The 72,089-nt window shown below is 37.4% G+C and overlaps 2 protein-coding genes across 4 annotated transcripts; one reads left to right on the top strand and one right to left on the bottom strand.

Annotated features, from left to right (window-relative positions):
• The first annotated feature begins 16,060 nt into the window (after nt 1-16,060).
• Nucleotides 16,061-24,755, top strand: TTC14 (tetratricopeptide repeat domain 14). Of its 3 annotated transcripts, XM_016218093.2 has the most exons (12): nt 16,061-16,299; nt 16,761-16,885; nt 16,990-17,189; nt 17,960-18,044; nt 18,205-18,334; nt 18,641-18,796; nt 19,218-19,289; nt 19,693-19,812; nt 19,914-20,036; nt 21,529-21,646; nt 22,570-22,679; nt 23,484-24,755. In XM_016218093.2, the coding sequence occupies exons 1-12, from the start codon at nt 16,139-16,141 to the stop codon at nt 24,403-24,405; spliced, it is 2,322 nt and encodes a 773-aa protein (XP_016073579.2). In that variant the 5' UTR covers nt 16,061-16,138; the 3' UTR covers nt 24,406-24,755. The 3 variants fall into 3 exon arrangements, 2 of the variants coding, with proteins under 2 accessions (XP_016073579.2, XP_087674418.1); XR_015714677.1 differs by lacking the exon at nt 23,484-24,755 and having other exon boundaries at nt 16,065-16,299; nt 21,529-22,159; nt 22,570-22,680; XM_087818292.1 differs by lacking the exons at nt 16,061-16,299; nt 16,990-17,189 and having other exon boundaries at nt 16,801-16,885.
• Nucleotides 24,756-27,798: 3,043 nt separating this feature from the next.
• CCDC39 (coiled-coil domain 39 molecular ruler complex subunit) lies at nt 27,799-62,807 on the bottom strand. Its single transcript, XM_016218094.2, has 20 exons — nt 62,627-62,807; nt 59,663-59,782; nt 57,818-57,964; nt 56,070-56,228; nt 55,207-55,299; nt 54,982-55,110; nt 51,937-52,128; nt 49,386-49,489; nt 48,937-49,069; nt 46,030-46,224; nt 44,694-44,858; nt 42,114-42,251; nt 40,737-40,945; nt 35,888-36,011; nt 32,257-32,416; nt 31,520-31,626; nt 30,665-30,805; nt 30,345-30,521; nt 30,116-30,201; nt 27,799-28,726 (listed from the first exon to the last, which is right to left on the bottom strand). The coding sequence occupies exons 1-20, from the start codon at nt 62,714-62,716 to the stop codon at nt 28,573-28,575; spliced, it is 2,823 nt and encodes a 940-aa protein (XP_016073580.2). The 5' UTR covers nt 62,717-62,807; the 3' UTR covers nt 27,799-28,572.
• Between the last annotated feature and the right edge of the window lie 9,282 nt (nt 62,808-72,089).

Raw genomic sequence — 72,089 nt, 5'->3', positions numbered from 1 at the left:
TAAATAAATAATAATGCAGCAGAACTACTGCCAAGGGATTTTTGTGTTCTGCAAGCAAGTACCATGGTAGGATTCTACCCACTTTATGAGTAGCTGGCTCGGGGTGAAAAAACTATATGCATCTAAAAAGCATAGAAATGAACTTCCAGTGTTTCATTACCATAAATTAAAAAAGAGGCTTTCTCATCTGAACAGATATTTATACACCCATGTTCACAGTAGCATTTACAAAAGTCAAAAATTGGATACAACCCAAGCGTCCATCAACAAATGTGGCATATACACACAATGGGATATTATTCAGCCTTTAAAAGAGAAAAAAATTCTGACACTTGCTACAACATGGATGAACTTTGAAGATATTACACTAAATGAAATAAGCCAGTCACCAAACAACAAATATTCTATGAGTCCAAGAGTAGTCAAATTCAGAGACAGAAAATAGAATAATTGTTGTCAAGGGGCTGGCAGAAGAGAGGAAGAAGAGGGAGTTAGTGTTTAATAAATACAAAGTTTCAGTTGGGGAAAATGGAATCTTCTGAAGATGGACGGTGGTGATGATTACAGAACAATTTAAATACACCTAGTACCACAGAACTGTACACTTAAAAATGGCTAAGCCCGGCCAGCGTGGCTCAGCGGTTGAGCATCGACCTAGGATCCAGGCGATCAGGGTTCGATTCCCGGTCAGGGCACACGCCCGGGTTGCGGGCTCGATCCCCAGTCGGGGGCGTGCAGGAGGCAGCGAAGCAATGACTCTCTCATCATTGATGTTTCTATCTCTCTCTCTCCTTTTCCCTTCCTCTCTCTGAAATCAAGACATATTTTTACCAAACCAAAAAAAATGGCTAAAATGATAAATTTTATGTTATGCATATTTTACTATAATAAAAAGAGGAAGCTTTCATGGCCAATCTCAATAATACTTCTTTCTTCCCCAAAAGTAACAAAAATATGAGAGACTAAAAATGGGATCCCACCACCTCTTCAGTTGGCTAACTACAGCCTAGCTATTCCACTGAGTTATACAAATAAGATTGACCCCTGATTTGGTTTCTACTTGTTAAAAAACAACAACAAAAAAAAAACACACATAAATTTCCTAGAGGAAATACATATTTGAATACCATTTTAAAACTTTTCTTTAAATTACTATAACCTTCACATACCTGGTAGATTTTTATTTATTCTGCCCCTAAATATTTCCCATACATATTGATATCTGAAATTCCATGCACAGTGGCATACAACTTGTATTCCAAAACAGAAACTAGAAATTAATATGCACACATAACTTAGGAAAAGAAACACATTCTCTTAAATTCACTAAGCCAGAGTTGTTCACAGTATGATCTTACAATGTCCTGCATCTCAGCAACTAGAGAGCCTCTTAAAATTCTTATCCTAGGCCTACTAAATCAGCACCCGGGACTGGTGACCTGTAACCTGCATTTTAAATTAGCTGCTCTATGTTACATTTAGTCACACTGAAGTTTGAGAATCTGTAAACTAAAATAGAAGTAAATGGTACCAGAATCAGGAACATCTCTCCTAAGAAAATAAGGAAAATATGATCTGATGGGAGTCAGAAACATGAGACTCGGTACACATATATCAAAATCATAACATGCCTTTGCCATGCCTAGCTCCTGTACTCACTAAATCTTTGGCTAAGATAGACATCAGAATAATGACACAGATTTTAATAACAAAATGACAAAGAAGCAAAAGCTTTCAGGAGGAAATGCACCGAAGGGAACAATCTGTGTTTATTTTATTAAGTATTTTGTAGAATTTAGAGAAAAAATCTAGTGTGTCATGTGTCGATGGCAGGTATGGGAACAGGGCACAATCTCTTGGTATTTTCATATTAGACCAGCCTGCCCAAACGCAGATGCAACTTCGTATTACATAGAGTTCACATTTTATTTGAATTGCTTCTATACAGGACCACCCAAAGATCTCCATGCTTTGCTTCAGTGCAATTTTATGTCTTACATCTTTGAGAATTTTGGAGTGTCTTCCTGTGGCCAAAAAAATATCATATAGAATGTGTTGAAGCAATTAAAAGAAAACATAAAGTGATTTTGTCTCTAAATGAACTACTTTTCCATCCAAAAAAAATGGCATAAAATCCAAAGCAACAAAATATTAAATAGTTTAAAACACTGTCAGTTATGCACAAGCCTTAGTGTTGAGAGCAAAATGATGCGTTTCACTTTAGATACGAAATTTTCAACTAATGACAGGATGTCCAAACAGAAACCTCTGACAGATAACTGCAGGTGCAATAGTGCAGCTAACAAGAGGGGGCAGGCTGGAGATGGTGATTTGATTGTTTTCAGTTATGCGATGGTTACATCATTATAATGAATGAAATACCTGAGAGAGTGAAAAAAGCATGTGGCAGGACTTTTAAAGCAGGACAAAGAAGAGAAGGCAGTGAAAGGGACAGGGGAACAGTAATCAGAGAAATTGGATAAGAACTATAGTGGCTCAGAGTTACAGAGATCGAGGGAGAAAGATAACTGCCAAGCCAGTGTGGCTCAGTGGTGGAGCATCTAGCTATGAACCAGAAGGTCATGGTTCAATTCCTGGTCAGGGCACATGCCTTGTTGTGGGCTTGATTCCCAGTAGGGGGCGTGCAGGAGGCAGCTGATCAATGACTCATCATTGATGTTTCTATCTCTCTCTCCCTCCTCCTTCCTCTCTCTGAAATCAATAAAAACATATTTAAAGCCCTAGCCCATTTTGCTCAGTGGTTCGAGTGTCAGCCCATGGACTGAAGGGCCCTGGGTTCGATTCCAGCCAAGGGCATGTACCTTGGTTGCAGGCTCGATCCTCAGCCCTGGTCAGCATGTGAGAGGGAGGCACAACATAAGCGTTCTCTTCATGTTGCTAATTCCTTAAAAATAGAAACCATTTCCATTTTAGTTGTTAGTTTAATTTTCTCCCCAAACTACTGGCATTGGAGGATGAATTAATGAGTCGATTTGATGTTAATGAGAAAATGACACTTTGGGGTATTTTTCTCTAAAAAGGAAGTATTCTTTCCCAACATAAATGGCTTTGAAACCCAAAATAACACACTGAAACAGAAGTTTAAAGATGGAAAGGCCCACATTATTTTAGGAACTGAGAACCAACAAAGTTCAAGTGACCTAAAACTAGATAGCATTTTGAAATAAAATCTTGAAGAAATGAAAGTCTATGTCCCAGAGAAGTTATAATTTGATGAGGTAATAGTGAGTTTTACCATGTGAGTGGCAAGGGGCTATTAAGGCTGAGCCTAAATGTTTATTCCCCTTAAATCACTCTGTGTAGGGCAGACATAGGATTCAGTTCTCAGCTCGCGTTGATAGGGTAAATGGAGTTTTTTACTGCAGCTGTATATTTGCTGATCAGGCAAAATGAAGAATACAAGTACTTAATCATCACATCTTCTCTAAAATGATACAGAAAAGCATGTATTTTTAGCTGTTTACTGTGCTTTTATACCTCTCCTCTCAATGACACACCTCCATATTAGTTTTTAAATTGCTTACCTACACAAAGTACATTAGCTCCTCATAGATTTGTCGTCTGGCTTCATATTTATTCCTCTACAGAAATGAGCACATCTCCAAAACTATCCAGTAACAAATCTAAAGCTAGGTGTTTAGAAAAGCAATTTGGGAACAGAAAGTCATTTTGTTTTAGGTTATTTAACTAGCAGCAAACTGAGAAGTGCCAAAATGAAAACTCCGTATTATTTAAGACTGCCTTCCCTCTGTCTTCTTCCTCCTCCCTCGTTGTTGAGCTGGGGGGATTAAATAATGACATTATGACACCTAGATACAAGGGCTGTCCACTTTGGATTTTAAATGGTTTCATTTTTGGAAGCTGGCATCCTTGGAGATCATGTTTCCCCACTGTGTTGATAACCTACTGAGATGTGGCCGCACCTTCTTCTGATCTTCCCCCATTGCACTTAGTGGTCTTCTTACTCCACTGAGAGTCTGCTGAATCTTCCTTTCTCACCTATATTCTGGGCCCTTTTGTTCCTGTGCACACAGAGAAATAGATGTTCACTGACTTTTTATACACCTGTTGGACCACAAAGGTTCTAGGGATGTCAGCAGGCGCTCGCTATGCCATAGCAGCCCTCCACATTCTCCGCTCCTTTGCTCCCCAGTTGCTGTGGTGTGAACCTTGAAAATCTACCAAAGTCCCAGAGAGAAAGGGTGATTCACAGAAAGTAAATCCACCAGAAAGAGATGAAGAGAAGGGATTTACCACCACTCTCTCCTCTCCCAATACTTGCCCCAGAATTCATTCAAAGGGAGAAATCTATACAGAAAGTGCCAAAGCTCTCTTTGACTATATCTCCATCCCCACTCTAAATCTTTATACTTATTTATAACAGCTGATTTAAAAGTCCTTGCCTGGCCCGGCCGCGCGTGGCTCAGTGGTTGAGCATCGACCTAGCATCCAAGTGATCGGGGTTCGGTTCCCAGTCAGGGCACATGCCCGGGTTGTGGGTTCGATCCCCAGTCAGGAGTGTACAGGAGGCAGCCGATCAATGACTCTCTCATCATTGATGTTTCTCTCTCTCTCTCCCTCTCTCTGAAATCAATAAAGATATATTAAAAAAAAAAAAAAAAGTCCTTGTCTGTTAATCCCACCATTGCTGTCATTTCTACTCTGTTTCTAGCACTGAGTTTTCAGGTGACTGTGGGTCACATTTTCATGCTTCTTTGCATGTCTAGTAATTTTTTATGGATATTGGGCAGCGAATTTTATTGTTGAGTGATTTTTATGTGTTTCATTAAAAAGAGCTGAGGTTTGTTCTGACAGGCCATTAATTTACTTGGAGATTACAGAAGCTTCTTTTTCAACTTTATTAAGGTGAGTCTACAGTGGACTTCCTCTGGGACTAGTTTTAGCCATCCTTCTTAGGGCTAAAACTAAGCATAGCCTTCTGGGGAGTCCTTATTGAATTCCCTCAGTGTCAACAGGCCTTTACACCCTAGTTGATCAGAAGTGAACATTTCCCAACCCTGTAAAACTCCGACGGTTGTTCAGCACACAGCTTCCCTGTAGTTGGTCTTTGTCTAGCCTTGTAGAGTCTCACCCTTTATATGTCCAACTTATTATTCAAATACTTAAAGGTAAATCTATGCAAATTTATGGCTTTCTTTCCCTGATTAGCTCCCTCCTCTTTGGTCCTCTGCCCCATACATTCCAGTGGCTTAATCCTTCCTGAACTTTCATTTCTGTCTTCTTGGCTCAATGAGGTGGTCATGATCTGTCTGGGTTCTACCTCTGTGCACCACTGTCCAATAAGTACCTCCAGCCAAAAAACTGGGCAACTGTAGGACATATCTAGTTTAATCCCCTTCTCTCAGACACTTGCATTGCCTAGTGTATGATGTCTGAAAATATTTGTTTCATATATTTTGTCTAGTTTTTTGGCAGGGGGAGGGGGAGTATTTATTATGGGTTAGTCTAGCACCAGTTAATCAGTCATAGCTGCAAATAAAAGCCAAGGCTTTTTATTTTCTCCATTTCTACTGTTATTGGAAACCCCTAAAATAATGAGTATACTTCTATGATAGTGCTTGACTGAGAAGAAGATTGCCATTTAATCATTTGGACCAGAAAAAAAAATTCACAAATCATACTGTTCTACCTTATCCCCAATTTCCAGATATGTATACTAGACTATAGAGTAAAATTGTATTACTACTGTAATGACTATAATCTAGATATTCAATGTAGAGGGATAGGGCTAGAAGACTGATTCACAAAATAAGACAAAAGAGAATTTACCGGGACAGAGGAAGATGAGATTTAAAAATGATTTCTTGGAGATCAAAGGAAAAGCAACTTCCTGAAGAACAAAGAAAGGATTCACTTTTCCTCTTTTCTAATAAAATTAAAGAGTTTCAGACGTTAATAATAGAGGAGCCTGAAGTCAAAGACAAGATGGAGAGCTGGGGTTTGCACACTGAATGGCCTTGGAAAAGCAAAACATAATGCACAACAAGAGGGTAAACAGAAGCTCCAGTGAGGAAGATCGAATAGAATTTTCATGGTTTCCTCCAAGACTCGAGATAGGCCGTGGTAAGGGTAGCCTTAGAAAAAGTGTCATGTGACCCAGGTGAACATGGGTCTTGCTTGGATCTTAGGAGACACTAAAATGAACACTCATGATAGAGTTTCAGGAAAATTTAAAGGGTGTACAACCTAAATGGACAAGCATGCCAAAAAGTCTTACATATGAGTTCTGAGATGAGGTAAGGCATCAATGTCTGAAAAGAAACACATACATATAGGTCAATAGTTAATAAAGAGATTGCCCAGAAAATTTCAGCAACAATTTGCTATCAATCCACTTAGTATTTCTTGTATAAAATATATTTTTGTTTAATCTTCTTAATAGAATCTATAATAAGAACACTTAGAATTCAACTCTCTCCATGAACACTGACAAAGGGGTTTATGTCAATTCAAAATATTCCATAACACAAATTTCTATGTAAATGATAAAAACATTTCATTAATTGAGTTCTTTGCCACTAATTCCAAGGGTCCTACAGAAACTCTTTTGTTCAGGAAATGAGTTATCCTTAATTTGGCTAGAAAGAAGAGCCAATGGCAAAGGCTGGTAAATTTTTAATTATACAGAGATAATCAATGAGATGGTGTTTGTTACTGTGAAATTATACTATACTATTGTGAATTTTATTCTTCTCTAAATCTTTACATTTTAACAAGGGTACTAGTTCTTACATCTGTGGAACTGATAAAAGCTAAATTTAAAAAAAAACACTTTTCTTCCATATCTAAGTTCTATATCATAGGTTTAGAATTAAGAAAGATTCATCAGGAAAAAAACAAGACATCAGCAGTAATCGTTCATGCTATCTTTTGTCAATTAGGATGTTTCTATGACTTGTTCATCACTGAACTCCCAGCACCTACAGGTGCTTGGCACAAATAGATATTCAATAAACAGGTGAATGAACAAATTACAATCCTCATATTCATGCTGCCAATGAAAATGAACACAATAAATTCTGGATCATCAGCTAAAAAAAGGTCTAATTGTCAGAAAAATAGCAGCAAACAAAAACAAAATTTCCTAACATAATGGGGTTCAGTTTCATTTGTTATTACTGGAGGAGTTGAAATGTGGCCATAGAAATAGACATGAAATGGTTAATAACAAAGCCCTAGGCTGCTAGGGTTTTGGAGTGATGTTTTATTTTTTATTTTTTCCCTTTAATCCTCACCAGAGGACATGCTTAGGGAGAAGGAGAGAGAGCGAAACATCGATGTGAGAGAAAAACATTGATTGGTTGCCTTCTGTACATGCCCTGACCAGGGATCAAACCCACAACCTTTTGGTGTACAGGACAACGCTCAACCAACTAAGTCACTCCTGCAGGGGAGGAGTGATGTTTTATAGCTTTAAAAGGGAAGTCATCTGGAATCAATGACTCATGCAAAATAGGAGATAATTTTTTTACTCAGTGTTCAATGTGGAATTTTAGGGGTTTTTTGCAGAAATCACCATGATAAGTAAGAAATCTCCCTAAGCTCTAGATCTTGAAGATAACAAAGTAAAAGCATTACAAGCTTAGAAATTCCACTGATAACTGAAATTAAAGCAATTTCAAAACAGAAGAAATGTCTATAATTCACATTACAACTCTGATATAAGAAGTAATGATTCAATTCAGAAAGTCACCCGGTATGAGTAAGTGTGGAACCCAGTTAATTGAACGATGCAGAATTTCTAAATATTCCCAGTCCCTTCAGCTGTTCTTCATATAACATGGTTTCCAGCTGCGTTGCCATCCTCAGGTGTACTGCTCCAAATAGGTTTCATTGTCTCAAAATGTGACATTAAAATACCACACAATTGTGATGGTTAATTTTATGTGTCAACTTGGCTGGGCCATGGTGCCCAGATATGTAGTCAAACATTATTCTGGATGTTTCTGTGAAGACATTTGGAGTGAGATTCATATTTAAATTGATGGATTTTGAGTAAAGCAGATTGCCCTTCATAATGTGGGTGGGCTTCATTCAATCAGCTGAAGGCCTGAATAAAACAATAGACCAACCTCTCTGGAGCAAGAAGGAATTCTGCCAGCCTGATGGCCTTCAGACTTGAATTGAAGCATTAATTCTTGCTGGGTTAACAGCCTGCCAGCCTACCAGCTTTTGTAATCACATGATCCAATTTCTTAATATGAATCTCTTCACATATACATATATTTATATACACACACATATATACACATCCTACTGGTTCTGTTCCTCTGGAGAACCCTAATTAAAATAACAAGTATGCACATATTTGTTCTAAATGCACAGAACACCACAAAGACTATCCCAAATACAATGAAATCAACAACAATTAACAAAAGATAAAAGACAAAAGTGAAATATAAGCCAAGGAGAAGAAAAAATAAAGGGAGAAGAAGAGAGAAATACATTTGCTTTTTTAGCTGTCACATAATTTAACTCATACTGTATTTGAGCTCAAAGGGGGGAAAAATGCCTTTAGCCCAGCCGGGCTTGGCTCAGTGGTTGAGCATCGACCTAGATAGAATTCAAGAGATCGCGGTTCAATTCCTGGTCAGGGCATGTGCCCGGGTTACAGGCTCTATCCCCAGTCATGGGCATGCAGGAGGCAGCCGATCAACGATGACTCTCTCATCATTGATGTTTCTCTCTCCCCCTCTTCTTTCCTCTCTCTGAAATCAATAAAGATATAAATATTTTTTAAAAATAAAAAGTTTAAAAAAGAAAACCATCCCTGCTTCTGGAATACCCAGTTACCATGCTCCCTACAACTGTCCAGAAAGTACTTTTATTCCCGTTGAACCAACAATATGGACTACCTTTTGGAATACAACCTTTTGCCTGTTGCTGTAATTTCCAAGTGACATGTTTTGTTTGACATAATTACCTCCCAAGCCAAGACATGGTCCGACTACCCCAAGCTGGAATTTATTTCCTGCTTCCCTTCCACACAACCTGGTTAATTAAGCCTTGCTCACCATATATGTGACATATATGTGTCATCCCTTACTCTGAATAAGTGTGATATCTACATGTTGATATTTGTACATTGTTGTTTATCCACTCAAACATATTTATTTAGTACCCGATATGTTCCAGGCACTGAACTAGTTATTGAGTACAGAGTCATGAGTGAGATAGATATGGTCTTTACCTCATGGATCTTATATTTTAGTAGGGAAGACAGATAATCAATAAGGAAATAAATTATTTTAACTGTTAAAATGGAAATAAATGGAGTGCTGTGGGATAAAAGAGATCACCTGTGAACTGAAACCTGAAGATAAAAAAGAAAATAAAAGTGAGGGAAGAGCATATCAGAAAACAGCAAGTAAACACTCTGAACTGGGGAAAGCTTGAAGTATTTAGAAAATATCAGAAGATCTACATTATAGTTGGATCCTGTTGCCTGATGGATAGGGTTGAAAATGAGGGAGGATGCGTAGAGACCAGATCATAAAAGGGTTTATAGGGAATTTACTAGGAAGGATCAAAGCATAATGCAGAAGAATTACCATCCATGGAGATGGCTACAATCAGAAGAGTGTGTGAGTGTGTGTGTGTGTGTGTGTGTGTGTGTGTGTGTGTGTGTGTGTGTGTGTGTGAAGTGTTTGAGAAATATACAATTCCAGAGCGACTACAGTATACACATAAAGAAAAATGATTAGAGTATGATTATAACAAGCTAAACCATAATCAATGATATTGAAACCTGTCTGAAGAAGTAATCTGTAAACAAGTCTGAGACAGTCCTTAAATGTACCTCTCCAGCTATGTATTAGTATGTGCATGGGGGGAGGGGGGTGCAGGGAATTAATAGATTGGGTTCTCAATATCTTCCTGTGACTGTTTCAACAAAAATAGTCCTGCTATTATTTGTTTTATATATTGGGTTTCCATTTTAAGAAAGTTTTTTTTAAAAAATCTTTGAAAACTGCTTCAAAAACTGCAGTTATCTGTATAGTTATAAATGTATATATTATATAATATATATGGAGAATATATATAAAATTCTGAAGAGACTCCCATTTGACTAAGAGTAGAAGCCAAGTTCCTCCCATAGCCTACAAACCATGACTTCTGCACTTACTTTGTTTCTGCCATAGTTTTCCTCGCTGCTCCTCAATACATCAAGTACCTTTCTGCCTTAAGACCTCTGTACTGACTGTTCCCTCTGCCTGGAACTCTTTTCTCCCAAATTGGCTAAATGATTAATTCCTTCACCTCTTTCAAGTTTTTGCTCAAATGTCATCTTCTCAATGAGACCTACCCTGGGCATTCTGTTTTAAAACTACTATACCCAATCTTCTGTACTTCCAATGCCCCTTACCCTGTTTTACTTTCTTTCTATAGAATTTATCACCTTCTAATATACTATATCATTTACTTACTATGTTTATTGCTCACGTCTGTCTCCGGACATGACCAGAATGTAAGGTCCTGGTGTATATATCTGGAATCTTGGTATATATATCTATCTCTCTCTCTCTCTCTCTCTCTCTCTCTCTCTATATATATATATATATATATATATATATATATATATATATATTACTATTTTATCTCTAACATCTGAAACAGCATCTAAACCTCAACAAATATTTGCTGAATAAATTCATTCATTAAATCAATTGCACTTGGAAATCTGACCACCCTATGTCCACCAATAATCTAATGTCATACCTAAAGTGAGTAGGATCAAAGTTAAATCTTTACCCAGATATGCTGATCTTCCAATGGAGGACAACATACTAAACCAATAATAGATTTCTAGTCTCTGAAATTCTCCTTTGGTTCTGCCATCAATAAAATAAAAGGGAGCTACTAATTAATAACTAAAAGATGATCAATAATTATTTTTCAAAGAAATGTCCAAATTGCATTAAAAATGGGTATCAAACCAATCCAGAATGTAGCAACAAGAAATATTACTTACTTAGTACCAATTAAACTGTTACTTTTTTCTTGGTTATAATTCTGACATGTTGTTCCCTGATAATAGTATTCTCAGACATCGCCACAAAATGGGAAACTAAGAAGTATTTTTCAACAACCATAATGGATTTGTTCCAAAATATCCTCACTCTACTTCCAAGTCCTTTATGTAAACAAAGGAAAACACGGAGAACACGGCTGGCTGAGGGCAACACTGCAGGTGGCCACTGTGAAGAGTCAAGCATTGCACATCCCCGGACGTGTCACGTACATTGCACATCACACATGGATTGCGATGCAAATGCACCAGCTCCAGCCATGCTCTGCCCTGGAGTTGTGCAGCGTTCGCCCCTGGGTCCGTTCAGAACTAACTGGCCTCAATTAGAACTGAACAGTGATCTTTCCTCTTGGAAAAAGTAATTCAAAATTACTGAGCTAATCAATCCTAGACAATAAAATAACGAACTGATTTACATTAAAATAATATCCTGAAAACATTTACAAGAAACTGAAAAATTGAGATGTTAGAGACACAACTATCTTAAAAAGACTCTATATAATAGGTTACAATTCCCCATCCTTGAATCCTTGTTTAGTTGGCAGTGGGTTTTCTGGGAAATGGTAGAAAATTTGATATCCACATGATCTTATAGCGCCCTCAAGTGGATAAATATTAAACTGACAATGTTTTTCTCTTGAGGTGTTGGTCTGTGGTAAGAAAAATAAAAAGAGAAGGTGGTGGAATCCTTTCAAACAAAGACTATTGGATGAAGATATACCAACCCTTATCAGGAGAGCTCATAGTTTAAATTATTTCTTTAATAATGAGAATGGATTTTTGACTGATGTAGCCATATTTTCCATTTAGATTTCTTCATTCTTCTTTGAGTAAACTCAACCTGAAACAGAACATAGCTAACTACCTTATAAGGTAGCAAATCTGTAGTCTAAATATTTTGCACCATGTACTTAGGAATGAAATCAAGCTTACCCATTTTAGGGAAAAGGTTTAAGGTTATCTTTAGATGTTAACATAATAATAAAATTTTTTATTGATTTCAGGGAGAGGAAGAGGGGACTGGGGGGAGAGAAACATTGATTTGTTTTTCCACTTACTTACGCATTGATTGGTTGATTCTTACATGTGCCCTGATTGGGGATCGAATTGGAAATCTTGGCATATCAGGACAATGTTCTAACCAACTGAGCTACCCAACCAGGGCCAATAATAGATATTTTTAAAGTAAATTCCATACATATATTTACAAACTAGATCCTTAAAGAGCATTGTTTCAGCTGACTCTCTAAACTATATGGCATGGTAGAAAGAGTACCAGAGCTATAGTAAAATAATGTGGATTTGAAAGTTAGTTTTTGAACAAATTATTAACCTCACCATATGTTTGTTCATTTTTTAAAATAAAAAATGCACACACACTAGTTGGTGGCTTCTTAGTGTACTAGTTAGGATGTTTTTTGTTCCAAACCATAAATTTACTCAAACTGGCTTAAGCAACAAAATGGATTTTTTTTTATTTTTTTTTTTGAGAAATAAAGAGGGAGGTAAAAAAAAAAAAAAAAAAGGCTGAAAAATTTAAGGGAGGACAATTAACATACTCCTAGGGTCTTAATCACTTCTTTTCACCCTTTCTTGATATACACACCCCAGATGAAGATGAGGCTTTGCTGAAATTGTTTATATCAGGTTAAGAACCAGGAAGAATCTGTCTACAAATATTTCTTACATAATCATAGATTATTTGTGTAAGTCCCTCCCAAATGGTAATATACAAGTTTCTGAGATCCAGACAGGCTTTATCTTTTGCACATGATGTCGCTAGCAGCTGTACATGTTATTTTGGGAAATGGGGGATCCTAGAAAAGCTACTTCGAGATATGTCTTCCCTGATTTATGTGGCTACCTTGCTTCAACCAAGTTTTCAGGCATTTAGTGTGTGTGTGTGTGTGTGCGCGTGCTCACACACAGGAGATAGAGCAGTCTCTTCTGACCAATCTATATAGCCTACCTGAAATGACAATTTACTTAACTTATACATCCATAACTAAAATACCCCTCCCTACCTCCCTTTCACACTTGCAGTCTCCAGAATGCATCTTGCTTTTCATCTCTACTTCTTTAATTATATCGCTCCCTCTTCCTGAAATGCACATACTTGCCTCGTCCTCTCCTCTTATTCCTATCAACTACCACTACACCTCATCCCCCATTAAAAAAGGGCATCTAAGCAGACGCTTAGTAGGTGTCCATAATAGTCTTACCACTGTGCCATATTTGTTCTTCTGATATCTGCTCCTTTTTTGGACTTGTGCCACTCAAGAATCACATGCGGTTTTTTCATCTTTATATGTCCAGGGCCTAGAAATAGTGTTCTTTAAAAAATGTACATGTACTTATTTAGAAATGAAATTTGACATCATAGTAAAAATAGTCCAAGGATCCAGACACCAAAGATCTGACTTCTTGAATCCACTGCCCTCTCTTCCCTCCCATATATTCACATAATTATTAATGCTGCTTAATCTAGAAAAGTTAGAAGAGATTTTGTAAATGTGAAACCAGTAAACAAAAAATGACAGCAAGAAGAGAAACAAAGTGTTTTCTTTCTACGTTCACCTTGAGAAGCCCCATATGTAGGACTGGTTTCTCCAAGATAAGAAGCAAAACCAATCTCCTCGCTTCCTTTTCTCACTCCCTGTGGTCCTACCTCAAAGATCCAGTGTAATGTCCCCTTCATAGCAAAAGGGTATTTATCCCAGCAGAAAATGAATTCAAATATGCCTAAAGTGTGAAAGGCTTAATCCCTCCCCATGAGAGTGGTATTTGGGAAGTGAGGAACAAGGTTGTCTCTGGCACTTAACTACTGTGATTACCTCTGTTTAAGGACAGCACTATCCACAGATTTTAAAAAACAAACAAAAAACAAACCAGCCTGAGTTTTTTTCTTTATTTTTATTGTTGACACTATTACAAATGTCTCCATTAACCCCCTTTGCCAGCCTCCACCCAGCCCCCGGCCCCCAGCCTGAGTTTTGATTACACCTGCTTGAAATTTATTTCTTCTGTCACTACTATGTATACAGCAAGCATTCAATAAATGTCACTCTTGATGAATGCTGCCTACCCTCTAAAAGCAGCTACTTTCTCCTATTTTCATGGCCATACCACAGCAATTTTAGACAGTCAAGATATGGGTATGGTTGAATGTTGCTCTGGTGTTGGAATTAGGAAAAAGAGTAGACCTATCCCATAGTGGTGAAGACATGTACTGCTGAAGAATGGCCTCACAAGGTAGCATTCTCAGGTCAGGTAAATGCCACTGTCCACCATGTAGTTCTCAGACACTGAGCTTCTCGGTCCCTCCAGAGGTAATTAGATCCTTAATAACAGATCAACTCTAACTAAAATTGCATATCTTGTTTACAAGAATGTCTATACAGTGCCTTCTTAGTCGCTGTCTTTCCTTTTCAACGACAGGACCCTCTTTCCTAAAACAGCTATTCTCTATAGTTATAGTCTAACACAAATGAGTCTATACCATTGATTGAACTTTCCTGATGTACCCATAGTGGCTTGAAATTTATTATCTTTTAAAAATTATTTTGACTTTAGAGAGAGGACGGGGGAGAGACAGAGAACATCACATTGTTGTTCCACTTATTTATGCATTGATTGGTTGATTCTTGTATGTGCCTGACCAGGGATTGATCCCGGAACCTTGGCGTCTCTGGATGATGTTCTAACCAGCTGAGCTACCCGGCCAGGGTGAAATTTATTATCTTTTAAATTTGCATAGTTTTTTGTTACATTTTCTCAAGTCTCAGTAATCTGTTTTCTTATTTGCCAGGATTTTTCACAAAATTGTACGGCGGCATACACTGTATTCTGGGCTGGGTCTTCTGTCCAGGTGCTGAAACAGTGAAAGGCAAATTGACCTCCCCAAAGACATGTAACTGAAGAGGGGGCAGAATAATTGGTACCATTATTTTTGTTCAAGAGAACTATACTAAGCTACACATACTTAAGTGGTACAGATTTTAATCAATTGAAAGAAAACAAATTTATACTGAAATAAAACTTACTCTCAAAATTAGAGTTAGTCCTTCTGTATGATAAATATACTCTCCAGCAGCCCTGCCTTTGAAGAGTCGATTAAGATCGACTTGGAATCCTAACTCTACCTTTTACCAGTTAGATTACATTGATCAATTTACTGCGATTCTATGGGCCTGTTTCCTCAGTCTCTTAAATGAGACTAAAGGAGATACAGTGGTTAGGTTCTCGAATCAATAAGTTACACGGGGAAAAGCCTAAGTGACGATTACCTTCGAAAATCACTTGAATTACCCATAAGTACCGTATATTGACTTATTGTACACAACACCATAAGTAAATCTTATGGGCTCTAAATTTTGTGAAACCACTTAGATAAAATGCAAAATAAAGCATATATGCATATATTTAAGCATTAAAGCCATTACAGTTTTAAGTTAATGCTAAAATAACTAACAGGGAATGGGTTATGAGTGGAGAACACGATTCTCGTGCTTAATAAAGGTTCCTGTCCTTTCTTTCTTCTGCCCGGCAGCCTACCAGGGAACCTGCCCCCGCAGCGGTTTCCGGGCGGCGAGGCCTGAGACGTCGGCGGTGACTTACCGGCGAGTGCTGGGGGGGAGAACCTCTGAAACTCGCTGGGGGCTCTCACCTGTTCGGGGCACTCACACTTAAACGCGTCTCCCTAAACTGAAGGATGACTTATTATTTACCCTAGATTACAGCTCGGTCCATTGCAATATAAGAACAATGCCACGGAAATTTAAAAAAAAAGTTAGCTTCCCACACACATCACTACCTTGGAGCTGCCGTCAGCCCTCAGCTCGAGAAATGCTTCGTCCAGTCCTTCCGGCTTCCGTAGTCTCGCTCACTTTCGCGAGACCGACGCCTGGGACGCCAGCGCGGCCCCGGAGTACTTCCGGGAGGCAACTGGCGGTGCCCGTGAAGTGTGCTTCCGGCGGCTGCGGCGGCTCGCTCAGCCTCCGGGATGGCCGGGCTGAAGTAGTAGGAGGCTAGGAGCCCACCGGCCGTCGAGCCCTGCAGTTTCTAACCATGGACCGCGACCTTCTGCGGCAGTCACTGAATTACCACGGGCCGTCATTGCTGTCCCTGCTCCGGAGCGAACAGCAGGACAATCCGCACTTCCGGAGCCTCCTGGGGTCGGCGGCCGAGCCTGCCCGGGGCCCGCCGCCGCCGCAGCCGGTACAGGGCAGGTAATGAAACGAGTCGGGGAGGGGATCCAGGTCGGGGCTCCGCTGCTGCCGCCGGGCGCGCGAGTCCAGAAGGAGCAGAGTCCTGGCCGTGGGCACGTGAAACCCGCGGCGCTGGTGCGGAGGGCCGGGTGGAGGAGGGTCCGCGCCTGGGGTGAGCGCGCGGCGGGCGGCGGGCGGAACTCCCTCTGGTAATTGCCTAGCAGGAGCGCGGGCTTTTTAGCTGAAATCCCTCGGGCTTTCGTCCCTGGCGCTGCGGGCGTCACCCTTCTAAGTTTCCCCGCCCTCCAGCTACAGACTGGCGAGTGCGAGAATCCCTAGTTAAAACTTCTTCCCCGAGGAGTACGGGCTGGAACTTGGGGTGGACCCGATTGGGCGATGAAAGGCGTGAGCAGAAGCTTGGGCGTACTAAAAGCTTGTGCAAATAAACCCGTTTTCATAAATTTTGTTGTTCTTGTTTTAAGAAAAGAGAAGAGAGTCGACAACGTTGAAATACAAAAATTCATTTCCAAAAAAGCAGATTTGCTTTTTGCACTTTCGTGGAAATCTGATGCACCTGCAACTTCTGAAGTTAATGAAGACAATGAAGGTAAGTTGAGTCTTAAAATCTTTTGATAGCGGTTAGTTTAACCATACTTCAGGTAAAGTAGAACACAAAACTCTAGGTAGTAATTTTGTTTATCGTTTTCTCAGATCCTTACGCAGTCATGCCACCTTTAGAGCAGTTCATGGAAATACCTAGTATGGATCGGAGAGAGCTGTTTTTCCGAGATATTGAGCGTGGAGATATAGTGATTGGAAGAATTAGTTCCATCCGAGAATTTGGGTTTTTCATGGTGTTGATTTGTTTAGGCAGTGGCATCATGAGAGATATATCCCACTTGGAAATCACAGTAAGTTACTCACTTTTCAGTTATTTGATGGCTTCTGTTTTTGATAGTCATCTCAGTCAAGAATTACATCTTTGCATCCAGTGGTGTTTAAGTGTACTCTGCTGACAGTTTTGAGAATAAAAATTTTAATTGGAGAAAAATAAAGTACTTTTTTCTTTTTAAAAAATTAGCAGCAGTGAAAGAGTTACTCCTCCATTTCAGGTTTTGGGAATTTTTTGGTTTCCATGGTTGGCAGGGGTGGGTTCCTTTTTCAAATGTTAAAAGATAATCAGTATTAGATACTTGCATATAGATAACTTAGAAGTAAATCTCTGACCTATTTACATATTTGCAGTAATTGAATGTGATTTGTACATTATGGTTTATGATGGTTTGCCTGAGATTACTAGTCCTGAATTTGAAATGATGTGTCACTTTAAAAGGTTTGATATTTGCTCTCTATAAAGGCAGATGAAAAGGAAGAAAAGCAGAAGGTATCACAGACTGGATAAAAGACATAAACTTTGGAGAATTTACATTTCATTTTCATTGGAATTCTCACACTGGACAAATTTTTGTTTCATTTGAGTGTTTGAACTGAATCAGAAAACTTATTTAGTAGTGTTTGGACAGAAATAACTTACAATTGAAATCCTTACTTTAAATTTAGACTTTAGGGTGCCAGTTGATTTTTTAAATTTATGTCAACTATTAGCTATTTATACTGAACAACTAGGATAAGACACCAAAGAATGTGACAGTCTATTGTTTTAAAATACTTCTCATTGCAGGCTCTTTGTCCATTAAGAGATGTGCCTTCTCACAGTAACCATGGGGATCCTTTATCATATTACCAAACTGGTGATATCATTCGAGGTGATCAATTTCATTATGTTAATAAAAAGTAACAGTTGTCAGATTTTTGTTATTAATTTGAAAATGTAGTTTAATAAGAATAGTATTTGAAGGGATTTTTTTGTGGGGATGCATTTTCTTGTTAATCGGCTTAGGTTTCTTTTTTTTTTTTTTTTTTAAGCTGGAATCAAGGATATTGACAGATACCATGAAAAGCTTGCAGTATCTCTATACAGCTCATCCCTTCCACCGCACCTATCTGGTATTAAATTAGGTGTAATTAGTTCTGAAGAGCTTCCTTTGTACTACAGGTAATTTATCTACATTATTTCAACAGTAGTTAATTGCAAAACAGTTTCTTGATTAAAAAATAGTAAATTTTGTCCAACTTCTGATAACAGAGTAGAATTTTAATTTCTCGTATTTCATAGTATGTCCATCATATTTTTATAACCCTTAAATTTCTTCAAACTTGGTAAAAGGAACCAAATAATGATATTGCCACACCTTCATGTACAAAATTAGGAGTATTTAAATCCCATATGATGTTATTCCTTTAATAATGAGACATGCTAATTATGTTAACTATTTTTATATTTTTGTTGTGTTTTTTTAAGGAGGAGCGTTGAACTAAACAGCAATTCTTTGGAATCCTATGATAATATCATGCAAAGTTCCTTGGGATTTGCTAATCCAGGAGTAGTTGAATTCCTTCTAGGAAAACTAGGAATAGATGAATCTAATCCACCATCTTTAATGAGAGGCCTACAAAGGTATAGTGAATCAGTGTTGTTCTATTAAGTGGTAAGATGAATCATATGGAGCTCAAAAGCTGCATAACTGGGGCACATATTCAGCTATACTAAGCCTAGTGGCAGCAATATGACAAAGGTTAGATGAACTAGGTGATCCTGTCTCCTTCTGGAACTAAGTCTCTTATCAGTGATGAGATGTGTATCATGTGACCAAATAGAGAAAGATTTAGGAAATGTTTAAGAATTTTGTGTATATGCTAAAGAAAAATAATTTTTAAGAATAAGTGTCATTTCTGAAAGTTCAAGAATTTTTTTTGTAAATGGAATACAGATTTCTTGCTCAGGATTCACTTTTTCAGTGTTGAGTTATTAACCTGTCAGGCAGAGTGAACTATAGTTACAAAAAAGTATACGATTTGACTTTTATTTTCTTTAATAGCAAAAATTTCTCTGAAGACGATTTTGCTTCTGCATTAAGAAAGAAACAGTCTGCATCTTGGGCTTTAAAATGGTATGAAGACTTTGTCTTTCAATAATTGCATTATCTTGCCTAAAAGGTTAGGTTAAGACAAGAATTCTTGTTTCATCATTAAGACCAAATCTGTTTATAAATGAATTATAGTGAGTTTTTTACATTAGCTTTCTTATAGGTGTAAATGGTGTTATGTTGTAAACTGTTAAGACTTAAATTTTAGCCAACATTATAATTTTTCTCAAAAGGAATTAGTATATTGATATCTGGATTTCATAAAATTTGTTACAAAACTACCCAACAGCAAAATGCTTTTAGGTATATGAAGCATATGGAAGACTAAATATTAGCCAAATTTGATTTGCTTTAAAATTTTATCTATGCTAACATTTCTTTGGATATTCTGTGAAATGTTTGTGATGCTTTACAAATGTATTTTTAGTGTGAAGATTGGAGTTGATTATTTTAAGGTTGGGCGCCACGTGGATGCTATGAATGAATACAATAAGGCTCTGGAAATAGACAAACAAAATGTGGAAGCTTTGGTAGCTCGTGGAGCATTGTAAGTGGATCATGAGTTTTAAGGAATATTTACAAAGTGAATATGTACAGGATTTATACATAGCCCCCAAGATAAATTCTAATTTTGTTTCACCTCTCTAGATATGCAACGAAAGGAAGCCTGAACAAAGCAATAGAAGATTTTGAGCTTGCATTGGAAAACTGTCCAACTCACAGGAATGCAAGGAAATACCTCTGCCAGACACTTGTAGAAAGAGGAGGGCAGTAAGTGTCAGATTTTGTTCAGTAGTACAGACCTAGTGTTCAACCAACTGCTATAAAATCTTAAACTTAATGTAAGGAAATAGCATCTTAATTCAGAATTCTTAGTTTCAATTTTAGTTGAAAATGTTTTTTAATGTAGTCCTCTTTAAATTTTCTAGTCATTTTTTCCCTATTACTGAGGTTCTAATTGAAGATATTTTAGTGACTTGAGTTTATTGTTCTGAATGTCTATCCTATTACATAGAAATGTAAATGTAAAGGTACAAGAAATTAGGTAAATATCCTTTTCCTTGGACATACACTAGAAATTTTAATAGAGAGGAATTTAACTTCTGATTTAGTTCATCATTTTAGTAGAAAAATGCCAGAATAATGAATTGAGAGCTGTTGTTAATTATGAATAAGATTTCACTGTTATATTCGGTTTATTGCTCTACTCTTTCGAGTAAAATCCACAAATTCAGATTAAATGGACGAGCAAATCATTAAGAACAAACCCTATAACTTATGTTACTCTCCTGAGATGCTGGCATAATACCTTGCGTAGTAGTTGTGTCATAAATATTTAATGACCAATAGAGTAGTCTAATTCATAAAACATTTTGAGGGAATATAATACTTTAAATATAAGTAATTTGCTAACAGCCTGCTTTAATAATTAAAAACCAACTTATTTATAATAGCATCTTTTTGCTGTTAATTTTTAAAAATAGAATTCTCTTTTCATGAATTTGCCTGATCTTTGCAGTTATGTTCACAGAGGACGTCAGTTGATCATGTGCTTTCGTGCATTATACTAAAATGCCAATGCTGGACCTACAGTATGGCTTTAGTTACCAGTAGTGGATTCCTGTTTGTTTGTATTTTTTTATTTTGGGGTTTATTTGGTTTTTCAAATTGAGATATAACTGATATATAACGTATTACTTTCAGGTGTACAACATGATGGTTTAACATACAGGGTAGGGCAAAAGAAGGTTTACAGTTGTGAGTACACAAAACAGTTTACTCTTATATTATTTATTTGTTTATATATTTTATACAAACAACTGTAAACCTACTTTTGCCCCACCTTGTGTGTATATATTGCAAAGTGATCACAATAAGTCTGGTTAACATTCATAATCACACATAATTACAAATTATTTCTAACATGCTGTACATTACATTTTCAAGACTTAAAACTGAAAGTCTTACCCTTGGACCACTTTCACTCATTTTACTCACTCCCTACCCCTGCCTTTGGCAACCACCAATCTGTTCGCTCTATCTGTGAGTTTGGTTTGGTTTTGTTCTGTTTTATGTGGTTTTACATGGTCTCTTTATCAAAAAAATAGTAAAAAGCTTATGGTTTAGGTATTGTTCAATTTGGATAGTAAGTTGCTAACTGTGGTTTTTCGTGATAAGTTCTCTCATATAAGCCTTAGACCTGTATGCATGTTTGAGGACTTATTGTTTTTATAAAAGCGCTAAGTCTTCCTCTCAAATTTAGGTTAGAAGAAGAAGAAAAATTTTTAAATGCTGAAAGTTACTATAAGAAAGCTTTGGATTTGGATGAGACTTTTAAAGATGCAGAGGATGCTTTGCAGAAGCTTCATAAATATATGCAGGTGATTCTTTATTTCCTCTTAGAAATTTAGTGATACTTGAAATTAATGCCAAACTTAACTTTCTTCTGTGGAAAATTATTCTAGATTACTTAAGGCATTATGAAAAGTTTCTTTCTAGGTACAGTTTTTTCTAATTGGGTTTGACATTGCTTCATAATGTCTCTTCTTTCTTATCTGTTAGTACTCAAAAGTAAAAATAGGCTTATGAGAAAATTCTGATTGCCTAAGTTTGGTACATGGTTTTGAGTACTGTCCTTGTAGTGATCTTTCCTGGTGGTTATGAAATTCAGTGAGGTTACAGTAATTGAGTTAATTCTAAAAATCTTTTTGAGAGCTACTTTAAACTGTCTTTTCCTGTAATACTGATGATGATGTTTTCTCATGCATTTTCTTCTGAATCGGACCGTTGCTGCTGTGTCTGTGACATCTGGTGCTGCTCATCCCCATCCTCAAACTGGAAAATGATTTCTTATGTAATCATGCATCCAACTGGGCTGTGCTATTTTTTAAATGGTTTGTATTTAAACATGGTGATTTCCCCTCAATTCACCTAAATGGAATTTATTTGAATTTTAATTATACAATCTGTGTCCTGTTTAAATTTTTCAATTTTTTAAAATAACTTTATTTTTCCCTTTCTTGCACTCTGGGTTATGGGTACCAATGCAATGGCTTCCCCTTTTTTCATGGAATACCAACTGCAATATGGTCCTCGATACTATTCTGGCTATTCCAATGATTAATGCCGAACACCTGTATGGTTAATTTTTACATGTTAAAAATACTTGTTTGCTGCTGGATATGTGGTGATTTGGTTATACCACATTTGGTTTTTGGTGGGGGGGTGGTTTTTTGAAAATTGGGTTTTAAACATTCTGCTATTTTTTAACGTGTGGTTTTTTCCGATATCTGGGTTCTAAAAGAAATCTTTGGAATTAAGAGAAAAACAAGCTGAAAAGGAAGAAAAGCAGAAAACAAAGAAAATAGAAACAAGTGCAGAAAAGTTGCGTAAGCTTTTAAAAGAGGAGAAAAGGTAAACTATAACATTCAGTATTTTTTTACTTAAAGCAGCTACTGAGTTGAACCACAGTGCCATGTGAAGGTAAAGTAAGTAAAAATATAAAAGTATTTCAAATCATCAGTTTTTAGCAATTATGAGTACCAGAAATTTTTCTGTGAGAGGTTAAAGAAAGTGGAATTCTCAGACTAGAAATCGGTGGGGGGAAAGAATTACTGTAACCTTAAATTTAAAATATATAATGTTATTTTAATTATCTGTATTTTAGGGAGAAATGTTTTAGAAATAGAACAGTGAGTCTCAACTGGGGGCAGTTTTGTCTCAACAGGGACATTTCTGGTTGTCATACTGGTAGAGTGCTACTGGCATATAGTGGGCAGAGTTCAGGGGTGCTGCTAGACTTCCTACAGTGATGTTGTAGGAACCCCCCGCCCCCACACTGCCACCCTACACTCCCAACACAATGTCAGTAGTGCTGAGATGGAGAGATGATCTATACTCAAGGTAGCCAGATATAAAATTTTAATTCTCTCCTTTATGTGTTCAGTGGGTCTTGTTTTTAAGGAAATGTTGGAAATGTCATTGTGCTGAGCAGAAATGGATTTGCTTAGAGTGACAGCTATCTACACAAGTTCTCCCCCCCCAAAAGTAGTGCTTGATGCTAAAATTGTGTCTTATGGTAACTAAGATGATTATGATTGCTTATCTAAGCCACAGCTTTCACAAAATCTTTAAGGGCAACAAAAGAGAACTAAAATCCTTATGATAATTAAGAAACATTTTTGTACTTAACATCTGGTGAATTAACTACTTTTTTAGGCTAAAGAAGAAAAGAAGAAAATCAACCTCTTCCTCTTCAAGTGTTTCTTCTGGTGATGAGTCGGTTTCTTCTTCTTCATCCTCTTCCTCTTCTGGTCACAAAAAGCATAAGAAACATAAGAGGAACCGTTCCGAGTCTTCTCGAAGTTCTAAAAGGCATTCAGCTAAGGCATCCTCAAATCAGATAGATCAGAATAGGAAAGATGAGTACTTCCCAGTTCCAGCCAACCCGTCAGCATCTTTTCTTAACCAAAGACAAGAAGTGGAAAAACTATTGGAAAAGCAAGATAGGGCACCGTACCAAAAGAAACAGGCAAAAGAGAAAGATAGGTGCCCTGTCGCTTCATCTTCAGTTGAAATTCCGGATGATTTTGGAGGTAGGTCTGAAGATCCAAGAGATTTTTATAATAGCTCTAAAACTCAGGCAGGTAGTAGCAAAACAGAAAAGCCATATAAATATGAAAGACATTTTTCCACTAGAAGAGATTCCTCAGATTCCTTCTCTAGGAATCCAGAAGACAAATTAAAAAGTTATGGTTATAGAAAATTTGAGAAAGATACAGAGGGAAGAAAAGAGCACTATAGAAAGTGGGAACCAGGTTCCATGAGGTGCTCCACTTCACCAGCAAGCGCTGACTACTCTTCTAAGTCAGTTGAAAAATACAAAAAATATAATTATTCTGGATCCCGTGATTTCAGTAGACATGAGCAAAGATACCAGTTAAGTAAAAATCAGAGAGAATATGAAAGAGAGGATAATTATGAGGAGGATATTGAAACAGAGGTTCCAGAAGAAGATGAACCAAGTAGCAAAGGGCATTCAGAAAGCGGAGTTAAAAAAAATTTACCTCAAAACTTACTCAATATATTTAATCAGATAGCTGCATTTGAGAAAGAAAAAGGAAATAAGCAAAAAAATTAATATGCGAAGGGAATCAGCACTACCTTACTAAAGGCTGTTAAAAGTTTTGGGTCTTTTAGTCATAACAGTCCAGTGCAGAAATATCTGCTCCTAAAGTTATTTTATTTGTGGAGATGGCATAAAGCAAGTGCTTTTTAGCTATTCTCAAACTATATTTTCATTGTAGGTCCCCTTTCACAGCTTGATTTGTAGGTTTTCATATATATGTTTATGTACAGTATTTCACTCTGATGATTTAGACTTAAAGATAATTTTCAAAGTATTGTTTCTTCGTTGTATCATGGTGTATAAGAATTCCTTGGGTCTCCCTTATCCTGCTGTTTGAGAGAAAATTAAATTTGTGCACTGAACATTTGGATTGTTTTCATCAAAGATTATTTCATTCTCTTTTTTGTTAAAAGCCCTCAGCTTTTGAAAGAGATATATTTAAATATTCTTTAAGTACCATTTCATATTTATCATTTGTTTAAGTAAATTTTTACATAACTTTTGTTTTAAAATGGTAGACAGATTATCTAACTTGTCTAATTGGCTTCTAAAGCCTGACTCAATTAAAAAGGATTTTGTACCAGCTTAACAAGCACCTTAGGAATAAAGCCATGGAAATTTAATAGGGGCCCATTTTCCTCATTTCTTCCTACCTACCTACCTACCTACCTCATTGCTTAGCAGTATAGCCCTAAGAAATTTTTTAACTTTAAACATTGGCAAGACTTTAGAGACTACATTTCAGGCAAGAATAGGTCAGAATAGAAAAGAATCCTTTTAGCAAAAATATAGCAATGGCTAGAGAAGTACACTATAAATCTGATTCTCTAAAAAGAAAGAAAATGCAGAAACTCCTAGTATTGCAGATGTTCATTTTGGAACACACTAGGTATGTTTTTAAATAGTCTAGAGCTGGCCTGCAATTCTGCTTTTCTTCCCCATGGTTACTGTGAGAAGTCACATCTCTTAATGGACAAAGAACCTGCAGTGAGAAATATTTTAAAACAAATAGACCGTTACATTCTTTGGTGATAAGGGTCTTTTATCCTAGTTCACTATAAGTAGCTAAAAGCTGACATAAACTTAAAAAGTCAACTAGTACCGTCAAGTCTTAAAGTAAGGATTTCAATTGTAAGTCATATCTGCATCCAAACACTATACATAAGTTTTTTGATTCAGTTCAAAAACTAAAATCTCATGTAATTTGCAATTCATTTTAGTAACTATAAGTATGAATGATAAAACAAAAAGATATTTTGCACTTGTTAAAAATGAAACAAAAGTTTTTCCAGTAATGAGAATTCCAATGAAAATGAAATGTGAATTCTCCAAAGTTTGTATCTGTTATCCATTCTGATACCTTCTGCTTTTTTTCCTTTTCATTTTCCTTGATAGCAAATATCAAACCTTTTAAAGTGACATCATTTCAAATTCAGGACTAGACATCTTGGGCAAAGTATCTTATAATGTACAAAGCACATTCAATTACTGCAATGTTATAAATAGGCCAAGAATTTATTTCTAAATTATCCATATGCAAGTATCTAATGCCAAATACTAAATAAATAATAAAGAATACATTCATCTAGAAAAACTAAGCCCCAAATACCAATCAGTCTCACCATGCCCACTGATATCTCTTTTAACATTTGAAAAAGGACCCCACCCATGCCAACCAACATCATGAGAGATATATCCCACTTGGAAATCACAGTAAGTTACTCACTTTTCAGTTACTTGATTGCTTCTGTTTTTGATAGTCATCTCAGTGTAAGAATTATATCTTTGCATATGTGGAATTGAATGAACAAGCTGAACTATCAAGCAAAGTAAGAGACAGACTCATGACAAGCAGACAGCCCTGGTGGGGGTTAGGGAGTGGGAGGATTGAGCAAAAAAGAGAAGAACTCATGGAGATGGACAACAGTGTGGAGATTTGGGGGGCATGGTGGAAGAGGGCATAGAGGGGATAAATAGCTGGGGGGGAGAACCTGAAAAAAATAAAAAGAATGTCTTTGCATCCGGTTGTACTTAAGTGTACCTTGCTGACAGTTTTAAGAATAAGTGTTCTAATTAGAGAAAAATAAAGTACCTTTTCCTGTTTAAAAAATTCTTAGCAGTGAAAGAATTACTCCATTTCTGGTTTTGGGAGTTTTTTGGTCTTCCCTCCCAATTCTCCCCGATGTCTCTTTTCCATCTTCCTCGGGGCTGCTTTCCTGGGACAAAGTAAACTTAAAGTATACACATGCCAGTTTCTAAGGATGTATTCAGGAAACCCATCACAGCAAAAAAGAATATTGGGGATACACTCCTCAAGAGTCCCTAGTGGTATCTTCAGTTTTTTTCCTTAGCGTTTATAGTCTATACATACCCAGGCTGTGTCTTGGTTTCCATAGTAGATGACTGACTTAAAGTAAGTGGATGTTAAGGTAACTCCAGATGCGGCGATAACGAGGTTGATCCCTAGCCTCATCATTTAGCATTGTTACACTGAAGTTGGGACTTGCACTTTATTTAACAGACTTTTTGCCCGGCCGGGCGTGGCTCAGCGGTTGAGCATCGACCTAGGATCCTGGCGATCAGGGTTCGATTCCCGGTCAGGGCACATGCCCAGGTTGCGGGCTCGATCAATGACTCTCTCATCGTTGATGTTTCTCTCTCTCTCTCTCTCCCCCTCCTTTCCTCTCTCGGAAATCAATAAAGATATATTTTAAAAAAAAAAAACAAAAAAAAACTTCTATGCTGGCTGGAGAGCCTAACCCACAGATACTGTGCTAGGCTCTGGGTGGTAACTCAATAACAGGCAGAAGTTATTGTGCAGATCCTATGTATCAGGCCATGTGCATTCTGTATAATCTGATCATTTCCGTAAACGTTTATGTAGGTAACTTACAGTGCCTATGTTACAAGTGAAAAAAAGGCGTAGAAAACTAACTCCCAAGATCACAGAGCTAGTAAGATACGATCCCTGCCTTCATAGAAAAGTATGTAAAGTATTATTTTAAGTTCCAAGTAATTTACAAAGTAACATAGGACAGAGAATAAGAATTTACAAAGCGACTACAAGATTAATCAGCTTTTAGATCTTATAAAATCTCATGCATTAGAACAGTGTTTCAGCCAAACAGACAATACCACTACTGCCTTTCAGAAGAAACTGCAGGTGACAGCCCTAAACAATGACAATTATAAATATTTTTTCCAAAGTTTGAAGGAAACCATACTCATTTAAGTGCTTAGATTCTAATACATTTATTTGAAAACTAATAACATTGTGTTCATACTCCACAGTACTACAGGAATTCAAAGTGTTGGGGATATGTTATAAGGAAATGTTAACTGGAGTAACTAATTACATATCTGGTGGTCTATCTTCTCTAAATTTTAGCATTCCTATAACAAATCACACCCAGTTTTCTTTATATTGTTTATTAAATCAAGAAAATATTGAAAATACATTCTTATTCTTTATGCTTGGTTGTCTATCTTGAGAGCAAATCTTTCATGTGTTTGACTTCTTTTCAAGATGAGAGTTAAAGTGATTCCTAAAAATTGGAGCTGCATTTTTATTGTACATTGTTTCCCATCAATTGTTTTCTCAGTGGAGGGATGAGGGTAATGCTATTTTTTGGTTAAATTTTTTTTATTTATACCAAAGAAACTAACAGATTTCTCCCCCAAAAGTCTGGGAAGTATATTTCTTTGGATAAAGAAAACTTAATTTCAGGATCTTATAGGGTAAATGAGAATTTCAGTAGTGTTATCAACTCTTTATGAATCTTTAAAAATTTCTTCTGAGTGTAGTTGCATGGCTAGCATGAAATAATAAAGAAATGAACTATTTTCTATTATAAAAGACATAAAAATAACAGTGAAAAACATTTTCCCTATGCTTATGTAATGTAACCTTAAAATCAGGTATTACTGCTTTCCTTCTATGTGAAGAAGATAATTGGAAAAAGGGTAAGAAAATTAAACATTTTGTTGGCCTGACTTTTAACTACCAGTTTTTACATTTTCCACTGGATAAAACTTGTCTGGTCATTTCATTTTCTGACTATTTCAGTAGAACTCTATATGATCATACAGCACCCAAAAGCATAGAGTGGAATTGACTATTTTAAAAGTGAAATTTTTGTTTTTTTGTGTTTATAATGTGTTCAAAAGAGATTAAAATGTTTACTTGCTGCTCTTTTTGCTTTTACTACTGGAACTACTGCTAGCACTGGCTGGCCTAACAGTGCTGTTGGTTGGCGAAGAAGAGGCTGGGAAGGTTAGCTCTAACACTTTAATCGAAGTCTGAGAAGCAGAAGTACTTGTACAACTAGATGACCTAGAAGAAAAAAACAATTATTGTAAATTTAATTCAATATTTATATTTTAATAGAGATTCCCCTCATTAATAGTGAAAGATTCCATAATCCCACAAGTAATTAGCAAAAAGTAGCCGATATTAATAGTGCTAATAATAAATTTTAAAGCATGACCATTAATACCAAGAAATTAGGTTTTTTTAAAAAAGGAAAAGCAGTAATGAACATGACAGTTTTAAACCAGTAGAAAAATAGTTTAACAAATATGTCCATAAGAAAAATGTTTTCAACTATAATTAATTTAGAGATAAGAGTCATTAAGCACTAAGGATTTGCAAAATTCATTAAGCATAAAATGTAACAAAAAGAGGGGCATGTGAATTCGGGTACTGGCAAAAGTGATTAAAATGATAGACGATATAAGAGAAAAAAGTGAGAGAACTGTTTACAGGAAAAAATAGTGGGGTCATTTGAAAATCATTACTAGCTATATAATCCTGAAATGCTAAGTCTAAAAAATACATATGTTTGCCCTGGCTGGGTGGCTCAGTTGGTTAGAGCGTTGTCTTGTACGCCAAAAGGTCTCCAGTTCAGTTTCCATCAGGGCACATACCTAGGTTGCGGGTTTGATTCTTGGTCGGGGTGTGTATGGGAGGCAACTGACCAATGTCTGTCTGTCTCTCCCTTCTCTCTCTAAAATCAATAAATATATCCTCAGTGAGGATCTTATATATAACACACATTTATACATATATATATATGTTTTATGAGAGTAAAGGAATGTTCAAATGCTGCCCACCAACCTCTAGCATGTTCCTTTGCCTTTGTGAAATCCCTACATGGATTAATAAAAACTAAGTGGCCGCTGAAGGTAGGAGATTGGGAATTTAAAAATTAGGATCATCGTTAATTTTTGTCAGCGAAGCACAGGTATTGATTGAATATCCCTGATGATAGAATTCTGGGTAACACTAAACTGCAAAAGTAAGGAATAATTTCCTTTTTAGCAAATTAAAGCAACATAAATTAAATCTTGACTTTAAAATTTTACAGTGTGGTTTTAATAATAAAAATCATACTCTATGTCTCTACATCTAAGTTGCCGTTTTATGGTTAAAAATACCCCCTCTCGGGGTTGATCATTCTAGATGAAACCTCTAAAATTTCACCCTGCTTTATCCTACTGAATTAGCTGGTAGTTCACAGCGCACTCTGTGCAGTAATGGAAAAGGTGGCACCAGACACAGGTTGGAAAGAAAGCTGCTCGGCTGGCTGGGTCTGCCTCTGACAGCGGCAGGCGGGTGAGGGTGAGGAGGGCACTGGCAGCCCCGACGGCTGTGCCCCGTGGCAGGGGCTGGGCTCTCTAAGGGCCGCAGCTGTGAGCTGACGTTTTTTAAGCTCCCACTTACCTCAGTGATAACAGTGAAGTCTGCGACGGAGATCGAGAGCTCTGACCACTCCCTTTAGTGCGAGCTGCAGGCAGCTCCAAACCTTTCTGGAAGAATATCCAATAGCGATCATTAGCACCACTGCATTTCAGAAGGAGAATATTTTTAACTAGGTTTCACTCTAATGAATGCCGTAAGTTATTTTCATGAAGTGTTTAAGAAATATATTAATAGAGGGTACAGTTACTACCTGTTGAAAGTATGTTTGAAGGATAGCGTGGAGCTCGGCATGTCCTGTGACATCGACTAACATTCCATCGATGCTCTTGTGAAACTCTTTCAATTCACGGAGCTTGATGTCGTCTTCTTCTAGGGTTTCGTCTTTTGTTTCTTTTAAAAGACGGATTTCCTTGGTGAGTTTTGCACACTGTTGGTCAAAGTAGTCAATTATTATATAAACCTATTTTCCAGAACTTAATATTTTGAATGGATGGAGGAGGATTTGGGTTTACCATATGGAACTTCAAAAAATGTAAATATGAGAGGTCAGTTTTTTTAAAATATCAATACCTGTTTAGTTACTCTCTCTAATTTTGGCTTCTGGTCCTCAATTTCTCTACTTAGTTGAAGTGAACGAGCCTCCTTCTCTAATAATTTTTCTTTGACGTTATTTGTTAAATGTTCTATAACTGTTAAAGTATTTTCCATGCTCTGCAGAAAATAAATTATTAAAACATTTATTAGAATCAAAAATAACTTTTATAACTTGCCAGTATTCATTTGACCCTAATTCATTTATTTGTATATTTAGTATACATTCTACTGGTAAGTAATACATATAATGGTTTTATGGATTAAGTTTTGTATATAATTCCACTGGAAAGTATTTTTATGGTACTTGGAAAAATAAACAATAACCATTGAAAGTATGCATGCAATTTTCAGAGATTCACAATTCCTCTGTTCCTTCAACTTTATTAGAAAAACAAAAAAATCTACATTTTATGTAGGGCCTGCTTACCAAGCACACTGTTTTCTCTTTCAGTTATGTGCTTTAGTAACTTCTTTGTACTTGATTATTTTTATCTTTCAATTTTTTGGTTGTTTTTTTTTTTTTTTTATGAGGCAATCTTTAAGGTGATCTTTAAGGAATTAAATGAAAATAAAAGTACATTAAATAAAGGATAGAGGAATAAGTCATAATTAACTAGCAGTGATTTATCAACTAATTAACAAGTGATGATCAGGAGTCCGTCCTGTGCTTACCACTGGGATTTTTAACTATTTTAATGCTTTAATCACTTTTTTTCTCATTTAAATGAGACTTATCTCTTACAATCTACTTTTCTAAAAAATTGTTTGTACACGGTAACAAGAAAGTAGACATAATGGTAGTTGGTTTCTACTATGGACTGTAGACTTTACCTGGATATCTTCCTGTAGCTCTCTGATTTGTCTTTGTTTGTATCTGTATTTTTCATCAGCAGCTCTTTTCTGTTCTTCTAGTTGGATTTTTAGTTCATACTCATGACCTAGAATTTAAAGAATTTTTAGTTTAAATTTTTAACATACTCTGTAGAAAGCAATCTTAACCTCTTACATTAAACATAACATTTCTTATGACAGGTTAAATTCCTTATGTCTACTTGTTGAAAAACAGTATGTGTGTATGTAGTAGCCGCTCTTGTTTAGTAGACACAGAGCAGCTAATGTGCTATTTTCTGCAGACTTAAAATTAATCCCCTAGAGAAGTGATATGCTGTATCATTAGAACTAATAATGGAAATAACACTTTAGCACTTATTTTAAGGGGTAGGGGGTCCTGACTCAATCAAACATGGTAACATTTTTGTTTTCCATGTCTCACAGCATTCCTTTTTAAAAAAAATAAACTACTATAGCCTGATCAGCTTGGCTCAGCAGTTGAGCATTGACCTATGATCCAGGAGACCTCGATTCAATTCCTGGTCAGGGCACATGCCCAGGTTGTGGGCTCGATCCCCAGTGGAGGGCATGCAGGAGGCAGCCGATCAATGACTCTCTCTCATCACTGATGTTTCTCTCCCCCTCTCCCTTCCTATCGCTGAAATCAATAAAGACATATTTAAAAAATAAACAACTATACAGCTTTCATTGCATATATTATGTTAACTCCTACATACTAGATGGAGTGACTTTTTGAAAAGATTTTTGGTAATTGTTGTTGCAGCTGCTCAGCACTTGCAAGGTGTTTTCTAGAGCATAGATTTCTTTTTCAGCTTTATTGATCTTAGCATCCAAACTGTCACCTTCCCTTTGAAGTTCTTCTTTCTCTTGAGCAGCCTATAAATACAGAATAGAATGATTAAATAAAAGTTTCTCAGGGGGGAAAATGTTTGACTTCAGGAAATAGTTAACTCACAATAATACCAACTTGCCTTGAGGTCCACATAAAACACCACTTATTTATTTCACTTGATTTATAGAAGATCAAATCCTCAAGGCCTACAAAGTACAGCACAGAGGATACAAAACCATGATGGAAATGCAGCAACTAACCAAAGCTTACATAAAGCTCCAACAAAAGTTACCAAAAATTTAAGCAGGTCTAAACTTCACTGGGAAGGGAAACAGAGTGGCCTAGAAGATTTCAAAGTAGATACTAAATAGAATGTATGTTTCTGGCCTGAAAGAGGCTTAGGAACACTTTCTCATATCTTAGGAGTAAAAGAGGTGAGGCAAGGTGCACCTAGGAAAGTAATGCTTATTTCCCACACAGTTATATTTATGTGTTACTAGAAGGAATACTTCCACATTACTGAGCAGTCAAGCAATGTTAAACTTAGAGAAAGTACTTCAGTAGCACAAGCTAAAATTGGAACCATAGATTAGTGTGGCCCCCACTCGAGAATGATACAAATTAGTGAAGTGTTCCTCATTTTTGAAAGGAAAAAGGCTGCATGATGCCACTTCCATGAAGTACCCGTAGTCCAATTCAGGGGACAGAATGGTCACCGCTAGGGTTTGGGCAGGGGGACGGGAGTCACTGTAAATGGGTACGGTGTCAGCTGTAGAAGGGGAGACAGCTCTGGAGATGGGCAGTGGAGGTAGTTGCCCAACAATAGGAATATACTTAATACCACTGAACTGTACACTTAAAATTGTTAAAGTGGCCAATTTTTTGTATATTTTAACACATTAAAAAAAATTTTTTTAATTAGAAGAAGATAATTGCGATTAATGTGGGTAGAAAAGAAGTTTACTAATTGCTGCAAACCAGAAATTCCTCAGTGAGTGGACATAGTGACGTTCTCCATCTTACCTCTGTCGCTGGGCGAGGCTCTCTAGAGTTGTACCCAAACAATTCCAAAGAACCTCTCAATTAAGAGTTAACAGGGATAGCATGCAGATATATTTAAAAGTGCCCCAAATCCATTCTTAGTAAAATCAACTAATAATTTCATTTGTTAATTTATTCAATCCCTAGGAATATTTAAAGCAGAATATGGTCATTGGGAAAAAATTTTGGTAATGTTTCAATTTTTAATGCTTTCTCTGGTATTTGTTTTACTATGCTACAAAAATATGTATAACATTATAGTACATGCCCGGCCGGGCGTGGCTCAGCGGTTGAGCGTCGACCTAGGATCCAGGTGATCGGGGTTCGATTCCTGGTCAGGGCACATGCCCGGGTTGCGGGCTCGATCAGTGACTCATCATTGATGTTTCTGTCTCTCTCCCTCTCCTGTCCTCTCTCTGAAATCAATAAAGATATATTTAAAAAAAAAAAACATTGTAGTACATAATAGTACACAATAAAAATAATACAAGAAAATAGTAGCAAATAGTACATAGTAAAAAAAGCTTAGCAAAGATAGTACAAGAAAATAGTAGCAAATAGTACATAGTAAAAAACACTTAGCAAAATTAAAGTTTTAAAATAAATTATATCTAATTCCTTTGAGTCTAGAATTGGCAATGATTTCATTCCAAATACAGTGTAGAGGGAGAGCTGGGATCATCAAAACAGCTAGATTTTAGGTGCAGATGTCCTACTACTGATGGTGAGGTAACATTAAATAATTCCCTTCTCTGAGTTCAGTTTATTTGTCAAGTGAAAGGGTTGAATTTGTTCATTTATACAGATTTCTGATATAATTCCACATATACCTTAAACTTCTAAAACTGATCCCATTTGCCTCTAAATCAGAGTTTATATAATGTATACCTTTTATCCTGGATTATAAAGTGATACTTGGAAGAAATTTTTATGGATACATTTATGTGAACATTTTAAAACCTTTTTCTAGTAATTTCACTGGACAGTTTTGTTAAATTGTCGGAACTGAACTACTACAAGGACGAAAAGGAACTTGGAAATGAGATTTGAAATATGCCAGCCCTTCACTGGCTACCGATCATATTTTTCAGTCTGACTCTTAAGAGTCAAATACTAGAAGATACTAGGGTGGGGGAAAAGAAAAACAAAAAAACCTGTGTGCCCCACAGACAAGAACCTATTGCAGGACCAAAAACAAGGAGGCAGCCAGTCAATGACTCATTGACGTTTCTCTCTCTCTCTCTCTCTCTCTCTCTTTCTCTCCTCCTCTCCCTGAAATCAATAAAGGGTATATTAGAAACAAACAAAAAACCCAACAATTAACAAACTAGAGCCTATCCCTTATCTCTTACCCCTTAGGAACTTTCAAAACCTGAGAAGAGGGAAGTCCTGAGGATACTGGACAGGATACAGCCCTGAGGTACTACAGACTGATGAGTTATAAAAACGGTTTGAGAGCTGGGACTCATTTCTCTTACTGGTTAGGCAGAATTTTCTGAGGCAAAGTGGCAGGATGTCACACTTACCGTATGTGTTAGGGGCAGCCCCAGAAGACTACAGGAAGGAACTTGTCAGATTACGTATAAATTGAAAGGGAGGGAACGCCCACAAGGGCCCACATCTAAAGGTGTGAACTGGGAGATCCGCCCACTCCTGTCCATGTACCACTCAGGGAGGAGTTACAGTTACAGCCTCCATTCCTCCTTTGCGGTGTTTCGAGTAAGTTCCTAAACTCTGTAAAGGAAATCACGCCTGTTCGGGTACTTTTCACATGGGAAGATGAATATAGTAGTGTTCAGGAAGGGAGTTGCATCCAATCCCTAATCACCTCCAAACTTTCCATTATGGGTTACCCGGTACAGATACCCGTGAGATGGCAGACGCCTCCCGAACGTCAGAAAGAACGGAGCAGAGTCACCTGTTCACTTGTCTCCCACCTACTCTGAAGGCGAAGGGACAGCCCCTCTTCCTCTCTGGCTCTCTGCCCTCCCGGGACTGCAGTGGTAAACCGGGGTATAAGATTTCAGAAGTGGGGTAACTCCAGGTGATGATAACATCTAGGGGCTGGCCATATGAGCGGGCGGCTACAGGGAAGTCAGAGCTTTGCGCCGAAGGTGTTGAACAGACTGTCACATGTATGCTAAAGATATCCATAGAAATAGTAGGTCTTAGGGTAAAATAGGTTATGAATCTTGAATAAATGAGGGAAAATGACACAACACAAAGATGGAAAGAAAAAAAAAAAGTGTCTAAGGGTAGTCCAGATCCTTCTCGGGCCTCATGGACTGGAGGTGTATAAAACTAATACAGCTTCAGTACTTCTGTTAGCAACTAATGTTTTATGGCCCTAATGAAGTGCAATAGTTACTAGAGTGCTATGAAATTTGAAATTTCATGGACAAAAAGCAAAGCCACTTTGGTTAACAAAGAAAGGACGCTTGTCCCTATCACAACTGTAACTCAACTGAGGCTACCTTGATCACATAGTAGGCCTGTGTCATCTCCTCTTCTCCCTCAGGAGGCAGCATGACAACCGTGAGGATTTCATATCTGCTCTTCAGCTTATCGATTTTACTTAGCCGCTCATGAAAGTCAGCACTAACATGGAAAGAAAAGGAAAGGAAAAATTAAACACTGAAAAACAAACACTTTTTGAAAAGGACTATGGGGTTCCTATAGGAGACAGTGGTATTTGTGTGACTACTGCCATCAGATTAAATGTTCTCACTTTTCAGTTTTATAATTCAGCGCGAAGGGTCTGGATTTCACCCTATTTGGAAGGTAACAAGTTATCCTGCACAGTTTCATGGATGCTGGCAGAAGACATAAGATTCCTGGGTCAGAGAAAAAGCACTTTTTCACTCATGGCATGAGCCTCCTATATGCACTGGTTTCCCTTGCTCTCCAAGTACCACACAGGCGAGGAGGGGCTCAAATGAACGCTGCACACACAATAGGTGTATATCACAGCTGAGGAACCTCACACTTAGGTAACCTAAATATTTTATAATAGGAAATAAGCAAGCATGCCTAACCTTTGCTCCAGAGGAAGATACTACCTCTAGATTCTGAGGTTGTTCACTATCCAAACATCTTTTAAATGATAGTCTAATGCAAATCAAAACCACATGACATATCTCCTTAACCCATTAGGAGGGCTACTGTCAAAGAAAAACAAACAAAATACAGTACTGGCAAGGATGTGAAGAAATCGGAACCCCTAAGCACTGCTGGTGGGACTATAAAATGGTGTAACCACTATAGAAAACAAAAAATTAAAAATAGAACTGCTATATGATCCAGCCATCCCACTTCTGGGTATATACCCAAAAGAATTGAAAACAGGTTCTCAAAGACACATCTGCACACCACTGAGTTCATGAAAAAATTGAAAACAAATGGGATGCTATTGACAGGAAAAACAGAGAGACATACAGATAAATGCAGAAACAAGAAACATTGTCACCAAAGAAATCTGGGGAATATCCAAACTCAGGAATAAGAAATAAAAAGAGAGATAGTAATCTCTGAGGCTATTATCAAGGTAATTAACAAAAGAATTGCCTACAGAACTTCTGAGCCACTCTCCTCAACCCCCTGAAGTATACAGGGATGTTGGCAGGAATTGTTTATGCACCAGTGATAACCCCCCAAATTACCAGAGTTCTAGTGTTGTATGTGGGAACTGGGGGTATAAAAAAAAGAGTGTGATGTCATTCCCTGGCCTGGACAAGAGTGGACATTAATTAAGAAAGAAAGGCAATTCTACCCAGGAATAAAGTATGGCTCCACCCCCCCACCAAATAAACTCCTTTAGGGACAGACTCACCCAGAGCCTACAATCAGCCTCCCATTTAGAGTAGAGATCTGCTGGAGAAACAGATCTACCTAGTTGCAGAAGAAGCCCATGCAAGATCATTTTACAAATCACCATGGTTATTAATTAAGCCCTTTTAAGTAAATGTAACAGAAAGCCTAGGACTATCAGACATTTATGGAATAAACAGCCTGAACAAAAGGAACAAAATGAGCGATGACAGGATGGACACTAGGAGAAACAAAGACAATGCCCGGGGCAGCAGGGAAGCTCCCGGCGCTCTCCTCAGGAGCCTCAGGCAGACGGGAGGCTGTTGCACCCAAGACACCCATCGACGAGAGCGGGCCGCCACGGGAAGAAAGGAAACGAAGGGACGAGAGTTCTTGCCAATAATTTCCCCGTTTCAATTTAACTTATTTTTCATTACAGTTGACATTTATAAAACTAGTGAAGAAAAAGACTGAGTTAGAGATATGGAGAAAGAGGGGCAGGGAACAAGGAGGAGACGGGAAAGGGGACAGGGAGACAATGAAAATATCTTCAAAAGCGGAATAAAAGGAATAGAAAATTTAAAGTGGGAGGAAAGTTCAAAAATCTGGACGTGAAGACAGATCTAAGAACAACATCACTAAAAATGAGCAACAAATGGGTAGGATAGAGCATGAGGTGAGAAAAAAATGAAAGGAGTAATAGAAAAGTATTTTCCTGACCTGAAGAAAGGCTTCGACGAAATAACTGGAAGAGCTCGTGAAGGGTCAAACAAGAAAAACAGAACACACAGGCACATGCGGGAAAATTCTAAAGCCCATGGTAAAAAGACTGTCCCAAGCTTCCAGAAAGAAAACAAAAGCCAAGTTCCCTACAAAAGAAGGCGAATGAGCCCGAAACCAGGCCTCGTGAACAACACTGCACTCCAGAGGAATGTGAAACGAGGCTTCCCGAGTTCAACTAATTCAAATGGGGGGCGGAGTAAATACGTTTTAAACATGCAAGGGCTCAAATTTTTCAGAGAACATCAATAATGGAAAAAATGTCAGGACATACTCTGGAGACATGAAATGGAAACCCAAGAAAATAAGATGACAAAGGACACATGAAAGATACTAAACCAAGACTACAAAGTAAAACACGTGGCTAGATGGAGACGGCTGCTGGGAACCGGCTGCCGCGTTCAAAGCGCGTTATAAGGAAGCAGCTCTTTGAAAAGTAGAGCAATAATATTAAAAAACTATAAATAACAACCTGATATGATAATCAGTGATTTCAATAATACGTGAAGGGTGGGGACGGGAAACGCAGTAGTGAGACATGCTGAGAGTCCCTGGGACAGGGATCTCAGAGGGAAGGCGGGAGGGGTGGGGAGAGATTAATCAAGGGCCTTCTCTGCATCAATGCATAACCCGCGGACACAGACATTAGCGTGGGGAAGGCCTGGGGTGCAGGCTGGAGGGGATCAATGGGGGAAAAGGGGACATCTGTAATAGTTTCAGCAATAAAGAAATTTTTTTAAAAAAACACAAAAGAAACATGTTAAGAGTCTTAACCTCTTTTGGGAAACAAAAAATAATAAAATCAAATTAATCTTAAGTATTCATAGAAAAATAGGAAGATTTAAGTTTCTTTTGAATTTAAGAATAACCAATAAAATAATTAAAATTAGAATATATACCCTCCAAATAACGAAAGAAGAGAGAAAAACAAAATTCAGTAAAACCAGTGAAAAAAAAGTGAAGACAAAAAGAAATACCCACCATATGATCCAGATGTTTCACTTCTAGGTATTTACCCAAGAGAAAAGAAAGCCTCTGTTCATACCAAGAAAACATATGTTCATAGCAGCTTTATCTGTAATAGCCAAAAACTGGAAACAATTCAAATGTTTAACAACAGGTAAATGTGCACTAAATCGGAGTAGATGCACACAGTGTAATATTATTACTCAGCAATAAAGAGCCGGGGTGTCTGCCTGCCTCCTGTTTTTGTACAGTTCATGAGCAAAGAATGATTTTCATATTTTTAAATGCAAAATGGTTGGAAAAAATCTAGAGAAAAAGTATAATCTATGGAAAATGAAAATTCTATGAAATTCAAATTCCAGTACCCATAAAGTTTTACTGGAACACAGCCAGCCATGCTCATTTATTCACATATCGTCTGTGGCTGCTTTTACTCTATAATGGCAGGATTAAGTTGTTGCAAAAGAGACCATATGGCCTGCGACACCTATAATATTTAGTATCTGACCCTTATAGAAAATGGTGTGGGATGCAGCTAAAGCAATTAAAATTCCTGCTCTTTTACAAACTTATGCAGAGTACAGAAAAATAAGAAACACTTAAGGGAATTATTTTAGCCTTCAAATCTGAAAATTAATTAGCTAAGCATCTATCTCAGGAAGTTAGAAAAAGGAAATCAAAATAAGCCCATAAAAATAGAAGGAAAAATAGTGAATGTGAAAGCAGCAATTAATAAAATAGAAAATGAGCTCACAGGAAAAAATCAAGCTTTACTTCTTTTCAAAAACCAATAAAATTCATTACTTGCAAGACTTATCCCACCCAAGCAAAGGTAAGCGGCAGATAAAGCAAGTAAGGAATGAAATGCCAGAAACATTGCAGCTATGAAACAAATAATAAAATATTGTGAACAACTTTATGGCAATAACTTTGAAAATTACAGGAAATGGAAAAATTTTACTAGAAAAATATATAATTTACAAAAAACAACTCATGAAAAAGTACAAAATGCACTGTCCTATTTATTTATTCAACAAATAAACTGAACCAACAGTTGAAAATCCTCCTCACAAAGCTCCAGGCCTCCAATGGCTTTGTCAGTGAGGTCTTTGAAAATTCCTACTCTTCTACAAACTTATCCAGAATACAGAAAAATAAGAAACACACAAAAATCACTTTATAGAAGTGGACATAACCTTAATAGCCTGATAACTTGACAAAGGCCATAGAAAACGAAGAATAAGCAGAGATGAAAAATTGTATAAAAATATTACCCCAAAAAACTAGACTCATACAAAATACAACGTGTCAGACAAGCTGCGTCTATTCCAGAAATGTAAGGTTGTTTAACTTTAAAAAATCAATCAGTATTTTTAATTATATTAACAGACTGAAGGAGCTACACATCAATGAATGCAGAAAAAGCATACAAGAAAATTCAACATCCACTCCAGATTAAACAAATTAAAACAATCTCTTAGCATAAAATGAAAATATATGGGAATGCCCTTAATATTATAAAGAGTATCTAAAAAAACCTCTATGGTAAACTTCATACTTAATGGTAAAACAATGAAGACTTTCCTTTTGAGATCAGGCACAAGACAAGGTACCTGCAATCACCACTGCTATTCAGCAGTGAACTGGAGGTTAGTTCCAACAAGGGCAATAATGCAAGAAAAAGAAAAGTAATAAAGAAAGGAAAGGAAGCAAAAAAAACTGTTATGTTTTCAAAATTCATTAGCAGGGTGTGAAGATTCTAATTATTACCTTATGTTTTGCCGTTCCTGATCAATATATCTTATTTGTGATGCAAGCATTGTTTTGTGAACCTTAATTTCTTCATTTCGTTCTTCCATAGCTGTCTGTAATTGCTGTTTCCTTTTTTCCAGAGAAAGAACTTCTTCTGCTTTACTGTGAAGCATTTCACGAGTACGTTTAACTTCAAGTTTTAAGAGATTGTCTTCTATCATCAAACTCTATCAACATTAACAACATTGTCAAATATTGAAATATTTTTATACCCAAACCAAAATATTTTTCTGTATTATTGCTACAAAACTCAAATTTGAAAACATAACTTACTCCGTATGTATCAAAAATAAAGTACAGATGAATGAAGAAATTTAACGCAAAAGATAAAACCAATGCACTTACTGGAAATAGAAAACATTTGTTTGAATTTTAGGGTGACAAAGAAGTTTCTAAATAAATGTATACAGGGAAAAGCACTTAAATGTGTGATGTTTTAAAAGTTTTTAATGTCAAAAAACTGAATAAAAATTCAAAGACAATGGAAAAACCTATTGGCACTATTTATGATAGAATTAATATTTTTACATATGAAGATCTTTTGCAAAGCAATTTAAAAATATAAACCTCCTAATGGGACTGTGGGCCAAGAACATAAAAATTATGGAACACAGTATAATAATAAAAATGTTTTAAATATTTTTATTTAAACATAAATATTTTAAATTTCATGTTTACATATGTTTCAAAATGTCACCAATTTTTTAAATGCAGACTAAAAACAATGAGATACCATGTTTGACCATCAAATTGACAACAATTTTATAAACTATATAAGATCCAGCTTTGGTGATGGTGAATGCTTACACGTTGCTACTGGGAGTATTAATTTAACCCTTTAGAAGACAATTTGGCTTAAAAATCATTTCAAGACACTGAAGATATTCATTCTTTCCAACCTTAATTATACAGCTAGAGATTTATCCTAAGGAGCTAACTGAACAACTCTACAATGATATATGTGCATAGAACATGATAATACTATTTAAAACAGCCAAGCATTGGAAACAAGCATAAATCCAAAAAATAGGAGATGGCTAAGTAAATCATAGTAATTTCATGCAATGGACTGTAGGAAGACTTCAAAAGTATTTTTAAGGAATATTTAATGTTTTGGAAACATGTACAATATATTAACAAATCTTAAATACAATATATATAGCAAATTTTTTGAGACTGGAAGGTAATAATATACTTTAATACTGTTTATCTTGTATACAGTAATTATAGGGACTTATTGTCTCTTTTAAAATTTGCTACATTTTTAAATTTTTCTGTAAGTAGCCTGAAAACATGTGGTTTTTAATATTATATATTCATGTGATTTTACTGCACCTGTTTAAAAGCTTGAGCTTTATTAAGTTCTTTCTCTGATCTGTCATTGAAAAGGTTTAGTTCATTTATTTTGGCCGTGAGAGCCTGTTTTTCATCACAATTTTTACTGTTAGCCTTCTTGATAAAGTAAAGATCATTCTGCAAAAAGGAAAAAAGGTACATAAATATATTTTTAAATAGCAATATTAAATCCATACAATTAAACATCTTACAATAAAATATATGCTCCATTAAATATTTACAATAATCAGATTTTTAAAAATCTTATTTTTCACGCTCTAACATCCCTAATATAATATACATGGATATATTCACATAATTTTTATTAATTTTTATCATCTATTGATATTATGGTTACCGGTCAACCTGCATTTTTAGGTGATGGCCATTTATAGGAAGGAATGTGGGGAAGGAGCCCCAGCTTGGTTTAATACATAGTTCACCTTCCAGAGTTCATTATTTGGATTCAACCCAAGTCCCAGAAGGTAAAAACATTAACAGTGTGAGAAAGCATAGGGTCTTGGTTAACAGTATAAGCTCTGGAATCAGATGATAACAGTACCCACACTTCCTTAGGTTGTGAGAATCAAAGAAGTTCCTGGCAAAGAGTATGCCCCACAGCGTTTGATATATAAAAAGCTCATGCATTATTATTATTGTTATTATTATTATTATTATTACATATATAATCACATATTGCTAGAGAGAAAAATGCTAAATAAGGTCTAATTCCATAGGATGCATAATGGGTCATATATGCACAGATATTAGTTTTCTAGCTTTATGCCAGTTTGTATCCCTCCTACCACCCTGAAGCCAGGACAAGGTTCGTGCTCTTAGTCCCCTCTGGGTACATAAAGCAAAAACTTTTTAGCTCCAAGATCAATTTCTCTTCCCTCTCTGCCTTTTTCTTCCTCACTTCCTCTCTCCCTCCCTCCTTCCCTCCTCTGCCTTTCTCACTGCGTGTGTGTCTCTGAATAATCAAGACCTAGTAAGTAGCAAGACATTGAGAAGAGGAATACTTTTTGCGTAAATGAGATTTCATCAAATTAACTTTCAGAACAAAAAAAATTAAATTTAAGGTGAATTTCAACCAGAAGAAAGTAGTTTCTGTTATGCACAATAAAAGACGGAGTGGCATGGGAAAGGGAATGCAGAATGACTTGACAACCCCATGCTACTAATGAGAGCAACCTTCATTAGAAGAATAACTAGCTTTAATATCTTTAAAAATTCACTTGCATTTCTATTAATTTATTTTTCTCTGTGTAAAACTAGAGTTAGAATATGCAGAAGTACCAGCCAATTGCATAACGGACAGAGCCCAGGGTCGATAAAGAGGGAACACTAGAACAACCGCCACACAGCAAAGCAGGCAGGATTCAGGCCAGGGTCAGGAAACACGTTCGGCTACACAGGTCGCCTTTCTGTACTTCTATAGCATTAGTACGCCCATACTCTGCACAAGTAAAACAATGCCATTTACTGAGTACCTGCTAAAAAGCACTGTTATGACGCAAATTGCTTCTAATTCTCCCAAATGCCACAAAATTATTAATTTTTTTTCCATTTAATAGATGAATAAATTAGGACTCAGGAAAGTTAAAACAGCAATGGTATAACCTTGACGTTCAAACCCAATTCTTTGATTCCAAAACGTGCTCTTTTCTACTAAACCAAGGAAACAGTTAAAAAATATATTTCACCAGGCTACAAACTACTCCAAAACAAAATTTTATCATTGTAAAATTTTTTTTTTTAATGTGAAAAAAGTTAATAGCTCCCTTTCTCCTTTGTTAGCCCTAATAGAATTCAGGGCAGTTCATCACTAGGCCTTCCCAGCTGTTTGAAGAAACCGTGAAACCCTTTGGTCTTCTCCTCCATTCAGGTCCATACTCATCCTCCACTCTTGCTCTCCAATTAAACTTTACCATCGGTTTTATGTTACACAGGCTTCCTAACATAGGTTTTATATTACCATAAACATATTACTATACCTAAAGATTAAGTATATTTTCACCTTATTAACAAAATCGTTACCTGAAATATGTAACTAAGTAAATATCTGAATAACAACAATAGATGACCCATAAAAGGGCAGCTGCTTTTAGAAGTTATTTCATACATAAAGGACAATCAAGTTATTATGGCAAATGCATAATAGAAAACTAGATTGATCAATATTTTAAATCATGTACTATTTAAAAGCATTTTGAGTCACATGAATCAGGGATCAAATCCTAGCCCCCCCTATAGTAGCTGTGTAACCATGGACAAGTTACTTAATTTGTAAAACAAGTAATAATATCTTCCTCGCAAGCTCCCTTATTTATGAGGATTAAATGAAATAAAATACTAAAGGCATGTGATATATTTAGCATATAGTAAGTGAGCAATCGATGGTAATGTTACATTTTCATAGTCAGGACAGGAATATGGACATCAGCTCCTATGTTTGTGATATATGGGGTAGCTTGGCAACCATCTATCCAAAGTCAAGTCTTAGGAGCGTGTTCTCTTAAAACAGACTAACTAGTGACTAGCATATTTGCAGCATAGAAAGTGTTTTGGATAAGTTACATGAAGCTTCTTGATCTGTGCTTCCAAAATGCCAAATGTAGTTTTTTTCTCTTCCAACGTCTTTTTAAGTTCAATAACTTTTGTTTCGAGAGCCTGTTTTTCTTCTGAATTAATTTCTCCCTTTAACCGTGACATTCGGCGTTCCACTTGTTGAATGTGAAAATCCTGTTACAATTTTAAAAAATAAGTTAGTGAGGAGAAACAAATGGTGAAAACAATTTCTATAACTATAAAGACACAGTAAAGACTTTCTTATGAGTTGGCCTGGGCGTCACCATTTCCTGGAATCACTTTAAGCCTTCAGTAATTTACAGGATAAAATTATCCTTACCCTGAAGGGAGAAACAGCAACCTATTCTTCAGCAACCAGGGTACATGATAGTGACACATAAGTAATCTGAAAATATAACAAAGTCATATAGGGAGCTACTTATCATACTGCCACGATGGAACCTCAGGAAATCTCCTGGAAATACATGGACATAAAATTTTGAGGGTCCATTTTCTAAGGGATGCAAAAAAATGATATAGTCATAAGTTGTTAGCCATAAAAGACTCAAAACTCCTAATGAGTTATTTTTAAAAGTATACTTTGGCATCTGTAATTTTGAGAAACTAAAAATATATTAGTGGGGAAATTAAGATGTAGAGGGGAGGACATTAAGAAATTAATTGAACCCGGCAGGTGTGGCTCAGCACTTGAGCATCGATCTAGGATCCAGGCAATTGGGGTTGGATTCCCAGTCAGGGCACATGCCCAGTTTCGGGCTCGATCCCCAGCAGGGGGCGTGCAGGAGGCAGCCCATCAATGACTCTCATCATTGATGTTTCTCTCTCTCCCTCCCTCTCCTTTCCTGTCTCTGAAATCAATAAAGATATATTTTTTAAATGTTTTTTTAAAAAGTTAATTGAGACAGAACAAATAAATAGAAGAAATAAGGAAAAACTGAAAAAATGTTTTTAACCTATTAGTATAGGTGTGGGATGGGAAAGCCTGTGTCTGCACAACTGTGAATCAACATACAGTTTTCTTAGGTTTCAGATGTCCAGCTCCTTGTTTTGTTTTACTCTACATTCAATCACTCCAGGTTCCTTTAAAGCATGGTTCTCCCTCACTAGAGTTGTCTATCCTCTTACCTGTTTATTTCAGATCAAGAAAAAATAGCATTTAAGTCTCCCTCATCCTACTAATGACCTAGCATGATATCCCATCTTTAATATCTATCCCTCCAAGAGTGCTGCTTAGAAATCTTCGTTTTCTCAGAACACTGAGGTATCTTGAGCATCACAACTACAACAAATCAATATGAGAGATATTCATAAGAGTAACATCTACCTGACTGTACATAATTTCTTGCTGCTTCAAGGTTTCAAAATCCAGTTTATGTAACTGTTGGTTGAGGTGCTTTAGAGAGGAACGGGTTCCTTCGATTTCTGATACAACAGCTTTTTCTTTCATTGTCTCAGTCTGTAACTCATTAACTTTCTTAAATAGCACACCTTTCAATATGTTCAATTGAATTTCCACTTCCTGATGATAAGAATAACAGTGATTAATGAAATTATAATACCTTAAAATCTTTTCTTTTATAAATAGTATAATTTAGGGGCTCATAAACAAACCCCAACATTTTAGCCCTTGATATATAAAGACCTTCCAAATCCCCACCATTTCTTATAGTCTATTCTAGTGGACTAGAATAGTTTTCTATTCCTGCATCATGTACCTTGATCTGTCATCTTATTTCTAATCCACCCTCGCCTTAGCCATTCCACTGGTTTCCTTAGAAAACACCACATATAAGTTCACAAACTTTACTGAAGGCTTGAGAGTGTTTCAGGGAAGAAATCACATCACTCAATCTCCCACCTTCTCTGGGGCACGATCCAGTGGTGAGCAGGTAAGTGATTAACCACCAGCTTTCCAGTGGATGAGAGACTAGGGGGAAGTGGCTGATTTTCATGGTGTAAATATTCCCACTATAGCCAATCTCAAGCTTCTAAAACGATTCCACTAAATGCAGAGTTAGGAAGAGACGCAGAGTAGGAGACCATTATGCAGTATTTCCACTATACAAAGTAATTTTAAGTAACATTAAAAGCATAGATAATAGTAAAATAATTTGGAAATGATAACTGTTGAGTATTTATTACTTTTGTTTTTAATATAATTTTTTTAATTGTAAGTCTACATAATTTAATTTTTAATAGTAGCTACATTTAGCAGCCAACTTGCAAAATCCTGGAAAACGTAACGATCATTTCTTATGAGCTGGTAGGGCTGGCCCCCACACAGCACTGGCGCGACCTCCTACGCCCACCTGTTTCCATGTGCAGCCCTATAGGAAACAGAAACCAATCCCCACTCCCACTGCTCCTTCCTCAGGAGGCAGATCTGTCTTGACCTCAAGGCTTCACGACAAATATATTCTAGGCTGCAAATAGATCTGCCATGACAAGATCTATTGAAAGTTACCGTGTGTGTGTTTTTTAATTGCTGACTCTATTACAGATGTTATCGTTTTAAAATGTTGAAATAATTACCTTCTGTTCTCTTATACCCAGATTAGCATATTTCCCTTTGGCAACCAGTGAACCTCAATATAAAACAACAGACATCTGTGATTGGCACATTTAAGTTTTCACTAATCAAGAAATATAATCTGATATAATCATATGAAATGCATTATTTTTCATATAATTTTCATTGAGTTTAATGCCTTCTCAAAGATTGCCTAGCAGAGTTTTCAAGTCAGCGCTTGGTGGTGAACAGCACAGTACATCTCCAAAACACGCAGGGTGGGATTTTCCAACAAACACAAAATCCAACAGCTACAAAAATCCAGATTCTGAACACAACCCTGCTAGACCACAATTAGTACACATGCTGCAATCTTATTTTTCTCAAATTCAGCTAATTTCTTGAAAAATATCATGAGTTTTTCATTCTGTCACCAAAAGAGTCTATTTCATATGAATTTCAGTTTTTAACAGATTTCTGGTAAGTTCTAATACTGTCCCATTGCATGTGCTACAGAAAATCATGCTCTTAAGAGGAAAAAATAAAACTTTAAAAAATAATAATGTTGGACTCAAACACCACCCAAGTCAAGACTGCTGCACGACTTTATTGCTTGGGAATTTAAAACCTACAGCAACACCCTGAGGAAGCCCATGCTATCCAAATACAAACGAAACCTGCCTTGATATAAACCTCAGCAAACCGGGGATTTTGCCACCATCTTCAACACCCCCTCTGCTTCTCCCCTGCCCCGGCCCCACCCCCACAAAAAAGTTAAAAGCAAAAAGTAGTGCCCACAGTGCCGGGTCACACAGTGGCTTTGAAGTTTTCAGAGAAGAAATGGTGAACCAACCTTGCCCAGCTCCTCAGACACTGGCTTTAATGCTACCCGCCTGCCAAGGAGATCAAGGTAGAAGGGGGGCCGCCAGCGGGGCTAGAAAAGCGATGGCATGTAAGAGCCCGCTCCTGGCACAGGATGCCAGGCGGCACGGGGCTGGACAGACAGTAGCAGCAGGCGGTGAAGAAACACAGGCCATGGCTGTCGACCACGGGGGGGAATCGAATCACAAACGAAAAAGAGGACAATCGTGGAGAAATCAGTTGTAAAACAAGGACGCTTTTCCAGGTACGTCTGCAACATAAGGACACATGAATATGGATGGCCAGTGGGGACAAGGACACAGCAGGCACCAGGAAGGCTTGGGCTCCAAAGGACAGGGGCTACCTTTTAAGGAAGACATGAAAATTAAATGCCAGCCCGGCCGGGTGGCGCAGCAGTTGAGCCTCGACCTAGGATCCAGGGGATCCAGGTTCGATTCCCGGTCAGGGCACATGCCCGGGTGGGGGGCTCCATCCCCAGTCGGGGGCGTGCAGGAGGCAGCTGATCAATGCCTCTCTCATCATTGATGTTTCTCTCTCTCTCCCTCTTCCTTCCTCTCTCTGAAATCAATAAAGATATATTTAAAAAATAATAATAATTAAATGCCAGAAGTGGGGCAAATGGAGAACTCGGGGCATAAGAAGGCAGCAGGTCACCCAGAGCCTCAGAAGCGATAAAAAAAAGGGAAGCCCAGCAGCGCTGCCCGCAAAGGCGGTCCCGCCAGACAGCGGGGCCCCGGGACACGCCTCCCCGCGCCGCCCCGAGCCCCGCGCCTCCTGCGCCAGCCCCGCGCCTCCTGCGCCAGCCCCGCGGGGCCGCTCTCGGCGGCGGCTGAACTTCACCTTCACGTTCCTGTCCTCTTCCTTCAGCAGGTCTTCCAGGTTCGTCGCTTTCTCCTCCGCTGACATCGTTTTCTCCGTTATCTGCGATAGTTTGTTTCTGGCAATCTCATTACAGTTTTTGATTCTGTGCAACCTGGAGAGGGTTTGCGGTGAAGAGACAGAAAGCGGGTCCAAAGGCGTTTAATGCAAACGCACAAGGAGCAGCTTGTCCCGTGGTTTCTTCATATAACCTGGGGGTTTCCTTTACCATAAGCCCTTTTATTACCAATACACATTTAATAAGCCACAGAAAGTACTGCTCCTGAGCCTTTGCGAAAAAAACCCTGGGAAGTTTTTTAATTTAGTAATTTAGTAGCTATAATTTGATAGTTATGTAACTAACAAAAGCAATTTGATGTTTCTAGAAGTAGTTTAAAACGATAAGCGTATTTAAGTATCTTTTTTCTTACCTTATTGTTTCATCATGAATATCCATCTTTACTTTGGAAATATTTTTCCTCAGAGCTTCCACATCACTGGAACTTCTATTCACGGTGGCTTTTAAAGAATCCAGCTATTAATTAGTTAACAAACAGAAAGTACATATTTATAGTTTATAAACGAATTTCATTGCCCAAAATGTCTATTCAAAACACTTGAGTTTCTAACCTGCAACACTCCCATAAGCACAGTGTAACCATACTGCTGTAATAAACATGAACAGTTTTCCTTTTTGATCTAATATTACGGTTTAAATGACTTGTATAATACTGGCAAATTATAGAGACCCACAAATATGTGTTTAAAATACATTAGATCAAAACTTCACAACACTGGGTCTGATAATAATTTCTTTGATGTGACACCAAAGGCACAGGGAAAAATTAAAAATCAGACAAATTGGACTTTATCAGAATTAAACACTTTTGTGCGTCAAAAGACAGTATCCGTGCAGTAAAAAGGCAATCCACAGAATGGGAGAAAATTTGCAAATCAGTATGTGATAAGAGATTAATACCCAGAAGGTATGGAGACCTCAAACTCAACAACAACGAATGATCCAAAACTGGGCAAAGGGCCTGAACAGTCATTTCTCCAGAGATGACATACAAATAACAAAAAAGCACATGAAAGATGCTCAGCAGCATTAGCCATTAGGAAAACGCGAATCAAAACTGCAATGAAATTCCACCTCACACCTGTTATGAGGGTTACTAACAATAATAACAATAATAGTAACTACTATTGGTGAGAACCGGCGAAATTAATCCTGTTGGTACAGCCGCTGTGGAAAACAGTATGACCGTTCTGCAAACAAGTAAAAATAGTTACCATCCGACCCAGCAATTCTGCGGCAGCTGTACACCCACATTCACAGCAGCTAAAGGGGGGAGCAACCTAAGTGTCCACAGACAGGTGGATGGATAAGCAACAGGCCCCGGCATTCAGGAGGAAGGGAATTCGGACATCTGCTACAACACGATGAATCCCGAGGACATTATACTAAGTGAAATAAGTGAGGTCAGCCAGTCACAAAATACTGTATGATTCACTTACATGAGGTACTCAGAGCAGTCAAAGTCATGGAGACAGAGTAGAACGGCAGTTACCAGGGGCTGCTAGCAGGGAGGAAGGCCGGGTTATTATTTAATGGGTTCAGAGTTTCAGTTTTATAAGAAAAAGAGAGTTATGGAGATAGATGGAGCTGATGGTAGCACAACATTAGGAATGTATTTAATATCAGTGAACTGTAAGCTTAAAATGGTTAAGATGGTAAATTGTATGTTATGTGTATCTCACCACAATAAAAAAAAAATTGGAGAAAAGAAATAAAGTACTGCTATGTGCTACAACATGGAGGAACCTTGAAAATATTATGTAAGTAAAAGAATCCAGACACAAAAGGCCCCATACTATATGACTTCATTTATCTGAAATACCCAAAACAGGCAAACCCCTAGAGACATAAAGTACACTAGTAGTTGCCAGGAGCTGGTTGGAGGGGAGAAAGGAGAGTGATTGTTAATGAGTGTGGGGGTTCTTCTTAGACTTAGAGTGACAAAAATATTTTCAAATGAGAGGGTGGTGATGTTTGTACAATTCTGTGAGTACACTAAAAATTATGATATGTGGATTATGTCTCAATAAACAAATTATGAATGAATGAAGAAATCCTTGCATTCTTTTCTGCAATTGCTTTAAACTCTAAAATGTTTAAAAATGAGCTATTAGCAGTGGCATTTAACTTAGAAATTCATTTGTTTTACTTTTTTTAGGATCTTCTGTGACTATTCTCTTTGAGCAGAATAAGAACTTTCCCTCTTTATCAGAAATAAAAAGCATAACAATTTATAGAGTAAAATGCTCTACAGTATTCCAATTTCCCACCTAAACAATGTAAACTTCAGATAACAAGGTCTTAAGACATAAATTTCATAAAGATCTCTTCACTGCTAGCTAAGGGGACTGCTACCTCTCTCCGTGGAATCATCTAGTTGGCATGAATGACACCAAAGAAGACAAGAACACAACAGAAGTTTTCTTCTCTCTCAGGCGGTTTCAAGGTATTTGAACATTACATTGTCCCACTACCAGACCGAAATTTACCCCTTAACAAGGTGAGAAACTGAATTTAAACAGGTAGCCCCACTTAGAGTTTGAGAGTTAAAACCCCTATACACATGTAGCACTGGAAAGACACTTGAATTTATCACTAATGCCAATATTCACCTTCATATTTTCCCATTTTCCGGTTATCACGTAATTATGATTTCCAGCCTAGCCCCTTCAGGAGCCTTTTGCCTTGGGCCACTAACAAAACGCGTGCGACAGGCAAGTTAGGCACCGCACAACTCCAGGGGGGCCCTTCACACCACCTGTGAGGTGAGTGGCGCCCCCCGATGCCGTCACCAGTCAGGGGCTCAGAGCACCCTAAAAGTTCGACAACACGGAGGGATGAGACAAGAGCAAAAGGCAGGAATCTGTCATAAACACACAAGCCAGTCTTTTGAGTGGGCATACCTCATCCTTCAGCTGGTTCCTATTAACTTCATGCTGCTGATACTCCATTCTGCATTTTAAAGCTTTACGATCAGCAACAGAAATTCTTTTCTCATACTCTATGTTATTTCCAATCTCATTTTCCAGGAACTTGATCTTTTCCTTCACCACACTTTCTTTTTCTCTTATTTCCTGCTTTATCTTTGCTAATGCCTAGGATTAAAAAAAAAAAAAGTTAAATATATGTTTAATATGATGAAGAGAACAAAAACTAACAGGAGCTTAGTTTTCATTTTTCTATTATATTTAGTATTTATTTTATCAAAACTTCTTAACAGAATTTTTTTAGAGATTATATTTATATGCATTAAAACAAAATATTAATATGCTACATACCAAAAATAATAAACTCATATTTTTTAAAGGTTTCTATATTTCCTTCCAGCTACTTGGTACTTCGCTAAAGAGATGAGGAAAATGTCAATCTTTTACAGATGAAAGGTGACATCTAAAAGCATCTAACAGTGTTAATATTTCCAAATAGAAAGCTGAATTTCAATGACATTTTCCAAATATTTTACAGGGCCAGGTCTGTTTGTTTTTTCACCTTTTGAGAATAGCATTTTAGTTATTGGCTTTAATAGGAATGCCTTCACTCACGCTTTTTGCTGATCTTGGCGACACAAAATTAACAGAATGTACAAAGTAGAAACTGAGATGTGGAACAAAGAGGATGAGGCCCACCTAAGAGGAATCATTGAAGGCATTATCTAACAGGCTTAACTCAAGCCAGGCCTGAAAAGGTAAGTGGAGACGCATGAAAACTTCAATGTGGTTAAAGCTCGGGGTGGGAGGGCAGGGATAGAAGGGGGATATGCTGAGGAGCTGAGGAGGGGTGGATACAGATGAAAGGGAGGAGGCTAGAAAGGCAGAGGTTGGGGCTGACTGCCAAGAAATCCAAGTTTTCTATTGTCATGCTAAAGAGGGTCAACTTTTAAGCGATATGGAACAAAGATGACTGTAGAGCTGGGGAATAAAAAGATAATGCGTGGTTTTTACAAGTGATTATTATTGCAATATGTTGGATGAATTTCAGGGAGAAGAAAAATTTACTCTAAAATACATTTCTTTCAAGTTTTCCAGAATGGGGTCCCACCAAACAACTAATTCCAGGAAATGGGATTGGGGAGATAAGTGGTCTGAAATCAGCAAGTTTTAGATATGCTGCGTGGAATATTGTACATATTAGCATATTAAATGGATATATATACATATGAGATGCACTACATTTTAAAAAAACATTTTTGTTTAATCTAGTATTCCCATATGTTCCCTATAACAAGTAACATTCTATAATTGTAGCATTCTATATATCTACTGGGTGCATTCAACCAAAGGACAGGTCAAAACTTCTTAGGTTTATATATGGCAAATGATCATTGTAGAATTTCCTGCCTTATATTGATTTTTCTACTTAATCAGATGCTTTAGCACCTACTTCAACATTCACATTATTTAAAAGTGCTATCTTTCGCAGTTAAGTTTTCATATAGGTAATGCTTATTAGTAATATCTCAAAATGTTTACACTAGAATAAAAGCATAATAGAAAAATATTTCTAAATGATGTAAAAGTTTCTTTTAAGAAGTCAGTTTCAGGATCCTATGGTCAGACTCCTGCCAAGAAGACACTGAGAAGGCAGGAACTGTTTTGGAAGAAAAGGAACAAAAGGGTCCAATGTGCTAGTTAATCCTCTAGTGGGGTGAACCAGCTCCTGCTGGCTCATCACAACTGACTTGCACATCTCTTCTCAACGCTGCATTCGGTGGAGCCGTGTTGGTAAGGAAGCAGTTTCACCACAGAAGTCAGAAATGCTACAGACTGGGAACCAGTTGTTAAATACTTAGAAACACACCTCTACCTATGGAGCCACTTTTCAGCACCCTCCCGGGTCTCCTACAATACCCCCAGGAGATAGCAACCAGCAAGTAAGGCACCACTGTGAAGATGACAAGATGTGTACTCTGCGGAATCAGGAGGCTGAGTCGATGCAGCTGTGGGGCTACATGAGCATTCCATTGTGACCTGCAATCTCAGATTCGGCACATTTTATTTATACAAAGGAAGTAGTTTAGGACTTGATGTTTGAAAGCAGTAAGAAGTCAAGAAAGAGAAACTACTATAAGCATTAAAAGTTAAGAGGAACTCACAGTTAAGGTTGGCTCCCCCTTGTCCCTCCTAGGGAGGCATAGGCCATTTTGTTGATAAAATGTTGGTCACTTACAGAAATTTAAAATAAAAGAATGGCATATTTGCATATAACAAGTAAACCGCATCTGGATATCAAAATTCCTAACTCAGTGATCTGAGCTGCTTACCAAATGCCTTTCCGTGGAGTAGGTTCAGAATGTTAACACATCTTCTCAACTGTCTTCTTTCCTCCTCAATCCTTTCTCCTTCCAAACTTTCCCTACTCTTCCCATTTTAATTCACCACTATTTTACCTCTTAATGAATTCCCAAAAAAGTTCCAAAGTACCCTGGAAAGTAGCAAAAGATAGTACTAGCTCTGTATTTCATGAGTGTGGTATCCCTCCCCTCCAAGCTTCTACCCCGTTAGTGGTGCCTCAGCTTCAAAAGTGAAACTTTATTGCAGGCGTGGTTTCCTTCCTGACTCTCCCTCCTGTCTCTTGGCTCTCCAAGAGGCTCATTTCCCCGCACCTAACTGTGTGCACAGATAGCAGGCATGTTAAATTCAAGGCACCTTAAACAACTGTGTGTAAGTAGAGCACTGGTTTTACTGCAATAGCATTATCTGTTAACTTTCTCTTGTTCCACGTTTCAGAGATGGCAGGATCTAGTCTTTGTCATTATAATACCATAAATAATATACATAAAATCACATTTCTAAACCGATGGAGTCTACTTTGAAAAACATTTACCAAAACTACTGAATTTCCTACAAAAGTGACTTTCAAACAACAATATGATTTACATTTGAAATGAGTGAGTTAAACACAAAAGAGATCAATACAGCTGAACATTGCGAGGAGCAAAACTACTTTACCAAGGCACAGTTGTCAATGTCTCGATCTCTCTTCTGCATCTGTTCTATTGTGCTCTCCCACTGTTTAATAAGTTCTTGTCTTTCATTATGAATCCTACGAAAATCTTGTGCTGCTTTATCCAATTCTAACTGTTAAATAGAGAGCAAATAACATTTCTGTAAATATAAGTGCTTTTGCAAACATCACTTTGACAATTAAGAAATAAAAATCTTCACTAAACCAACCTGCGCACTTAGAGTCTCTGTAAGTTCGTTGTCAAGTACCTTTCTTTTCTGATTACTTTCCAGAGTCAGTCTTTCTAATTGCAGGGTCAGTGCCTGTGTAGTTCCATGGAAAAATAGGCACGATTATCATTTGATTAACTTAAAAGCTGTTAGTATATTTCATAATAAGTATTATTATATTATAGATATACATTTATTTGATATCTAAAACAACTACAATATATATATATATATTCTTTATCTTTTAACCTCAAAGGGCTGCAATAAAAACTCAATTGTTTTTAAAAAGACTTTTAATACATTTTAAAGTATGCTAGAAAAAGGATTAAACAACTTTCCACTTAAAATTATGCATTTGGTATTAAGCCAAAATAGCATGTTTCGTAATACTCAAGTATTACCATATTTCATTACAAGTAGATTTTAAATAATGATTATAATAAATACTAAATAAATAATCAATAGCACTAAAGTCTCAAATAAGCAAAAAGCTCTATGTAACAAATTATGATTTAGACAAAACAAGTTAAAATACTTCTACATAGTTCAAATACAACACTTTTCTAAAATGCTTTTGATAAAAACCTTCTTCTCAGTCAGGATTCTTAACCTGGAGTCCAAGGATCCCTAAACGGTAAAAGGGCTTCGGAGGACCTGAAAAACTTTCAGCAACATTTTGTAGGTATTTGAATATAATCATTTTTCTAGAGAGAAGATACTTGGCTTTATCAGATTCTGAAAAGAAACTCTAGCCCAAAAAATGTTTAAGAAATACTGCTTTACAATTTTAAGTCCGATTTAGATAAAAAAGCTGACGCACCACAGATTCAGAGAACCCTACATTACGATTTCTAACTCCTCACCCTAATTTTGTCATCATCCCGCCGCGCGTACTTCTCGAGAGTGAGGGCATCGCTATCCCTGTGAGCGGATTCTTCTAGCCAGGCCTCCAGGGCCTGCTGGTCCCAGTTCATTTGGCATTTCAAACCATCCAGTTTTTGAGTAAATTTAAATATGTTATTCTAAAATCCAAAGAGAAGGGATGGGGGGGATTACAAAACACTGTTTACTATACGAGCTAAAATAAAACGTAACATTACATACTATTCAGAACATATAAAAAAAGGAAGAAAGAAACCCTATCCCTGACCTCCAGATGAATATAATATACCATATTTAATTATGTAACTGCCGCACTTGTATTTTAATTCTTTAGTTGTAAGACAGAGGAGAAATGATTATACAGAGCTGAGAACAGTAGTTGCTTTAAGAGGCTTCAGGGCAGGTCCTGAAAGCAATCTCGTTAGTCACCCCACAGCAGCCACCCCAAGGGAACGCACGATCTTAGTAAAACCAGAGCACTTCATATGCTAACCCAAGACCAAGACAAGTCCCCTTCAGCCCCACTTCCAATCAGTTGCTGCCTCTAAGAGGCCTCTTATGTAGAAATTATGGAAGCACTTCTAATTGCAATAAATACAGAAGTTAAGAAGATAAAAATATTTCTGTAAATGTAGTCATTTAACAAATCTAGATTCATAAAAGAAAACTGATGAATATACAAATACAAATTAATATAATAAAATATGTATGTGTATTATATACACACACACACACACACATATATATATATATATATATATGGTGTTCCAAAAAAATGTATACACACTTTAACAGCTGATAACTCACTTGATTTTCACTCCTTTTCAGGTTTAACTGATTTGAAATAATGGGTAAAGCCAGACTAAGCTTTGAACAAAGAAAGTTCATCCTAAAGTGCCAGTAGGCTTTTTTAATGGGGATACTTGAAAGATAAAGTTTACGGTTCAAAACCGGTAACAGTCGATGAGCTGGAGGCGCACAAATACCGAACGAAATGATTCTTGATGTTGCGATTCCACTGCTTGGCGTTATCGGCAGTGCCTGGACCAGCACAGTCATCAGGTTGAAAACAGGGATTGACAAAGAAATTATTCATTTCTGTAGATTCTTTTAAATTTTGAAAATGAACTGTATGTGAATAAACACTGGCTTTATAATCATTCAAAGTGTGTATACCTTTTTTGGGGACACCCTGCGTATGTGTGCATTTCCACATACATGTGCATATGTACAGAGAAGAAGCAAATTTGGAAAGACGGCCCAAATTAAGTAACTAAAAACTAAGAAAAAGTAGGTACAGTAGTTCTGAATATTGTCACAAGCTTATAAGTTAACATGAAAGGCAAAAATTTTAAATAAAGAATGAAATTTAAAATTAAAAGTAATTTTTTTAAATGTGGCTTTTAAAAATGTAGCACTTATGAGTAAATTATGCCTAGTATTGTATAACAGGCAACCAACATGATAGTTTGCACACAGTAAGGCTCAATGAGTATTTGGTAAATGAATATTTGGAAAATAAAAATAACATTCTATCATTGTTTCATTCAAATCATAGCTCTACAGTGCCTTTCATTGTCCAAGAAAACAATATAAGTAATGTCAGGAAACTAATGAATGCCTTTTCCATACAGAAAAAAAAAAAAAAAAATTTAAAAAAATCAATGTTTGTTTGGTGAGGGAAGAAGGAACAATGGCAGAAAGTTTTAAGTAACATTTCAACACATACTTCCTTATCACTTTTCTTTTCCCGTATTGAAGCTATTTCATTTTCCAGTCGTTGGATTTCATTCCTCACTCGACCCAATTCTCTTTCAGCAATGATCTTCAAATGTTCTTCACTTTCAATCTCATGATCCCTGGCTTTGCAAAGAGCCTACAGAAAAACATATAAGATAGAAAGACTTTTTAAATTTTAATATAAAAAATATTTATAATAATCCATTAGACAAAAACATAACAAAGTTCCCACAAAACGCTTAGATTAAGTATTATTAATTCCACTTATCTTAAACCTACACCACATTAGACTTTGTGATTCAGTATCATCAGCGTTGTTTACTGGTTGTAAGAGAGTTCATGGAATGTGCTAGGGGAAAATATTGTTGTCAGCAGTTCTCAGGTACTACATTGGTCTAGGGAAAGTGCAGAAAACCAAAGTTTATACGTAGTTAGACTTAAAAAATCTAAATTATAAGTTAACCTTAGCTTACTGTAAAAAATTAATTACTTAAAATTTTTAAAAAGATATACGTCATTACTTACCTAGAAATAAGAAATAATATTGACTAAAAAATACTTGGGAAATGGGATGTTTGCATGAGCTGATGACATATTAACAGAGATAATTTTAAGTAATTATGTAAACACTGATAGTTATAAATATTTCTAGACTATATCAATATACAAACATGCCTTTGTGTTGTGCTTTACTTAATAAAATAGTACTTGTTGACCACTGATCTTACGGAGCTTTAAAGTTATCACCATTGCTATTATTTTTACATTATTAAAGCTGTTAGTGCTATAGGAAGTTTATTGTCCTCTGTCCCTAGCTGAGGTTTGACTATAATAAAATATACTTACAAAAAGCCTCTTTCAGATCCCCAACTCAGTGGTTTAATAACTGGAGGAAAAGATGTTGCTCCTAACAGATTATTAATTAATCATCAGGATTCAAAAATCTTAAGTACTGTTTTTAGAAGTTCATTAAATTTTTAGCTTTCTAATAAGACTTGTTAAAGATGAGCTACTTATCTATATTACAAATTGGTATTAAAAATATGACCTTGTTCATTTTTAAGAATTACATTTTTCAAAGAAAGGTAGATGCATTTCTTTTATTTTTTTTTAAAAACATAGTTTGAAATAGAAGTTAGTAAACTCTCCAGTGCTGATTTGCTGAGCTGACTCATCTGCTGGGCTTCATCAGGGAATGCAGTTCCACACATGAGTAGACTGTCCGTAAAACAGGTGCTTTAACTAATCACCCTAAGTTTTCATTTGTATTATTTGTATTAATTTTTCTAAAATGTGTTATCATTCCCCAGTTATCCTAAATAGTCTCCTAAATATAATCTAACTTTTCTTTTATCTCAGAATTGTCATTATAAATTTCAGTTTTTAAACTATGCTAAAAGACCGTGACGCCTCAAGGGCTACCAAAGTGTTAGGACTATTTGTTTCACTCGAAATGGTCCCAGTGAGTTGTGCTAGATAATTAAAAGTAGACAGAAACTCTATGTGTTATATTAGGTCTGTTTCTGCTTAAAGTCATCATTTCTCATTGCATCACTGTACCCTTTCTCATATAACCTGCTGCCTAACATTATATTAGGCTGTTTGAATGATGATTTCTCCTTTCAAATCAATTATTCCTTGAACTTGGTGGCAGTAGAGAGTTCCTCAAAGGCTTTTTTCTACCTACTTTCAAATTCAAGGTTATGTTCATGATAGCTTAGTTATTCTAAATTTTCCTATTTTATCTGTAAAATAACATCACAGATATAAATGCAATAAGAAATGTTCCATGACTACACATGATAAAGTCAACATGAAATTCAACATTACATACCTGTGTAAATGAGAACTCTTGTCTAACATTTTTTAAGTGAGAAGTTATAGCATTAATTCGATCTTCATAGTCACGTAGCTGATCTTGCAAGCTTGACTTTTCATCCTGCAGCTTTGACAACTGTAAATAATAAATATGATGATTAGCTAAAGTCTACTAAGTTTTCACCATATTTAAGGATGTAAAATCAAAAGAAAATTAAATCTTCATTTACTTTGCTTTTTTAAATATCAATTTGAACTTCAAAAATCTACTGCCCTTTCAATTATAAAATAGTGCTATGATTTAGAAATTACTGTGGGAAAATTAGCACAATATTAAAACAGAATAGAAATCTCTCTCAGATTTGCAACATTAGCAGGGTCCACAGCTAAAATGCATTTTAAACAGAAAAAAATGAGACTCTATTCCATAATTAAATGACAAGATCTCTAAATCAAACAAGAGTATAGTAACAATGCTTAACAACAAAAAATAGATCATGAACCATAAATCTGAAAAGTAGCGGGACACCAGGTATAATAGCTCCTCCCTGAACACCTATTTAAAACCAGTAGACTTAAGGCTAAATTTAACAGAACAGAACTAACTCTCACATGCTTAGAACCTGTTTCTTAATGCATTTTGTATCTTTGAATTAGAACCCAGAGTAGAACCAAAACAATGTAAATGCAAGAAGAATAAAAATAAAGAAACAAAAACAAACTTTAGGAAGTTGCAAGATAGATTCTCAGGACCATTAGAATATGTCATCCCTCAAAGCAATATAAAAGCTCAACAAAACAAAAGCATGCTTCTTTATAGTCTTGAGCTGTGATTCCCAAAGTGGGGGCTACAACTCAGGGAGCAACACAATTCACCAAAGTGCAGAAGAAAATATTTGAATTTTGAACTAAGGAAGGAAAAAAATACTAATTTACTCATTTGTTACGTCCTATCTTTTATTAAACTTAGTAATATTAAATATGTATCTTTTCCTTTTTATTTCATTAATTTCAATTTTTAATTCCCTCTCTTGTTTATTTTGTTGTTCTTTTCTTTTTAATTTATTAAAAGTTCTTAGTTTCTTATTTTTTGTATTACTGATTGTTATGGGCTGAATGTTTGTGTCACCCCCAAATTCATATGAAGCCCTAATCCTCAATGTGATGGTGTATGGAGGGGGAGCCTTTGGGAGGTAAACAGGTTTAAATTAGGACATAAGGGTGGGGCACTCATGATGAGATTAGTGTCCTTATAATAAGAGAGAAACCAGAGAGGCTCTCTCTCCGCCTTGAGAGAACACAGCAAGAAGGCAGCCATTTACAAGCCAGGAAGAGTGCTCTCACCAGAGCCCAGCCATGCTGACATTATGATCTCAACTTCAGCTTTCAGAACCTGAGAAATAAATGTATGCTTTTTAAAATCACTCAGGCTATGGTATTTTGTTAGAGCAACCCAGGCTGATTAAGACACTGATTCAAAATGAAGGCATTTAAGGCTATAAGTTTTCTCTAAGTAAGAGTTTTGCTGCTTCCCATGGATGTGGGTATGAAGCAATCTCCTTTTATAGTTTTCTAATTGGTAACTTTTTCCTTTCAACTTTTCTTTGATAAAACAGCGATCCAGAAATATATTTCTAAGAAACTTGCCTAAGTATTTCAGTTGAATTTCTTTTTTAAAAAAAATATATCTTTATTGATTTCAGAGAGAGGAAGGGAAAGGGGGAGAGAGGGAGAGAGAGACAGAAACATCAATGATGAGAGGCATTGATCGGCTGCCTCCTGCACGCCCCCGACTGGGGATCGAGCCCGCAACCCGGGCATGTGCTCTGACCAGGAATCAACCCGGATCTCCTGGATCCTAGGTCGACGCTCAACATTGAGCCACGCCGGTCGGGCGCCAAAAAAATCAGTATTTGAATGGAATTTTAACCTATATTAATGTCTTTAGAGTTGTAGAACAACCCTATGAGACAATTATTTTACTTATCTTCGGTTTACAGAAGAAGAAACCGACTCAGTGCTGGTAGGTAGGATTCAGGGCTGGATACCTCTTAATACTATTATGCCTCAGTCCTTAGAGCTAGATCTCTAACATTCCCTAATGCTGCCCTTCATTGAAAACAAAAACGAAAACTGTAGCCATCTAAATTAGGCATGAGTAAATACGTCAGAATATTTTGAAGAGAAAAAAAAAGAATGAAGGATTTTCTTTTTTCAGAAGAGAGAAAACCTCTCTCATTCTCTAAGTAGCGTCAACATCATCTGTTCTTCTCGGGTCCTACCACGTGATGGAACTTGAGACTGACCGCTGAAGGCTTTTTCAAGTTCCCTGAGTTGGATGCAATTTTATTTGGAACAACTACTCTGCGCTGGTTGTAAGCTGATGTAAAATACTCCCTACAACTTAGAGTATTTTACAACATTCCGTGACAATTTAATTCTCCATTTGAAAGCTGCACATATTACATTCTTACTAGAACGTCCCTCCTAAAAACATGTCTTCGAGTCACTTTCAATCTTAAACATCGCAGGCCGAACTCACAGAGGAGTGTGAGCCACACGTGCTTTGTTTCTCCACGCCCGCAGCAACCGTTGCTATGCACGCCGCAGACGTCCCAGGGCAAAGCGCGCTTCCCCCTCGGGCAGGAGAAGGTGGGCGCGGGAGGCAGCCTTTCCTCTCCTGCCCAAGAGTCTGGAAATGAGTACTTGGAGGGGGAGAAGAGGAGGGAGTCGATTCGGGCGTTATAGTCCTGAATACCAATTATTTCAATACATTTTTTAATGCTTAGCAACTACCGAAATGGGCGGAAGGTAAGGAAGCCAGGAGGGATGGTGCGGAGAAGAGATGGGATTAGGGAAGGAAAGGAGAGAAATATAAAAGGATTGGGGTATTCCTACCAACCACCAAACTCAGTCTGCCCCCCCCCCCCGAAAAAAAAAGGACCCCCTCCTTCCCCAGCCTTCCTCACCGGATCCTCACCTGATCTTCGAGTATCTTGTTCTCCTCGTTCGCCACGGGGATGGCGAACCCATCCTCCCAGTGCAGCTCCGCCAGAAACTCGCTACTCATGATGGCGAACGCGACCCGCGCAGAGAAGAGACCCGCCTATTCCTAAGGCCAGTGAGCGGACCCGCGCAGCTCAGGTGTAGCAGCTTCCGGAGCCCTAGCAACCGTCCGCGCCCTTAGTTACCAAACAGGAAGCGCTCGGAGCCCGAGGCGGAACTTCCGGTCGAGAACTCCCTCCCGCACTCCGAGAAACCCTTTTCTTCTTAAATCGCCCCGGGAAGCGAGACACCTTACTCCTCCGGGGCTTCGCTGGGGTTGCCCGGCGCCGGCCAAACTTTGCCTGAAATGCGGCTCCGGATCGTACCCCGGCGCCTCCGGAGACTGTACAGCGGGGGGCGCCTGCAGTCACCCGGGGCCACCGGGCACGAGCCTGGCTGGGGTGGCAGCTGGCGGGTCGCGGCGGAAGAGGAGCGCCAACGAGAGTCCGACCCGGGCTTCCTTTGCAAGCGGTGTGTGCGTTTCACCCGCACACGAAATCCAGCAGGCTGACCTGGACTTGGGGTTTGAAGCTAATTCTATTCCTGGAGCAAATTCTCTTCCCGGGGGATTTTGAGGTCTCGATGTTTCTCTCTCCGGCCTCCCGCACCGGCGCGCCTGCCCCCTGCCTCGCCCCGGTCGACCCCGTCTCGGTGTTTCTCTCTCCGGCCTCCCGCACCGGCGCGCCTGCCCCCTGCCTCGCCCCAGGCGACCCCGTCTCGGTGTTTCTCTCTCCGGCCTCCCGCACCGGCGCGCCTGCCCCCTGCCTCGCCCCAGCCGACCCCGTCTCGGCGTTTCTCTCTCGGGTCTCCCGCACCGGCGCGCCTGCCCCCTGCCTCGCCCCAGCGGACCCCGTCTCGGCGTTTCTCTCTCCGGCCTCCCGCACCGGCGCGCCTGCCCCCTGCCTCGCCCCAGGCGACCCCGTCTCGGTGTTTCTCTCCGGCCTCCCGCACCGGCGCGCCTGCCCCCTGCCTCGCCCCAGCCGACCCCGTCTCGGTGTTTCTCTCCGGCCTCCCGCACCGGCGCGCCTGCCCCCTGCGCCGCCCCAGGCGACCCCGTCTCGGTGTTTCTCTCCGGCCTCCCGCACCGGCGCGCCTGCCCCCTGCGCCGCCCCAGCCGACCGCGGGCGGGCGGCGCCGAGGTGCCAAACCCGCAGCGCAGTTTGCGGTCCCTCCCGCGCCGCTCGAACCTTTGTTTTTCTTTACGTTTCATCTGTTAACATTTACAAATCTTTAATTTCACATAAAAATGTGTATTTCTTCCTAATCTCAAAAAAGGCGAGGAAACACAGCCCACTCTGTCGGCTGGGGATGCGCCCCTTTAGATGGCAAGCACAGTTTGAGTCACTCGCTTGACGCTGGTGGGCATTTGTGTTTATAGCCTCTGTTGTTTAACGTCTCGGAACTGGAAAGGACAATACAATCAACCTATCTAATCTTTTCATTTTCTAAATAAGTAAGCTGAGGCTCCCGGAGGGGAAGCCATTAAAGTCGGCAGGACCTAAGTTAGGATGCAGGTTTCATCCAAATTATACTCTGCAATGAAGGGTTTTCTTGGGTGGAACACCCTCTACCACTGCATCGTGAGCCTCAGTTAATTTTGCTTATTCAATAAACTATCTGTAGGGTTGTTGTTGTTTTTTGACCTTTTGAATTTTACTTGACCTGGACTCTGTTAAACTTTCTTAATAAAAAGTTTACATAAGAATACAGAGCAGGATATAATGAACCCCCATCTACTCACCATCTCAATTTATCATTCATATTTTGCCACATTAGCTTCATCTATATGTTTTGCCGAAGCATTTAAAGTAAATCACAGGTAACATGACATTTCACCCCTAAAAATTTGAGCATCATCACTAATATTTAACATTTAATGTTTTCTAACACAAATATGTCATTATCACATCTAACAAAATTTACCAATATCAAAATTCTTAAATGTCATCTAGTAACCATTACATATTCCTATTTCCTCAATTGTCCTGAGAATGTCTTTTACTGTTGATTTGTTACCGTACTTATGAAATCCTCTTGTAGTAGCTTAGTCTCTGTGCTTACATGGTTTTCCATATAGTTAATCTTATGGACTTAGAAATGTCTTCAAAGACCAGAATTAACAAGGCATTTTATTCCCAACTTCTACAATACCTAAACTCCCAAGGTGGTGGGAGAGAAAGACTCAGCTTCTAGAGGGAATTTGAACTGTGGGGAATAATGGAATTTTAGACCTTCAATAACCTTATAGAAGATCATCTTTTATTTTATAATAGTTTAGTCATTTCTACTAATGAAAATGTTAATACCCAGCATATATTAAGATGGCATATAGTTATTTATATTTGAGATTTGTTATGGCAATTCTGTTATTTAAAATTATTAGTGTTGTTATTATCCATGTGTCTTAAGTATTCTCTTTCTAATTTCTCATCCCAGTTCCTAATGTGAATACTGAGGCAGCTGGCTTGTCCTGTGCCAATCTGTTGATCCACCCCTCTCAGTGTCAGCTGTAGCTGCCAAATGCATGACGGCAGCTGTCTTGCTGGGCACTCCCCTAGGCCCCAAGGACGTAAGAAGTCGGGCAGCCAAATCCCTGCAAAGAGTCCCATTTCCCATATCTCAAGGATTCTGTTTCCTGAGTTTCAGGATGACAATTATACAATGTTGAATTTTAGACAAAATTTTCATACATTTTCCAAAGTCTACATTTCCTCCTTAAAACAATATTCCTGCTTCTCCCCTTTGTCGCCACAGCATTCTGTGTCATCCAGTTCCCACTTATAATTCTACAACTTCTAGATCATAATTCTATTTTAATTCATTAATATTTAGATTTGGAAACAAGACCCAAAGTTTTTTAACCTTGTCGCTGACCATGAGATAGTCAATTTAATTTCAAAATACTCAGATGTTAGCCTTCTGCTATCTCATTCTCAAGTAGTTAACTTTATCCAAATCAGGTTGTTCGGGCTAAAACGTAAAGATTTTTTTTCTGCAAAAACAATGCGATTTTTTAAATTAAAAAATACATATATGTATAAAGAAAAAGGAAAGGGTAGCCTTCACTTCCATGACAAGCTCATTCCCAAGAGGTTGCCACTGTTTTGTGTTTATTCTACCAGAATTTTTTAAATGAAGTTAGAACTATATACATATATTGATTTTTTCCTATAGAAATAGAATCATGCTACAAATATTCTTTTGCAAATTCATTTGTTCACGCAACAACAGTGGGCATGTTTCCATGTCAATACATTAGATCTTTGGTTTTTGAATGGCAGCTTACAGTCCACTATTATTAATTTTAACTTTTTAAACAATGCTGCAAAGAACATCTTTATAATACTGTCTTTCGTCATTTGCAGGGTATACTTATTTTCATATTTTAATATGTCTGAAATTGGGATTTATCTCTCAATCAGTGTCCTAGATTTGGTGAATAAAATAAAGTTTTGCCCACCTACATATGAGTTTCTGCTGAATATATTCTTAGGAGTAAAGTTAATGGAAAACAAATCTAAGCAATTTTATTTTGGTACATACCACTAAATTTTCTTTCAAAACGTTTTTACATACCAATGGAGTATGACAGTATCTTTGCATATTCTGGAGATTATGAAATAATATATATTTTACAACCAAAGAGAAAAATATGGTATCTTGTATATTGACAGTTTTATGATTATGAGTGAGACTTAGCATCACATTTATTCTGTGAGAATTCCTTTATCATAACTTTTTCCATTTTTTTCCTGTTTGGCTATCTCTTCTTACTGAATTATTGCAGTGCTTTACATGCTATAGATAGTATTCCTTCCCTGTGTATGTGTATGAATAATAACTTTCTCCCGATCTGTTTTTTTGGCTTCTTTAACTTGGTTTTTAGTACGTTTTGCCATACACCCATGGGAAGCTGCTGCTGTTGTCATCAGTGTGCTTCATATTTCAATGGATACATTCATTATCAACTCACCCAATCTGTGGCTTACATTCAGTTCAGCTATTCCTTCCCTACTAAAACACTTTCTTCTCTTGGCTTTTATGACTCCTCTATCATTTTCCCATTAACCTTCTCAGTCTCCTTTGCAGCTTCATCTTATCCTGGTTGGCCTCTTGATGTTGCTATTTCTCAAGACCCAAAACTGGTCCCTCTACTCTTCTCTTCTTACACTTGCTTCCTAGGTTATCATATTCATTTACATGACTTTAAATACCATGGCTGGTATTTTTTTTAATAGCTCCCATTGATATTTCTCTAGCCCAGATGACTCTTCTGCACACCAGTCTCATATCCAACTGCCTACCTGACAATTCCATTGAGATACCGCCTAGGTATCTCATATATGACCCATAGGTCCAAGACAGAATTCTTGATCTCACCTTCTATACATCACTATTACATCTTACTTCTACCCCCGCCCCGATCTATATTGCTTCTATCTCCATCTCCTGCCTCCACTCTAATTCAGACTACCATCATCTCTCACTGCAGAACGGCAATTGCCTCCTCAACAACCCCCCTTCCACTCTTGTTCCCCTAAAATACATTCTCCCTCAGCAGTTAAGGTACTCTTCTATTTCCAACATCGATTTTAAAATGTTTTCCACATACAGAAAAGTTGAAATAATTTTACAGTGAACACCAATATCCCCTTGATCTAGATGTTTCCTAGATCCTACCATTGATGTTTGACTATTCTTGTCATCACATGTCTACCCATTCATCAATTCATGTTACTTATTGATGCATTTCAAAGTAAATTGCAAGAATCAATACACTTCCCCTCTAAATATTTCACCACACATATGTTTACCTTTGTTTGCATTCTTTCCTCTAAATTAACATACAAAGAAATACATAAATCTTGAGTTTTGACAAATGCATACACCTGGTTAACCTTAACTACTCAAGATGTGGAATATTATCACTGCTCTAAGAAGTTCCCACTTGCTTCTTTCCAGTCAATCCCACTTTCACCTACCCCAACCTCAGAGGCAACTACCGTTCTGATGTTTTCTCTATCACAAAGTAGTTTTCTCTCATTTAAAACTTAAAATAAATGGAAAGGTACTATGTTGTGCTACTTTACAATTTATTGCCTCTAAACTCCAATTTCACCCATTTTGCCTGCTCTGTGAAAACAGACATGGGCCCTTTAAATATTTCTCCTTTGATAGTTGGCACAACATTTTATTAATAGAGGGCATAAGAGAGACACTGCAAGAGGAAAAGAGGTTTTTTTCTTCTGGGTTCCAGTGTGCAGTGCAGAGCAGCTTTTCTCAGCACTCAACCCCACCCCAACTTGGGCAGTTTTGCAGCAGAGTGCTCCAGGGAGCCGTCACCCCGAGGGCTGATACCCCAATTGGAGGCTCGGGCACATGCCAGGGGCAGCCAGTTGATGTGTGTCTCTCACTTTGATGCTTCTCTCTCTCTCCCTTCCATTGTCTCTGAAAAGCAATGGAAAAAATATCCTCAGGTGAGGATTTAAAAAAATCTGCTGAAAGAATAAATATATAATTGAAAAAAGGAGTTTTAATATGTAGTTAACTCCTTCAGTCTTTTCCGTGGTAACTTTTGTCTTACACCACACTAAGGAAAACCTTTCCCAGAAGACTAATAAAATGATCTTCAAAATTTTTTCTGGTACTTTTACAATTATATATTCTACATTAAAAATTTAATGCACATAAAATTTACATTTGTGTATGAAAGATTCATAGTTCTTTTCAAAACAAATAGTAATTTTCCAGCATCACTTATTAAGTAGTTTATCTTGCTAGCTTGATTTGAAATGTGTCCTTTTTGTATACTAAATTCTCATACATACAAACATATGTTTCTGTATATCTGGCATTTCATTTATTTATTTATTTATCTATCTCTACAAAAGTACCACACTGCTTTGAGTAGCATAGCTTCTTAGTATGATAGGGCCAAACACACCATCTATGACCACCATCACAACTATTCTCCTCTGTTCACAAATATTTTTTTGGAATCAAGTTGTAAATTTCACCAGAGAATATTTTTTCCATTGCTTTTCAGAGAGAGGGGAAGGGGAGGGGGAGGGGGAGAGGGAGAGGGAGAGGGAAACACTGATTGGTTGCCTCCCACACCGGGGTCAGGGATCGAGCCTGCAACAGAGGTATGTGCCCTTGGCCAGAATCGAACCTGGGACCCTTCAGTCTGCAGGCCGACACTCTAACCACTGAGCCAAACCAGCCAGGGCAAGAACTAGAACTTTTATTTATTGTCTTCCTATCCAGAAATATGGTAAATATCTCCATTCTCGGATTTTATGGTGTGTAATTCGTTCTTAATACAGTTGTATATAACTAGATTCAGAGTATTTATATAATCTCAGAATTAGAAGATTTCCCCCGGCAATAACAGGCACTTCAGCAACATGCAATGCTTTTACACTTCTACTGCTTAGGCACTCACTGCCTCCTGAGAAAATGCGTTTTATTATGGAATAGATAACGACTTGGATAATGATATAGGAGTCTCACTGGAAGACTATCAGAGGGGTCTCATAACTGTCCTGCTCCACAATGTCCTACCTACACAAAACATGTTTTTCGTGGTAAATACATTGACCAGTATACGTAACGTTTTGTAACCTTGTGTGTTTCACAAGGCTGTATCAGATATTCGGCTGCTCTGTTGGGCCTGGTAGTGAAAGAAATCCATGGAAGTCTTCACAAAGGAACATTTACCTCACAACCAAATATTGTGCAATATTTCTGGGATCACTGTTTCTTTTCTTCAGTGTTTTAATCATTGTTGCTGAAACATAGCAATTCCTTGATTAATACTTGCTGGATTAATGAATGGATAATTCCAAAGGATTTACTTCTGATAACGGGGGGGGGGGGGGGGCGAGGGGGGCGCATAACTATATTTAAATAAAACATTTTCTACTGCAGAGAAATAGTAGAGAAAAGACCTCCCTAATTACAGACTCTCTAATATTCTTTCCTGGGAAATACACATTCACAAAATTTATTTGCCCATGGCAACCACTGCCTTGTAAAAAATACTAAATTTGGTACAATGAAATGTGTGTGTGTGCATGTGTGCCTGGGTGTATGTGTAAAATCAATTGCTGTAGATGGTACCTTTAAATAGTAGCTAATGATTTTCTGTGACTGTTTCCCAGATGCAAAGACAAAAGGAAAAAGGGCTTTTTTTTATCAAAGTATTTTTATCTATCAGTAGAACAACCCTCAAAATCAAAAGAATTGGCTAAACCAATGCTATAAAAAGCTTTGATAATAGTTTCATACTTTTGCAAATGGAAATGCATAGTTTACAGATTTTATTCATTGACTCTAATCCAGTAGGTGGTGCTACATGTCTGTATATGTAAAATACCACAAATGACTTTAAAAATTTTTTTTAAATCTTTTTTTTTTTTTAACCAGTACTCTCATCAAGGTCCACTATTATAATGAAGCTCATTATTCCTGACATCTGAGCCAAATCTCTGAGTGCAGCGTTAAAGATGTACTTAAGACTAACCCCCTCCCCCCTCCAAATTGTGGACCAAATAGCAACCTAACAACCTATTAACAGTTGTTTTTTTCTTCAGCTCTTTCTCACTCTAAAATGACAAAATCTCAGCTGTCACATGGAACGCTGCGTCAGTCCATTAAAAACATCCAGATGCAAAAATCACAGTCCCTCTTATTCTTCTAAACAAAGCCAGCTGCTCTTATTGGGAAGAAACCATAACAATAATAATAATAATTAACAATAAAAGTCTAAATTTAGGTTTGCAATGGATAGATCAACCTGTAAGTCAATAATTTAAAAAGATAACATGCTAAAAATCTTAGGTATGTGAAATGTTATCAACAAAGTTGGTCTTGAATCACTGATTAACATAGCCATACAAATTAATGTTTCTTTGTGAATCATCAAAGACTGAAAGCTTTGGAAAAGTAGGGACTCTAGGTGTCATCAGCACAAATAGTCCATATCACCCAGCAACCTACGAACAGTTAATTTATGTTATTATAAACACAACTAAACTTGACATATCATCTGAATCAGAAGTCATAAATTTTTTTGCCTCCTTTTATCTTGCAGATTTGTAATATGTCATTAGCTCACAAATTCCAAATGCTTTGAAAGTGCCATTGAATTATAAATCAAAGATGAGACATCAACTACTAATATAAAAATTAGAACATTTTTGTTACTGTACTAGTTTATTGTATTAAATTTTGACTTAGTTAATTCTGATGCAATTCCATAAAGTCCTTTCACATTCTTTGAAAATTCTTTCATTCTTTTTATTGTATCAAAAGAAAAATGAGAGCTGTAGTCACTAATTTTAGATGTGCTTTATCCATAATATAGGTGTTAATAATCTGCTGACCAAAGGCTTAATGAAATGGCTTTACTCAGCAAATCATATCGCTTTAAAGACTAGATTCTAATACAAACATGGGGAAGTCAGAAATATCCTTTCAGATGACTGTTTTGCCACTTACACTTTTCTTTCTTCGTATCTTCATTAGCGCTTTCACCAGTCCTTGAACAAACTCAAAAAGGCAGAATTGAATTGGCTAGTCCTAGGTAGGTTATGCAACATGGAAAAGCCATGGTCTTAATCCAGGCATGATACCTTGATGAAAAGAACAAAAAATTAATACAATTCAAATGGTCAGTTATAATAAAGGTGAGGTAAGAAAATGTAAATCAGTTTATGTCTCTGTTGCAAGCAAAGTCAGGATGGGGTGTCACTAAATCTCCTTTATGTAACTAGCTTACCTGGAGCAGTAGGACTGGTCCAATGACTAGGAGGGCTGCAAGGAATACAACTTCTTAAAGTAAACGACTTTTTTATTTTTGTTTTTCTAGGTATGGTCATTGACATATGTAAAGCTCTTCATTCATAAAAGAAACATTGCATTTGACCTAAGAGTTTTTCCCTCAGAGAGTTTACCATCAAGGGGAGTAACTGACCACAGGAGCTGCCCCCTAACTGGTAACTTCCTGCAAAATTGACCTAATATCTCCACATCTCAGACATCTCTAAACCTCAGATCTCAACACGTCATCCCTCCCCATAAAAACCTCTCTCTGGCTCTCAGGGGCATTCCTACCACGGCTTGCAAAGGCCTCATGCACTGGAGCTGCTTCCTTCTCAGCCTCATTTCTCGTTGTCCTTCACCTTGACCTGGGAATTCTAGCTTGCATGAATTTCTTTTCCTCACATTCTCTCTCACTTCAAGCCTTAGAACATCTGTTCCCTCTGCCTGGGCACTTTTGCCATATTTGCCCAGCTTTCCTGACCTATATGTGCTGCTCCTAGCATCATGATTTTCACTATCATGACACACTTTTTATTTTTTCTAATTCTCATTTACACTATAAGCAACGTAAA

This window comes from Miniopterus natalensis, chromosome 6, assembly GCF_054644295.1.
Source record: "Miniopterus natalensis isolate mMinNat1 chromosome 6, mMinNat1.hap1, whole genome shotgun sequence".
Taxonomy (NCBI): Eukaryota; Metazoa; Chordata; class Mammalia; order Chiroptera; family Miniopteridae; genus Miniopterus; species Miniopterus natalensis.
The sequence above is the reverse complement of the archived record's forward strand: the minus strand, read 5'-3'. Positions and strand labels throughout refer to the sequence as shown.

Coding starts and splice junctions, on each gene's coding strand:
- TTC14 (XM_016218093.2), top strand. CDS start 16,139: ATGGACCGCGACCTTCTGCGGCAGTCACTGAATTACCACGGGCCGTCA. Junction 18,797..19,217: donor TTAATGAGAGGCCTACAAAG/GTATAGTGAATC, acceptor TTTCTTTAATAG/CAAAAATTTCTCTGAAGACG. Junction 19,290..19,692: donor GCATCTTGGGCTTTAAAATG/GTATGAAGACTT, acceptor ATGTATTTTTAG/TGTGAAGATTGGAGTTGATT.
- CCDC39 (XM_016218094.2), bottom strand. CDS start 62,716: ATGAGTAGCGAGTTTCTGGCGGAGCTGCACTGGGAGGATGGGTTCGCC. Junction 56,229..57,817: donor AAAAGAAAAGTGATAAGGAA/GTATGTGTTGAA, acceptor TTTGGATTTTAG/AATAACATATTTAAATTTAC. Junction 46,225..48,936: donor AAGAGGACAGGAACGTGAAG/GTGAAGTTCAGC, acceptor TCTTATCATCAG/GAAGTGGAAATTCAATTGAA.